The sequence below is a fragment of the Chironomus tepperi genome, unplaced genomic scaffold (assembly GCF_022539635.2).
Source record: "Chironomus tepperi strain 1889 unplaced genomic scaffold, CSIRO-AGI_Ctep_v1 contig_219, whole genome shotgun sequence".
NCBI classification, from domain to species: domain Eukaryota; kingdom Metazoa; phylum Arthropoda; class Insecta; order Diptera; family Chironomidae; genus Chironomus; species Chironomus tepperi.
In genome coordinates, this window is record NW_027226341.1 from 909,097 (window position 1) to 963,596 (window position 54,500).

At 27.5% G+C, this 54,500-nt stretch overlaps 2 protein-coding genes across 3 annotated transcripts; one reads left to right on the forward strand and one right to left on the reverse strand.

The window, feature by feature from the left end:
* Positions 1-24,220: 24,220 nt before the first annotated feature.
* On the reverse strand, positions 24,221-39,289 carry kek2 (kekkon 2). Its single transcript, XM_070640404.1, has 2 exons — positions 38,232-39,289; positions 24,221-27,658 (listed from the first exon to the last, which is right to left on the reverse strand). The coding sequence occupies exon 2, from the start codon at positions 26,944-26,946 to the stop codon at positions 24,433-24,435; it is 2,514 nt and encodes an 837-aa protein (XP_070496505.1). The 5' UTR covers positions 26,947-27,658; positions 38,232-39,289; the 3' UTR covers positions 24,221-24,432.
* Positions 39,290-43,908: 4,619 nt separating this feature from the next.
* LOC139090739 (band 7 protein AGAP004871-like) lies at positions 43,909-54,273 on the forward strand. Of its 2 annotated transcripts, none has more exons than XM_070640543.1 (10): positions 43,909-44,085; positions 51,344-51,445; positions 51,956-52,021; positions 52,128-52,193; positions 52,261-52,337; positions 52,742-52,888; positions 52,957-52,975; positions 53,044-53,083; positions 53,159-53,221; positions 53,310-54,273. In XM_070640543.1, exons 1-10 carry the CDS (start codon positions 44,016-44,018, stop codon positions 53,518-53,520), a joined length of 861 nt encoding a protein of 286 aa, XP_070496644.1. In that variant the 5' UTR covers positions 43,909-44,015; the 3' UTR covers positions 53,521-54,273. The 2 variants fall into 2 exon arrangements, with proteins under 2 accessions (XP_070496644.1, XP_070496643.1); XM_070640542.1 differs by lacking the exon at positions 43,909-44,085 and adding an exon at positions 47,184-47,390.
* Positions 54,274-54,500: the final 227 nt, after the last annotated feature.

Here is a 54,500-nt window from a genome sequence, read left to right on the forward strand (position 1 = left end):
TCCTCTTTTCAGCACATTTCATTTGATTGTGAGACATTAGTCGTGTATCGATTATTCCTTTATTTCATTCACAATGTCAATTTGGATTGTATGTTTTCTTTACTTCCTGTACATAACACATTATTTATCACATTTTCATTCTCATTTATTATATTGTTTTATCAAATCATTATAACTGTGCTCATTGACCTGTAATTGTTAATGTAGAACTATGATGTTTTATTCTTATACTTCCTTAGGAGTACTTTAACGTATTTTTTGTCACTGCAACTGATGGCAAGTATAAGCAGGAAGGAAAAAAGTAATAAATACTTTTATTCGTCAAAGTCACAGCATATCTCTTTACGCACAATCTAATCACTAAATTCATTTCATTACATATATTTTGTATTTTTTTCATGCAATGCTTTGCTTTCCTCTTTTATCGATTGAATGTATGTTTTTGAAAGCAAAGATTTGTTTAATGGTTAAACTTATTAATTGGAAAGATAACACTTTTTCTCATATAATTAAAATTCTGGCTCTTTACTTTTTGCACTACATCATTATTATTTGATTATGTATCATTATTTTTATTTTTTTTTTTTGTTATTTCGATATATACACTCATTTTCTCCCTTATTATTTTTTCATTTTCTATATCTTGCCACTTTACGATTGCGTATGTAAGTGTACGTGTGAAAAAGGACCGTGCGATATAATAACAATAAATCACTATAGTTTCTTTTATGTATTTATTAGAATCAATACATAGTAAGAATGTATATGTAACAATTATTACAATTCCGTTCTTTGTAATTTTTTTGCTTATATTTTTTGGAATGTCTTAACATTATTACTTTACACATATTTATGCCTGAAATTATTTCCACAGACTGGCAATAGCTCTATATGCCGCATTATTATAAACTGAATAATCTTATATTTCTTCTTTATTTTTTTTTCATTTCCATTATTTTTCAGTTTATTTCTTCTTGTAGCTTCTTCTTCTTGTTTTACGGTTCCATTCGAATAAATTCTTGCTTCTTGCCTCTTTCAAGTATATTTTTGTTAATTTTCTATAACTTTTTCTTCTTGTGTATATGTACGTTTACTTCATAGCTCTTCGTCGTATGTGAAAAAAAAAACTTTTATTATATTCAGTTTCCTGCTTTCTTTTTTGCTCAATTTTTACGTATATCTTTTAGTGTTTTTTTATGAGAATTATTATTTCTCTTTCTCATCCATACACTTTTTTTTTGCTTCAAATAACACTGTTTGATTCATTCATTTTTTTCTTCATATTTTAAATTTACGATTTATTCTTGTTCTTAGATTTCACTCACTTTTATGCATATGCTTTCATTTGTTCTATGCTTTTTGACATTTTCCTCTTTTGAATAAATCAAAATCTTATTAATAATTCACGATCATTGAATTAACTGACTTTGTAGATCCTTTCCATATAATATAGTAGTCGTATTGTATCTTGTCCTTAGTATTGTATCCGTTTTTGTAATTTCAATCTTTATATACAGCAAATGTAATCATGTACATATACTAGATGCATAATTTATATTAAACTTGTCTATTTAGAACAAAATAAACGAATAGAAACACATTTAAGTTTAAAAATCATGCAATATGTGTCTTTGCATTTGAGTGTTGAAAAAAATGGAACAAAGTTAGGAAAAGTCTCTAGAGTTCTATGATTCTAGTTATGCTCCATATGTTTTCAACACACCAAACTTTGTTTTACTTAATTTGGTGCAAAGTTTTAGTTTAGCTTTGCGTTTGACTTTTATTTTTTTGCTAGAAATGGAACTAATTCTCCTTTTAAATCCCGTTTCTCTTTTTGAGCAATGGATAAAGTTCAGAGAAAATTATACTTTTTCAGGATTTCAACCAAAACATGTAGCATAAGAACACATATTTATACATATAGTATACAGAAAGAAAAGTTATGAAATAAATATTCCATGGAAAATGATTCGGAAAAAGAGAAATCGTTAGTATTCGGAAAAGTAAATTCAAACAAACTTTTTACTTCGCAAGTATTGCAAATTTAAATGTACATAGCAATTTCCTCGCAATTGATTTTTTCTCCCTCATATACTCTGTTCATCAAATATTTATTGCGATCGCGAAATTGAAAATTTCTCTTTATGTATATAAATGTGTGATTTTTTTTTTCTTCTTTAGTATTTCACTTTTTTCTTCTCAAAAAGAGCACGCGATAGAATGATATTAATCCACATTTCCAGCAAGTTATATATCTCATCAAATATTAATGTTCTAACCATTATTCGACTTGCAATCACTCATTATTAAATTTTTAATGTATGCACTGTGATTTCACATTTTCATTGTGGTATAATTAACTTTTTATAACTTCTCTTTCATATTGTATTCTACGGTAGAATCACAAGAAGAGTAACTTCCTGTTATTTTCTATGAATATATATTTGTGAATTAGAAGCGGCGTTCTTTGATACATCCACATACCGCGATATTCCGAAATTGACTGAGTCACTAAAAATCTTCACATCATAATTTCGAAACAAACGAATTGCGGAAATAGTAAAGAAAAAAAAATCAAGTAATGTAGAATAAGAGCGTCTTGCGTTGTTGCGATTATCGAAAGAATCTTTGCTTTATTTTCATATAAATTGAGCGAAAAAGAGAGAATTGAGAGTAATGTTGGGAGAAATTATGTTGTTTTTGTTGAGAACATACAAAAAAATTTATATTGAGGGTAGATTTGCTCATTTTTTTGTATTTTCGATATAGATCGTATTTTTTAAGAGGGGGAATTAATGCCCAAAAAGGACGAACACATAAACATGCGCAAAAGAGTCATAATGAAAACGATAATAATAAAAATCGCATATACAAAAGTGTTTTTCTTCTACTCATTCATTCATGAACTTTAAGTTATTCTCCTTAAACATAAAGGTTATACAATTCAAAAGTTGTTATCATGGTAGTATTGCAACCAAAATTACTCTCTACCGGCACATTGCAATCTTCCCTTCTTTATTTGTTTGTATTACATTCCTTTTATTTTACATGAAAGAAGAGACAGAACTGATGTTGTCTGATATTAACAGAAATTGTGTGCTGAATTTTCTTTCATCGTTACAACAATTATTTTATAACATTCATAGCAATTTTTTATTATCATCATCATCACCGTATACGAAGTTAGTGGATCAAGACATAAACACAACAGTGCTTTGTGTTGTTTCGTTTTCTGTTACATTAATTCCAATTAAATTTTTTTGCGCTTTTGTCGTCATAACATAACAATAAATCATAAGTCTATGATTTTTATATGTAGTAAAAAAATCGTGTACTTTTTGTTGATGATTGTACACATTATATTCGAGATTCTGATATGTTGTGCTTTTATGCTTGGTAGACCAGCTACCTTCTATTCTTCTCTTATTCTGCTCTGTTTATCACAGTAGAAGCAGAAATATAATAATTTGTCATTAAGATATTTTTTTTTCTTTTTTTCATTTCTCAATTTTTCATTCATTTATTTTTCTGTCTCGTGTATTTCAATTTTCAATCTCTTCTTTTCATTCTTCTCCTTTTTAATATTTAGAACGAACGACAAAAACATGTCATTACTCATAAAAACTTAAGTCGTTGTATTAGAGAACAAGAAAGCATCAACAACAAATTTCCAACAATTTGTTGTTATTATTGCTCTCGGCTCAAGACCTACAACATATTACGTTCATCACGATGCTCATCATGACCCTATTTTCGAAAGCTTAAAAGTTTTTCAAACATTAATTTACCTTAAACAACTTACAAAAGCCTTTGTTGAAATTTCACCCTTTCTTTTGAAACAGTACGGTTAAGTGCTTATAAATAACTTATTGTTCTTCAAAATATAATATACACAAAAGGCATCATTAAGGATTTAAGAAAAGTAAGGTTGATCAAACTATTATATCCAAATAAAGCTGATGGTGATTTATGTAGAATTTTTCTGAAAAATATTTTATTTTTACTCTTTACTTTTGTTTTTTTTTTAAATGGGTCATATTTTTTTCGATATCTGATATTAGAAGACCATAAATTTGAAAACATATTATTTTCTAGTAAAAAAAAAGGATATATGTATGTAAATGCTTGAAAGGCTTTCGAAAATATTTTCTATTTCATTTCTAAAGAGTTCTTTTTTTTTGTTATCTTGAAATGCGATATCATATGTATGTAAGTCTGTTTAACTATATGGATACAAAAACAAATTTCGGCAATAATTTAATTTTCTTAATGTCGACACTGATTTTTATACAGCATCTGTTTTTAACAATTCACTTTTAAAAAATGTTTATGCTCTATGAAGACGCGATTACCTGTAAATTTCTAACAAGTTTACGTTTATGTAAATAACGTAAAAAAATGTTTGTGTATACTGTAAATGATAATGCTTGACGTCGTAAAAAATCAATTTATTTCGTGAGTAAATTGGTTGATACTTAATAAAGCTCACATTTCAAAAGTATCTGATTCTATGTATATATTGCAATGAAATTTAATGCAATACACACGTCTTAGTTGATAAATAAATCGGAATCTGTATATGAAGAAATATTTCTCACAATTATATACATAATTTTATTCCGCAAGGAATTATTGAAATTGAATAGCTTCGCAATCATATTAAGAAAACATCTCACATATTAAGACTCGATTGCTGTTCACATAAAATATATATATTCATTTCATTGCATGAAACTTTTTTTTTCTTCTCCTTTTGTTTCACTTCTCAAAACAGTATAAAAATCTAACACGGATAATGTGATATGTGTATCGAAGAAATAATAGGGACTTATAGAAATAAAGAAACTTTTCCTACAGTCTTACTTTCTCCTTTTTTTCCTTTTTGTTTTATTTCTTCGCATGCCTTTTCATATCATTTGTGTGTATGATTTTTTTTTTTTTTTCGTAACCATCGAAATCCTTTATTTCTTTCGAAATAAGGATATGAGATGAGAATATTAATTAACACTTTAAATGAAATAATATCTTATTTCATTATTTTATTTACCATATATTCAGACCAATGTGATAAGGAAAACCCCTGAAATGATTACATAAATCCAGGTATAACAAAAATAATAATAACAAAGTTCTTTTCTAAACCCTCTTACTTTTAAATGTAAAAAGTTGAAAGAACAATTTATTGCAGAAAATATTAAAGCAGTGCTTTATTTTATGAAACGCATGATTTAAAAATTCCATGATGGTAATTGTGGAAATCTAAGGGATGAAATCTCTAGAACAGAGAGCTTAAATTAGAAAGATAATTTTACGCTCACGCCTGGAAGTAAATTTTATGAAAATGAAATATTTTTGTCCCTTTTTCCCATTTCACAGTGTATGTCTGGAGAAATCTAAGCTCAGCATGTGTTTTCGTAGAAGTACTATCCTTCATAAATTTAAGGGTGGTTGTGGTAAATGAAAAACTTTCTCTAAACAACAAAGTGCATACAAAAAATTTTAGTATAAAACTCATAAAAATTTCAATATGTTTCTAACCCTAAATGCAGCCACAATAGTATAAATAGTAAAGTTTTCAGTACATTACTAAAACTATCAACATTTTGTTTCTTTCATATTTTCTTTATATATGTGAAATGCATGGTAGATGTATGGAGAGATAGTGGTAAAAAATTTCCTCGATTTTCATTTCTTTCATTCTAACTCTATCGTCATATCATTTTATCGTGCATGGCAAATTCTACAGAAGCTATAAATTATTCATCAAATCGTAATTTTCCCATTAATTTAAGAGAATAAATTTACTTCTACATTTTTCCGATCGATTTCTATTTTGAGTTTTGTTATATTTTGGAATATTTTATCACTGATATTTTTTTCAATTTAATGAAAGTTAAATTGACTCGTTGGTGCAGCTGTCTAGTGCGAGTCGAAATTCTACTACTCTAATGGTCATTGGCCATTAAAGTTTGCATCCAATAAATTATGTAGAGGAAGATGAGTTAGACCACTCATAGTTTCAACAGAGAGCTAAATAGTAGTTAGGTTTAGTTGATGATTTTTAAAGCTTTCATTTGAATTTAGGCTTTTGCAAATGCAATTAAAATTTATGCTTTGTATAATTTACCATGTTCATTTTATGATAAAATCAAATTACGAAAAAGGAAACACATTAACAAGAAAATTAAACTAACAAATCCTTAATATTTGCAATTGTTAATGTGATGGGAATAAATTTATAAACTTTTTATTTTTTATACAAACCATATAAACTCAAAACGTGGCAAATATGAGAACATGTTAAAAAGTTTTAGGCATATTAAATATGATTTAACATTTGCGAATGTTTAATTTAAGGGTTGTTGTGAATGTGAATATTCAAAACTAATTAAAAAGTAGCAATAACTGGAAGCTTATTTGAGGCTATAATCTAACTTTGATCTTATAATAAGAGGGCATTCATTTGTTTATGAGCATAGATTATTTCTAATAATAGACTTTCATGTAATCAATTATCAATATGTCTTCGAAAGGTAACAAATTTAATCAGTATATGATCGATGTGAAACTTTCTTTAGTGGGATTTTCATTGTAAATAAACTTTGCTTTCCTGTGCCTTATTATCCATTATATACCCATGTATAATGTGGCTATTATTTTCATATTAATTCTGTTTTATGTTTCTTCTGTTTAGTTCACTGTAACTTTGATATTGATACTTCTTGTTCTTCTCGCATACAAAAACTGCAAAATATTAAATATCATCCTGTGGATGTGGTTAAAATCAGAAATAAAAGAAAAAAATTTTATGGCCAGTTGTCGGAGGCATTAGCGTAAAATTTCATTTTGTCGTTGATGAAATTTTTGTTCATTTCTCTCATGACGTACAAACGTATACATGTATGTATCACTGTATTTACACTGTGAGCATACAAAAAAGTTTACGAGCAATATTATGAAAAACGTATTGTCATAAAAAGAAGAAAGCAAGAGGAAGAAAGTATTTTAAAAGCCGTAAGAAGGAGTATAACATTATTTCTCATAGGTTTCCTCTGCTTTTTTATACTCAACCGTGCTGTCTTCCTGTGAATATAAATTAATGATGAAATTCTTTAAGTTATCATATAAAAAAAGTCCTACTTGGATGAATCAGGCAATTTATTTAGCTGGATTTATTAAATCGGGTGCTAAATTTTTGTTGCAATTTGACATATATGAAGTGAATCATAACAAAAGCTTTAAAAAAGGTTCTCTAATGAATAATAAATATAAAAAAAATCCATTAATTCATTATTTTTTTTATTCATGTTGACATACCAATTTAAAAACTGAATTGAAAATAATACAAAAAATTATTCGATTATCTACAGTGCTCGAAAAAAAATGAATATTCAATCCAGATGACATGAAAAATGCGTAACTTTGATTTATTATGCTATAAGTTTTTCTGCTTGTTTTATTTTTAAATAAGAACCACATTAATCATTCAAATTATTATATATTTCGTTTGCCATGATTTTCTCACACCTTTTTATTACACTTGTGTATTACTTTTTTATTCTATGACTGTGTTCTTATTCTTCTTTTACTTATAACTTTGCAATATTGATGCGGTCTTGAAGCTTCAAAAATTGAAATTTTTCAAAGTTAAAAAAAAGTTTTTAGCATTTAATCACGTGTATGTACATGAAAAAAGAAGAATTTGTATTTCATTTTATTTTTTTGCTCCTGCTAACTCATGCTTTCATCCTTTTTTGCCCCTTAAACTTTTCATATTTTCGTTATGTAACTGTTTTAACAAATTTCAGTTTCCTTTTGTGGCTTTCCAGATTCATTCAACTCTAAACGTCCATAAAAAATACGAAATCTGTGTGTAAGCTACCGAGAAACATTTCAAACCAAAAAATTATATGATATGAAATGAAAGCTACAATATTTATGTACATGTATACAAAATTTAATTTATGTTTTCAAATGAAGCAAAAAATGAAGAGAAAAATCAATACTAAGTATTTTGGCATAAAAAATGAAAAATAAGGGTTCTTTAAAACATTGCGCCTTTTCTGATGAGCGTCACACGATATAACTTTTTGCCACACAAATTTGAATATTCATTCGTTGGATGAATTCTAATTCCATATCAGCAAAACGAGCCTCAAATATAACAAAGAATAACTTTGTCCATTTCAGTTTTATACTAGGTACTTAGTTGAAACCGTTTTTTTTATTTTATTTCCATATTCATTCTTGTTTTTCATTATTATGAAAATTATGGCAATAAAATATCATAGGCATTTTTAAGTTTTAATAATTATTGCAATTTTTTTTAGTATTAATAATTCTTTATTTAAAACATTCTAGGTATAAAAAAAAATTCCCATAGTTCTCATTTTTGAAATTGTTTACGACAGTTTGTCAAAATTCATAATGCTTCTACCACACAACATATCTACATACATACACACATACATTTAATTGAAGAGTTTACTAATTATTCAAAAGCTCATAATTTAGTCATATCACTATGTATATAAATGTGAGAGAAGATAAAATGAAGCAAACCCTCTGCACCATAAATGGAGAGGGAGTATAAAGTAGTATCTAAACATGAAGTAAAGGGAAACTTATTAGCATAAATAGTTTTAAATGAAATTATATAAACAAACTGTCGTTACGATACGTTTACCTATCTCCAAAGGATCCTTAAAAATATTATGCAAAACAGAGTGAAAGCTTTCAGGACACTTAAGATTAGGAAACCTTTTCTCTTGAGAGAAATTGCTACATTAAGAGGATTATTTTTTGAAACATTATCAATATAGTAAATATGAGTATATTGCAGTTAAGCTCCTCGTGTATAAAATAATGGACAATCTTGAAAAACACTTCTGAACAAGCAGATACTTGATTATAATATATTTATGAAGATTATTATTCAAAATTAATTCAAATCTCAAAAATAAGTAAATCTATTTTAAATCTGAATGCGAAATCATATCTTTAAACCATGAACTTTTTATGAAATGTCATAGTTCACATGTGACAGCAGAAAAAAGTATATTTAAATTTTAGCGATTTAGCCCATTATATTAAAATTTTTGGACGCATGCATATTCCTAAAAAATTTAATGGTGATTTAAAGAAGTGAACATTTTTAAGTACATTTGCAAATGTTTAAAGATATTCATTTTTATTATTTAACATAAAACTGTCACAGCAGTGATTGTTTTGATGCATAAATCCATATAAAACTATTTTCCAAATCACGTCCTAAACATAATTTTTAAAATGGAAAGCCATAGTTTCTAGCATACAAAAAAAAAATTTGAACATGTATCCTTTTAGAGCTCGAGAATTCTTATCTTTAGCTTCATTCCCTTCTCTTGTGTGGTAAAATTTACCGTAGCCAATTGGCATTTAATTTCATTTCCACACGAAGATAGAATAAATTAAATTTTAATTCGAATTACATTTTTCTGAAGAGAAGTGGGCAAAATGGATAAATAGATTTTGCTCCAGACTATGTGATGTGAAATCTGAAAATTGAATTTAGCTTTGCAGACTATTCATATGACACATTTTTTTAAATTGCTCGTACAATGTGCATGTAAGCAATTGAATAAACTACAATGCATAATTATTAGGAAGAGTCTAAATTTATTGAAGTAAATTGATCAACTTTACTTTACTGAAATAATGTTAAGACATTACATTGTTTCCAAGTTCACAAAATTACCATTAATAAATTTTAAAAACTCTTTTTAAGAACTTTTTTGCAATAGAAAATCGAAAGATTAAATAATACAAAAAAATATATTATGATTATTTTTCTAAATCATATTTTCTGCAAAATTATATTTCGATGTTTACGTAATTGGAAAAACCTACGCATTGATATGATTTGAAATGACATGTATGAGCATCCTACATTTATATTAAATTCTTTTTTTTGTAGGACCGTATATGATTAACAGTAGGTAAAGCCACCTTAGGAAATTGCTTTGAATAAATATGCAACAAATAAAGCCTATCTTTCATTCGCATCTTTACTTGTTTCACTTCGTATTAACCTACAAAGATATAAGTATTATATGAGAAAAGAAAATAAGATCCTTTCTAAATTTATGAGTTGTCGTAAAACAGAAAGAAAAGCCTTTACAACATATCATTTTTGTATTCTCATTATTCTTGCTCTTTACTTCACTTCTATATATGGATGTATCTTTATGCCAACATAATACCGCAGAAAGATTTTTGTGATTTTGTATTAATATAATTCTATGAAAATTAATTTTTATGGCACATTCAGATTAAAAATTTATGATACACACAATCTTCATACTTTAGGTTTCTCTTTGTTTATGTGGTATTCTTACTTTATGTATAAACAACATAGCATATCTATATATTTATTCTCAATGAGATCTCATAATCACATGTGTGCAATAATCATTAACAGGGAAAAAAATCACACCTTATTAATAATAAGTTAACCAGAGGAAAAAATACCATAAAGACATTTATGGCGTATTTACGGCATTTCAGCAGTATTAAAACATTTTAGAGATTCGTAAAATAAGTTAATAAATAAAAAATGCATAAAAACACATAAAGTAAACGTAACGGTTTTGATTTCTCTGGATATTTAAAGCTTTAGGTAAAAGTGTTGAATGCAATTCATATTGAATAAAATTATCCTAAAGCAACTTAATACGTCTGTATGCTTTTTTAAAATTTACGACTGGACTGGATTAATTTCATGTACAAATTTACAAAAAAAAATCATTCAATATAATTTTATTCTATTTTGATTATTAGTTCTTAATTTAAAGCATAAAATTACATTAATCGTATTTCAGACAATCGTTTACGATTGTTAAGTGATTGAAACCTACTAATATAAAAGAGAAATAAAAAGTTTTATTGTTTTCTTTGTAATCAGAGAATCAGAAACCAAGTGGAAAAAATAACACAATAAAACATTGGCAATTTTGGAAACGCTTCACAGAATAAGTGTACTTGTAATGTTGCAGAACGTAGAAACCTGTAATTGTAACTACAAGAATGATTTCTCTGTCTCTCACCCTCTCTTGTCGGAACATTTCATGAAAAACTATATGGTGTCAAATTACTTCAGACGCCGTTATACCTTAGTAGTAGAGATCATTCCTAAACGACCGCAATTTAAAATTCAAGTCAAATCATGTTTTTATAATCAGGTTATATAAAATCATTCATATGAATATTAAATAAGTTAATTTTCGAATACTCTGTATCCTTCTGTCTATTCAACTGAAACGAGGCAGATATAACTGAAATTTACATTTTTTATTTTTGACTTTGTTGAGGATTCAAAATCTTTATAAATTTGAATTTATCTATAAATTAAATAAAGATAAAATAGAAGAATTTGAAAACGGATTTATGCATTACTCACTTATATGAGACCATTTGTTCATTTGAGTTCATTAAAATAGATCAAATACAACTTGTCGAAAATAAGTCTTTAATTAATTTACCTTTCTGTTCTTTGAATAACAAAAATGTTGCTTCTGATTTAGCTTTCCTCAAAAGATTTATTTCGCTTCATATATACTTCAATGCACTTCATTTAATTAAAGTTTGGCAATTAAATTCGCAAGCATAGAACTCTTAATCGAATTTATTGCTTACATTAAAATTTTGTTTGCTTCAATGTGAATAAGTGTTGAAGTTATCAAAACCAATTTATATGTGCGAGTAAAATATAAAGAAACGAAGCGAGAAAAGATTCAAAATTTGAAAATGTTTTTTATTTACATTATTTGAGATAAGCTAATGTATTTCATTTAAATCGAGACAAGACTTCGATTTGAAATGTTTTAATTTTCTTCACATTTCATGACAAACTTTCCTTAATTCACAGAGTTCTGGCAGAAATAAATAAAAAACTTTCATTTTGACGATAGAAAATGTGGATGAAAATTATTGTGCTTTTGTAAATAAAATTAAGAATGATTTCAATGAAGAAACATAATTAGCATGAGCGACACGTAAAATTAATTTAGTCAAAATGAGTGAAAAACTTTTCTCTCTATTTGTTTAGCGTTCTTTTTATAGCATAATGTATTTGTATTTTCACTTTGCGTTGGAGCAACAGATCAAACTTTTTGCATATTATTTAAAATTTCCAAAAAAACGAATATGCATTTTTTGAAATGTTTTGCCCAAATTCTCTAACAATTCTATGGGATTTTACATGATTAGAAATAATTTGAGAGTCATAATTGGAATTTTGAAAACTCTTAAAAGTATAGCCCGAGCGAAACAAATGCAAGTTTTTTTTTCTCCAAGTGGCTGCTATACGGAGGCGGATCGATAGGAAAACAACTTAGTAGGATCCAAAATGAAAACAATCGGTGCTGGTTTATGTCCCATTTCCCACCAACAAATATATGTAGTTTTAAAGTTATGGAACAAAAATAGCGTAGGCTAAAAAAATTTTTTGCTGGGAATTGCTTTTTCCCACCATGTTATTATCCCCTTGAGGCGGATTCAATTTCGTCATGGTTGTTTAAACGTATTTTATTTGCAGAATGTGAACACATATTTCATGTGTGCATACAGGAACATGTGTTGATATGTGTGAAAATATGTGGATTTTTCACTGTTTTTAACAACTCTGCATTTGGCGTTAATAAATGTGTCCATGTGGGAGTTTTAAGGATTCAAGCTTTTTGTCTTTTCTCTCTTGGTTTCAGATTGAATTTCAAACCTCTAATATTGCGACGCATGAGGAATGCTCAAATTTGATTGTAGCTTTCTGAATTAGATTCGGCCATGTCTTACAATCACGTCATAATAATTCTCAAAATGTTGTTTTGAAGTACTTGGAGTTATTAAAGATGAGTTTTTACCTTGCTTTCAAATCCTACATGAAGATAGGTCTTACGGTTAGAATGTATATAAATTTATTTCGAACGTCAAGATGAGAGTTCCTGATAAAGGAAGAATTATGTTGCGGTATGAATTAATTTATCAGAATTCAAAACCCAAAGAATGCGCCTTTTAAATTATTTATTAAAAAAAACTTTTATTTAACTTTCCCTTTAACTTTTTTCAATTTTGTGTAAATCACTTGGCCATGAAGTGCGACGCGCACACAAACCTTCACGCCATTAAAACAAATGATTACTAAATAAACAAATTTCTAAATGGTTTGAATGGAGGAGAATGGAGACGAAAGAAAATTATCAAGCCATGAAGGTTGTTATTAAGGGAGAAAGCGATAAAAGAGTTTTAGAAATGTCCTTTATTTTGCATTTCCTCATTGTTAATTTTTTCTCTCTTATTTCTTATATTCATTGAGATTCAATTCAGAGATTTTTTTGGTAAATATGTAGACTTCTGTTTGAAAAACAAAGGAAATATCGACGATTATAAATCGTAGCAGCAGTTTTTAATTTCCGCTTAGTAATTGGTTTTGCTGTTCATCTTGCCACTTTGAGAATACGTCCTATTTTTTTACTAGCTTTTACTTAGATGGGAACTTTTTCGGTCAATATTCGCTTTTAAAATAATACATTTTATTAATTTTAAAGTTGGATAAACTTTAAAATAAATGGTTTCTGTTGATGGGTCGTTCACGTACGACGTCCATCAAAACAGGAATTTTCAATTCAATCCTACCTTTTAATTCAATTTTTTATGTTTTAAATGCCACAAATTTTAATTTTTATTTTATTAGTCCTAATTTCCTAAATTCCTATTTTTAGTGAAAGCTAGATATTTAAGATACGTGTTCCGTTAATAGAAACGTTCGATCGAGGTAAATTTTGAAATGTTTAGAGCTAATTTTAAATACCATAAAGCAAAATGGAACGGAAGACAAAATTTAATATAAATCTTTACAGCAAAATATAATTAACTTATTCAGTGACGAACGAAATGTAGCAAACTAGAAACAATGCAACATGTCACGCTTTTCTGAATAAAGAAAACCATTTTGCTTTTGATACCGACACCGCATCCGCGTTTTAGCAAGATATGAGAAATAATGTAACAAGCCTTAAAACTCACAGCACATACACATTTTTCCAATTAATGAAACGCATTGTCATACTCATATGTTGTAGACTCATATTGAAAAATAATTTTATTCATGCAATTTATGGACAAATTGCCAAAGATTTTGGACGATTAATTCAGTTTATTTTGTAAATAAATAGTTCAGATTATCGTCAAGTGCTTATTAAAAGATAACGATAGACTTAATGGAATCAATTGTGCCGAACATTGAAATATAGTCAATCATGGCTCTGAAACTAATTTAGTTAAAGGATAGTTTTTCATCTCTATAATTTTTAAATGTATAAAACAGCCACAGTTTATAAAGCAGTCTCTTAGCAAACATGTAAATTTGAAATTAATTCAGACAAATGTCACCAACTAAAATACGGATTTATCTCATTTTAAATCGAGAAGAGTGGTATCATTTTTTCTCATATAATTATTTCCTTATTCTGTACTTTTACGCTTCTGTTGTTGATGCACTTTAACAAAAGGCATATTGTATGCTCAAGTGACGTTAATGTAAATGACATTCTATGCCATCTTGTTGGCATTCATTCAAGAAGTAGAGAAGGAGAGGGAAAAAAATTGTGAATAAACCAAGGATCAAGAACAGAATTTTTACTTCTCGAATGAGTTTATTGCTGTATACATTTTTGTGAACATCATAAAATATGGTAAAGAAGCGAATATTGTGTTCATTACTGACACAGAGTTTCTGTTATTTATTATCTAAATATGATTATCGATCAAAAAAGCAGAAGCTTTTATCAAACATTTCGTAGACATTTTCCAATACAATTTTTATTTGGATATAAATGGGAATTTTTTATTGAATATTTATTTACTTGATTTAGAGCTCATATTATTAGAAAAAAATAAAACTAAGAAATCGTAACTCAAAAGCGCGCTTTTTCAATAATAATAATAATAAGGCTGAATTGATTTTTTAATCAAAAGAAACCCTCTTTAACTTTACTTTAATAAAGCAAAATATATAAGAAAAAATATGTTTAAGAAGATATATTAGCTATCATTTTCAGTATTCCATACGCGGTCTTCTTTACTGGTTGTATAATTTGTACATTTTTACTTTTAAGAGCTATATGCTCAAAATGGTTATAAAGACACTAAACATAATAAAAATCAAATTTATGCGATTTTGAGCAAAATTATTGAATTCAATTAAGTTTAATTTAATTCAATGAAAAGAGAAGGAAAAGACTAGCACAAAAAATATAATATGCTCTCAAAAGTCGACTCATAAATTGTCGAAGTACTCTGAAGAGTATATAAACTGAAGATTGTAATTGAATTCTTTAGTTTAAATGTATGTTTGAAGGATAAGTATAAAATTTTTCCATGCTCTTGTTGAATTTTGGAGAAAAATAACTTCCTTCATGTAGTTCTTACGGGTTGAATGCAAACATTTTTTATAGATTCAATAAATATATTTTTCTAGACTTGCTCTAGACATGTTCAGACATAAACAAAAATCAAAAAATTCATTCAAATTGAACTTTAAGATAAAAAAAATTCTTCTCAACACAAATCTTAAAATTTTGTGGTATTTTAAGATATCTAAATTTAAACTAATAATTTGTAAAAAGTCATGTAAAAATTTACAAATATATTGCAATACGAAGTTTTATAATTTCTTTTTTTTTTCGAGAAGTTTTTTTACAATTTCTCTCAGCGCCATCTTGTAAAGTAAATTATAATGAAAAATAGTAAATAAATATTTTAGAGCCGTTAAGAAATTGATTTAAAAAATACTTTTTTAGCGCCATCTATACTACAATTTGAAACTTTATGAAAAAAGCACAAAATTTTAAACTTTCCAAGTTAAAAGCTTCATGTGTTTTTAAAATCCGTTAAAAGATTGAAGAAAAAAGTCAAACAAATCAACTTCCACGCTAAAATAAATTTTTCTTTTTGCATCTATTTTGGAGACTATATGAACAGGAATTACTATATTGTGTATTGCAGTGATCCTTACAACGAGATTCTCTAAGAAACAAAATCTTTAATAATCAAATTAACAATAATCAAAATTGTTTTAATTAAAAAGTTTCATAAAAAATTTTGGAAATAAAACAAGATTGATTGCATTTGTCTCACACGTGGACTCGACAACCAAGGTTTTATTTCTTCCTAAACTTAATTCATAAACAACCAAACATATTGTACAGATTAGTATGTACAGTTTTCTCAAGAGAGAATGTAGAAATAAGGTGTAAAAGGGATTTCATGTTAAATATGATCTTGAATTTCAAGAAAGTAAAACTCTTTCACCATGTGTTACGCGAGCGTGAAAAAGTTCTCAAATATAATTATATTCTTTTAAAACTTCACTCAATTAAGAAAGAAAGTTTAAAACCGAATCGTCATTTCAATATTCAAGAGTCAATAAAAAATCTGTCAAGCGTTCAATGTTGAAAACTTTTGGGCTTCCTTTTCAATCATCAAACATAAAAAAAAAAATAAAAACGAGTGTTAAAAAAATATTTTGGCAAATAAAAAAGTGAAAACTGATTCATACAAAAAATTGTTTCATTTTAGAAAGAAATGGAACCTTTTTGTCATTATTATTATTTTTTGTTAAAATTCAACATTTATACGTCAAAATATTAATACCTAAATATGTAACCCAATAATTTTTTTCATAATTAAAATTAAATTTTCCAATCATTTAATTTTCTAATATTTGAATTTTAATTTAAGAGTTTAACTTTTTCTTCAAAATATTTGTTTATTTATCTATTTTTTAAAACTTGATTGAAATATTCATATAGATGCTTACCTACTTGTTAATTCAACAAATTTAAGCATGCTTGCTTGAGCAATAAACTTTTTCTTACAAGACTCAGCTGTTAAATTATTTCTTGGGGCATGAGATTTACATATTTTAATTAACCAAATTTTTCAAATTATTATATTACTTAAGGTTTTATCGCTGTAAAGCAAAGAGGAGATTTCAGACCTGTTTTTAAGAATAAGGAGGTTACAGAGGTATTAAGAAAAACGTAAATTTTCTAAATAACTCTAAATCCTTTTTTTGTAAAGAAGTCTGACAAGAGCTGTAATTTTTTCCTTTTTTTATTTATATTAATTTTACCTGAAACTTGCATCTGGTGTTATATACATACTTACTTCTTCAGAAACATTTGTGCTTTGCTAATAAAATTCAGTGGAAATTCATATTTCCACGATACTCGAACATTTGTTCTTTGCTTGGAAACTACCATACAAACATACATATGAGCTTTAGCCTTTCATTATGAATAAATTTGCAAAATATTAATTTATCTAGAAAATTCACAAAAGTAACTAGCTATTATATTTTGCACAACTTTTTTCAAAATTTAATTAATCTTTATTATTGCAGTAACTTGTTACTATTCAAAATGCTATCTTTTTCATTCCTTTTATATAGCCAACTATCAACTTCATCTGCTACTGACACTTCTATTGATAAAACAAAGAATGAAAACCACCATAAAGTTATTCAATTTAGACGCAGTTTATATTTTCAGATATGAATAGAAAGCAGGAAAAACTGAGACAAAGTGTTTGGAAGCAACTCCTTCTTGTATTGTCCATTAAAAAGAATGACAATTTTGTCTCTTGAAAGAAAAAGAGCTGTATAGAAAAAAGGAACAGAACTGAAGGCACCAAAGCAGAAAAGGAAAATGAAAAATTTACATTTTCTAGCCATCAGTTTTCTCAAGTGCTCCTCATTCATCTTTATCTCAAGCAAAAGGGAATAGCGAGAAAAATTAATAAAAAGTGAACTGATTTACAAAGAAGAGAATTACGCCTCCATGGAAAATGACATTCTTTGATAGAATCATTGAGCAAAACGGCAAGAATAAATATCAAGAAAAAAGGGAGAAAGAGAGGATTGTTTCATCAAGTACGATGCATGAAAGCGAGAATTGTATAAAAAAGTTTTAATGTAATTTCTAAAGTACAAAAATTATTTATTGCCACTTTGTCTGTCTGTTTTATTTTGAGCTCAAGTTAAATTTATTGTTCCAATTATACTTACGTTTTCGGTAAGTTTCATCCTTCTGCTACATTATGTCAGTTTTAATTACGTGTAAGCTTTTCATTAAAAATATTTGAAAAATGCGCTTTTTTACAACAAAAAAAAACTTAAATTTTCAACTATTTTTTTTTAGAATTATAAGGAACAGGATGAAGTGTAGAAAATTGATGTAACATCATTATTCATTCACCAAAAGCATACATTCACAAACATATAAGAAGCATTGATCTCATTAAGGCTGAGACGCTTTCAATAACTCTGAATTGATTTTCTTCATGGCTCAATAGACTATAAAGTATGTCTATTCCTAGCACTTTTTACTGGTAATAATTTATATTTTCTTTCACTTTTTATTTCCGTTTCTTTTACATCCAACCAACAACCGTTTTTCTGACATTGAAGAAAAGAAAGAGAATGTGAAAATAAGAAAGAAGAAAATTTCCCTCTTCAGCAAAATTTATAAGATAACGAATGAAATTGATCGCCCATAAAATTGGGATTTTTTATAATGTATATACACAAACAATGCTTAAAAATGTGTTTCTTTACGCAATAAAAGACGTGTGCTATGCCAAAAAGGGAATAAAATCATTCGTTAACATTTTCGATATACACATTTATTTGTTTTTTTCCTGTATATGTACATTTGAAGAGTTTTCAAACTTTATTGACTAGTTAGTCTTAAAAAGCATTGAAATGTGGTTGTTTAAAATTACTGTCGTTTTTTCTCTACTCTCATTAAAGAAGAAATTTTACACAAAATATATGTACGCATATAAAATGAAGTTTATATAGAGTCTTTATTAAGTGGAAAAAATATTTAAATAATTAATGCAAAATATGAAAACTTTATTTAAAGTGTGGAATATTCTCCTGCATATCAGCATACCAACCAATTTATAAAAAAAAACCATAAATAAATTATAAATTAAATAAAAAATGTATATTGTAATTAACCTCTATTTTATGGATTAAGTTCAAGTATGTTGACATTTTTTTAAAATTATCTTTATGAGATTTTGGGACAGGATCTGAAAAAAAAAACTTTTGAATAAATATGTGATAAAATGATGAACAGTAGACAGTATAAAAGATAAAGAATGACCGATTTAAAAACATTAAAATAATCTTTACAACCGCTTGAAATAAATATAAAGTTTGTGTATGTATATAAAATATATGTCTCATATGAATGTGCTTCAAAAGTTGGAAAACAATTCTTTTCCTTCCTCTCTTCCTTTACTTTTCTCGGTCTTTATTTTTCATTTTTCATACTCTTTTCCTTTCTGAAACTGTTATAGTACTTTTTGTTCTGCAATTTATTTCAAAGTTAACACCAATAGCCACATAGCTTTAGGATCTTTTATGATTAATGGTTTTTATTTGCGATCGCGCGCTATATAAACTTTTCAAATAAATTATCTACTTTTTAACGCATTTTTCATACAACAAAGAGCTGGTGGCTGTATTCTGTTCGTTCTCGTACGACCTTTTGTTTGTTCAATTTATTCATTCATCTGTAATTTTGAAGGGTTTTGTTCTATCGTGTTTGTACATCTGTGAATGTTTAAATTCATTTTGTACTCCAAAAAACAAAGAACTTTTGTTTTTAAATACCTAACAATTGCTATTCTCTTTTTGAAATAATTATCTAGGTATTTAAAAATATTAAATAACTATTTAATTTGACACACAAAAATGCGTTAATCAACACAAAATCTATTAAATTTTTTAACTTACTACATTATATATTTTTATATTTTGCAAGATGTAATCAAAACGTGTTTGTAGGTATAAGAATGATTTGCGCATTGTCCGAAAGTATAAAAGAAGTCAATTTTTGTGGGGTTGAAACTTAAGTAGAATGTAAAAAACTTTTAAGAACAAAAAAATTATGCGATTTTTTTGTTTTTACTCAAGGACTTTTATGATTGTAATTTTTGCCATTATTGTTGTTATAGAGATTTCATCATCGACCGTAAGTCAAAAAGTTTTTCTGTGTTTAAATTATAATTTAATTCGGAGAACAATTTATTCAGTTGGTTTTCGCTTCAACGACTTTAAAATTTATTTTGTGTGCTGTTTTTGTATTAAGCATGTTTACATTGAAATAAATTAAATAACGAGGAAAATAACATAATTTTGGAATAGGAACAGAAAAGTATTAAAAATCATTAATAAAGTAATTAAATGTAATATGAGTTCTACGCAAAAAGGCTGAAAATAAAGGATCTGAAATTGAAAATCAGTAAATATGATGTTAAATCCTAATGAGATCAGTAAATGCAATAATATGAAAACACAACTAAATAAAGAAATTTATTTCAATAATTTTGCTTTTATTAAATAAATTTTACTTTTCATTCTCATTTCCCACTGTTTTATAATTATTAGCCTAGATTTTCATTTTTTCATATTTTATTTCGTTTTTTAAAAATTATCAATTCTTTTTATTTCAGTTAAATCTATAAACTAATTTTCATTTTCAATTAGGTATGTTTCATTTTATATTTTTTTCAATTTCCTTTTTGGATTTGTGTGTTTCATTTTAAATTAAGAAAAAAATAGTAAATTTTATTAAAAACATACTCTTTGAGCAATATTGGCTTGACAAAATTCCAAAAAAACAAGTCAGTCAAACAATTACATTATTCAACACAACTAGTCACAATCAGTAATTTAGAATAGATCGTTATTAATGAGCACTGTCAATCCGATGATGACATTAAACGATAACATCTTGGGTTTTGAGGTATATTTACATAAAATTGATGGATAATTTTCAACACATCTATTGTTGAAAATAAAAGGACAAAAGTTTTGTCAACTTATCGTTTTGAAACTATGAATTTTTCATGTTCCACATAAAAGTAAAATTTTCAAACATAGGACCTTTAACAACAATGTATAGTTCATGAATAACTCAAGGGGTTTACTTATTACGTTCGCTATTCCTGAAAGTCTGGTCAAACAATAGGATTTTGTCATGGGAGGCGAAAGAATTAGAATTCATTATTTGACGAGACGTAATAAATGAACGGCCTTAAGTAGTTTCTTCTCATTTTTTTTCAATCATCCATTCTATATTTATGTATGTGCGATAACAATTATGTGTGAACCTGATGATATAAACATTTCCAATATTATCTCTTGAAACACATGTGGCATAATATGAAAATGATAAAGAAATTGATTCAAGCTGTTTTATTCATCCCATCTCAATTTTAAAGAATTTTTTAGTAAAATTGTTAAAAAAAAATTTCATAACGTTTTGATTAATTTGAATTTTGGATTCTCGTAACTTGATTTATCACTTTTTATGTCTTACAAATATGAAAAAAATTAAAATTTAATATTTTAATTTAAAAATTTTGTTCTCTAAGCTCTTTACATTAAAGGTGAAACTTTGATATTTATAAAGATACAAATGTTTCTGCAATGATTTACATTTCTAAAAAATATGTTCATGAAAACTTCAATCTAACTTTACATATATTATTCATCTGTTATATTTGTTTTTCTTCTTTTTTATTTCTTCTGTTCGGAAAATTTGTGAAATAAACAAAATTGTTTTGAAAAAGTCTGTATTACCTTTTGAGCTGATCAATCTTCAAGTTGCGCAAAATAATGGAGCTGATGGCTTATTTTTAAAAATCCTTTTCAAATTTTGATTTCAAAAGCTTCCCTGAGCCCGCTATCTACATTTAATCTAATAGATGTTGAAGATTAGCTTATCAAACGTGATTCTTAAAATTATAACGTTTCCTACTAAATAAAACCGTTTTCATTTTATTCACGTTTCTAAAAATGGTTGTAAATTTTCAATTTTCAATGAAGTTATATTTATATATGAATTTTTTATTTTATGTACTTTATTTACACGAATTCTTATGGTAAATTTAATTTTTTTTCTTTTCTGATGCTTTGTCTGATTTATTCTGGGGGAATCACTCTCCCTTTAAAAGTTTTTAATTTTTCCTCCATAAAATGTGTATTGTATTATATATTTTTGTTCCATTGTATTTTTGTTGAATAGCCGATTTTCCTCTTATTTCCTTTTACACCATATTACATATAACACGAAGAAAAAAGAAAGTTTACTTAGGAATTTATGCTGAAGACCTTTCTTTTATTCAATAAGGTTCTTCTCTCTTATCTTAATTTCTCCCTTGACTACATTTAACTATTTTCATTTGTTGATCTATTCCATTAGTTTTTCTCTCTCTTTTCTATTCTGATGTTATGATTATTTATCCTCTTTTCAATATAACAAACAAAAATATAAAAATAAAAATACGGCAATAAGTGAAGTATAAATAAGAATTTGTGTGACAACTATATCAAACAAAATTGGAATGAGAGAAGTACTAAATAAATAAATAAATAAAAATTCAGATATTAACATTGCGCTGAAAGTAAAACAAACTTGAGTTTATGTTATTAGCATTTTATTTTATTCAATCCATCTTGGGATTTCTATCAATTTGCTCATTCTGTTTTGTATATCTTTAGTTAAGAAAATAAAAGACCCTTGAAAATGAAAAATGGCACGAACTCGTAGAATTGCAATTAAACTCTAGTTGAGAAACAAGAGGAGCATAAAAATGTACCCATTAGGAAAGCAAATAAAAAAATATTACTCGGCAATTGGCGAAATTTATCGCTGCTGTTATAAATTGCTGTTGCTGTATATTGTGTAAGCTTCCTTTAGTACACAAACAGGAAATGGAAATTTCACAAACAACAACGAATGCTACAATTGCATTTTTTTTTTTTTTTTTTTTGTAAATATGCTACTTTCACTCTTATTGGTCATGTTCCTATTGTTTTAAACAGATATTGAACGACATTGTTTTATTTACTTTTTTAATTATCATCGAATCGTGAATTTGCTTTAGCGCAGTTTTTACAGTTCCATTATCTCAACTGATGCAATAAAAAAAAAATTGGAAATTTTAAAAATATACAAAGTTCTTTTATTGACAATAAAACATTTTGTGAATTCTTTTTTTTTCCTCTGTGAAAATCAATAATTAATTTTACATTCCAATTCATTCAGGGAATATTAATATTCATTATGAGTAAGAGCATTTTCAATTTTTTTATTGATAAAAAAGTACTCAGATTCATTCAAAATTATTGAAATGCTGATAACGATGTAAAAGTCATAACTTTGTTTTATTTCATTATTTCAATCTGGATTGAAATTTTCACTGAATCCTTTTCTTTAATTCCCTCATTTTCAACATTCATGAATATTTTTAATCTCATAAAATAATTTTACAAATTGAATATTCGAATAAATGGAAATGCGCTATGGTAACAAATGTAAAAATTTACATTTAAATCTCGTCTCACATTGGCCTTAAAAATAGATTAAAAAATTGTGAATAAAGCGTATACGAAATGGAAAATTAACGGTTATTAAATTAAGCTTCGTGCATGGAACATTGCGCATCTGTTGTGTGATGAACTATATTGTGAAAAAACGGAAATTGAAGAATGATATTTTTTTCCTCATACAATAAGAGCATAAAGTATATTATACATCCTTTTATGTTTTGCATTATGTAACAAATACCGATTAATCACATTTTTATTCAGACTTGTTAATTTTTTTTTTTAAATATTTAAATGAGCAATTTGTACAAAAAAACGGACTTTTTAAATCTTATTGGACAAATAGTGAATATCAACATTGTTTGATAATTTTACTTTCATCAACATCTGTATTTAATATTTACAAACAAGTAAAAATGTGATCGAAAGCGCATTTTCCCAGATACATAGGATTAAAACGTAAAATAGAACCCATCTATTTTTGGAATTTCAGCTTATTTAGGATCTTTTTAGAAAATGCGCTTAAAATTGCTTTAAAAAAAAGAAAAATCAAGATTTTATAAGTTTTAGAAATTCTCTCATAATTTTTCTTAAATAATAAGCTTTTAAAATACTATTAAACTTAAAAGTTTACCAATACTTTGTTTTTATTTCTTATAATAAAATACATTTAAATGGATTTAATAGAGAAATTTTTATAGCGAAAACTTTCTGCCTTTGAAACTTTCTTTTTTTGTTATAAAAAATAAGGCTAGAGCAGTAAATTACATTTGCAAGTAATGTAGCATAAAAAGAAATTCAATTTTAATTTTAAAAGTAAGTTTTTAATTCTTCTTTTCCATCTTTTTTTTCATCTTATGTATTATATATATATTGTAATGAGGAAATAAGAAGACCGAGATAATGAAAAAGGAAAGGTTTGAATGCTTTTAAAGTACTACAACGTCTTCCGTTTGCAAAATAGCTTCGAGTGTTTTGTTATAACTTTGTTGTCATATATCGGAGCTTTCTTGGCTATCATCGGCATAACCTTCATCGGGGCTATCAGCAAATGGACCTTTTAATTGTCGACATTTAATATTACTGTTATCGCTACTTTCGTCACATTCTTCGTTCTCATTTTCCTCATCTTGTTCATGTATCACACTAGTTGTTTGAGCACCCACACATTTTTTCGTGACTGTAAGGGGATTTTGTGTTATTGTTGGCGATTGAAGTGGTGACATTTGGTATCGGACATTTTGTTGAGTCTCAATTGTCACAAGCTGCGGATGATAGCCCGGCAAACATGAAGGCCACTTAGGAAGCGGAGGTTGTTTTTGTTGTTGCTGCTGTTGTTGTTGTTGTTGTTGTTGTAGTGTTAACGAGTTTGGACAGAAATTTTTGTTTAAGTTGAGGATAGCAACTGTTGGAAGCGATGAAGCATTATCAGTTTTATATCCCTCCGGTGGTGATGGAAAATTTTGAACTTCCATCATTTTTGTATCTACGCATGGATAACTATCAGGATTGTATCGAGCTTCCATATCATCATAAGCTTGAAATGTCTGAGATGTTCTAGTTATAAATTCGGCTTCATTGGAGAAACGTATGACGGACTTATTGAGTTTCACACCTCCTCGATTGTGCGGCAATGTTTTACAATTCACTACCATTTGTGATGGATTTGTATTAATTGATAATGGAGTCATATTATAATCGACAGTATAACCACCATTATCAATGTAACATCCAGGATTTAAATGAACGTCAACCTGATACATATCGCGACGATTCATATTATCAATTGCAGCTCCACGGGGAAGTGTAGACATGGCAGTAAATCTTGCCTGCGGAATTGGACGTAAAATTGGAACAAGTGAAAAATTATTATCACAACGATTCGCTTTATTATTATCCAACGCTTGATTTCTACTACTGTCTGTCTTCATTTCATCATCATCTCGCTTTATGTCACCCTCATTACGTTGCCTCAAACTCTCAGCATCATTTATCAAATCAGGATTTCTATCTTGTGGTCCGCATTGTGCCGGCGCTGACATGTCATTCATACTGGCATTTTGCGTATTGTTATTAATGTATAGCAACATATCTTGCTGATTATTATCAGTTATTGTTAAATTACCATTTATTTTCGAACAAACAAGTGAATTGTTTATGTCATTTGCAATGGCGACACATTTTTGTGAATTTGGCAATTGAAATGAGACTTCCTTGCCGTGTTTCTTCTTCTTTTTTCTTCCATTTCCACTGCTACTACTACTACTACTTCTACTACTTTGACGTTTTGATTTGCATTTACAAATTATTATACAGCAACATAATGAGATGAGGAGTGACAATAGTCCGGATGTACCGATGATGAGAAAAAATAATTCATTTGGAAATGAAACTTCTTCTACGATAGGCTCTTCTTTAACGATAACACGAATTGTGAAATTGGCTTGTGAACGACCAGCTGAATTCTCTGCAATGCATGCAAATGTACCATTATCATCTGCATTTGCATTGTATATGAATAATTCACTACGTTTCATATCATCGTTAACATTTTCTTCTATGAAATAGTATAAATGTAGATTTGGCGCAATGACAGTATCATTTTGAAGAATTTGACCTTGAAACCACCAAGAAATTACAGCTTCTGGGATTGCAGTAATTTTACATTCTAGTGAAATATTTTTGCCTTCTGCAATTTCAAGATAAAATGTTGTTGGTGTTAGCTCAGGTAAACATGCAAGCTCTTCAAGTTGCAACGATTTGATTGTATGTCCTTGTAATTTTTGTGGTTCAAAACATTTTGGTTCCTCCTGTTGTGAGATACCTTTAGTTGCAAGCCATTTATATACATCAATTAATCTACAATCACACGTCCATCGATTACCATGTAAACTAATTCCATTAAGTGATTCTGGTAAAATACGATCCCCACGTATATTTCGAATACGATTCCCATCAAGCTTAAGCCATTCCAAATTATCCATTCCTATAAATGCCTCGTCTTCAATCACACTAATTTGATTATTACTTAATTCTAATGTCGTAAGGTACGATAAATATTTAAAAGCTGATGCTTTCAATTCACGTATGGAATTCCCACTTAATGATAAACGCATTAATGACGAATAATCCTGGAATGTTTCCGTTGGAACCGATGGCAATGAATTATCAGACAAATCAAGCTCGACTAGATTCGATAATCCTCGAAATGCACGATCATTAATACGTATTATTTCATTATTTGCAAGGTAAATTTTTTGTAAATTAATGAGATCCATTTTTAGGAATCGCTCGCTTTGTAAAACGCTTAAAGCATTGTGCGAGAAATTTAGCACCTGTGTACTTGTGTCTATACCATCAGGAATTGCTGTTAAATTGTGAGCGCCGCATTCTGATGTTTGTTTACCGCCTTTCCATTTACAAATGCATGGTTGAGGACAGGCACTTGATTGTACCATCAATCCAATTGCGACCATAAATATTATTTGACTAAATATTTGCAACATTTTTTCTTTCTTATTACTTTTTCTATAATTTATGTAGAACAATCTTACTTAATAGTGCTTTCAATATTAAATTTTTGATTTCATGTGTTCTATTATTTAATAAAAAATTGTTTACAATGAGTGGAGGAGTGTTTTATTTTTTATGCTAGAACTTATCGATATTTTTTTTCACTTCCTTTTGTTATTTATATTTATTTATAGACACCGCTTCCTTTATTGACTGCCTTCTAGTAGCAAAAATGTTGATATTCTTCATTTATTCTATTCTGAGTACAACTAAACAATTTTCACTTGACAACGACAATATTGAAGATGCATGATGATGATGATGATTACTATCTTTGATGAGAATGATAATGATGAATTCAACGGTTTAATTTCGTCCTCAAATCCTTCGTTGTTATGTTAAATAGGTTGATAACTTTTTGAATTTTTTTATCATTATAGCCTTTGTTTTTTTGCCTATCTACACTTAAAACTGTGTATTTGTTTTGTTTTCACTGCTCTTGTTTAGTTTCAATCAATCGATTAACATTGATTTGAATTGCAAATTCTACAATCGCTGTTGATTATGTTCTTTTAGTCTTTCCTATTGTTATTTAATTGCTTGCTTTCCATTATATTCTCGAACGTTGTTATTGTTGCAAATATGAAATGTCTCACTCTACTGATTGTAATACATCTCTCCTCGATTGAATCAAACAAGCATCCACTACAAATATAAGAAAAATACAAAAAAAATAGTTAGAATTATATTCATCAGGCATTTTAAAATTCAAACGGGAAATTAACTTAAATGAGCTCAGAAATATTTTAGGGCTTTTTGTGCCACACATAATTCGTCAATAAATCTCAGCCAATTAAATTCTAATAACGCTTCATTAGACATTAAAATGCCGATTTCATTTCTAATTGCAGATTAAAACACTCAGTTATTACGCTTACCGTATTATAGCGTGAATGTGCAAATATTATTTTTAAATTATTCTGATGCTTCATACATATTGATACTATATGAAAAATGTGTAATGCGAATTTTCATCATTCAAGCTACCACATTCTAGGATCAAAATCTGTACTAACAACAGAGATATTTAGCATGACAAAATCAAATATTGTCGAGTGGTGAAGATGAGTATGAATATTCATTAATCCCTGTAAATAATCTCTATCATATGCCATTATAATTTTTCACAGCTCACGATGTTTTCTATGAATGAAGAAATTCCTTCTATCCTATATTTCCATTTTGTCAAATCGAATCATCAATTTTTTTTTTCATTTAATGCTTTTATATCCTGTAGAGATATAGACAGGGAAAGAAAAGTGCATTCAAGGGGAAAATGATTTGAGGAAATTTATTATTTTTTCCTATTCTTCTTTTTTGCGCACGCAATATTTACTCAATTCATTTATCTTCAATATCTGAAATGATGTTTTACTGAAAGACACATGAGATGGAGAGAGAGAGAGAGAGATAGAGAGAGAAAAACGTATATATTTTCTGGGTGGCAAAAAAAGAAAATACACCGGCAACAATAGAATGATGATAATCAAATCCAAATAAATTTCAATCACGTATGTTGTGCTGGAAAATTTATGTGTAGAATTTTACTTTTTGCGAATTTTATTGACTGTGATTTAAATTTATAGTAAAAATATTTATAAACTTAAAGTATGAACATTTTCTTTAATTTTTTCTTCTCTTGTAAGCACGTTAGATTCTTAATGTTCAAATTTATGTGACAGAATTGTGAATTGAAATTAACATACGTATGTTTCTGTTTAATGTACGCATATAAAACATAAATACATACGTGTCATTTTCTTCGTTCTTGAGATTTTTGGAGGTAGATAATAAGATATATTTCACAAATTGATTGTAATAATATTGTGGTAAATTTTATCACCACAAAACAATTAACGTTCTTTATGTATAATTTATGCGAAAATTTACATAAAGGAAATAATTTCCTTAAGAGGCAACATTGGATTTTCTCCTTGAATATTTCAACTATAAATTACGACTTGAAGCAAAGTTCTTCTTGCATGTTGTTTCCTAAATGTTTTAAGACCTTCTATTGATACGAAATTGAAAATGTCAGAAATGCCATTATTATAAAAAAAAATATCTACACTTTTTATTATCTTTTAAAATATTTCGTTTAAGCAATGTTGGATGATGACTTTTATTGAAAGAAAGAGACTTCATTAATTATTTCTCATTGTAATCATAACATAAAAGCGACACGTAACCCCCATTTGGATGATTTTATGTTTCCAACTCTCTTAATTACAAAAAGGTCGAATAATTATTGCAATAAAACGAGAAGATGTGAGAGTATTCAAGACTATATATCAAATTTATATCCCTTAACAAATGTCGTAGGAAAATAATGAGAAATAAAGTCATTACCAGACATTTGATATATAATACTCTTGTACAGAATGACATAACATAAACTTATCCTCAAAATATTGATTTTAAATGAATTTAAATTGAAATATTTCAATTAAATTTTAACTATACTAAACAATATACTAAGTAAAGTATATAATTAAGTATATTTAACATTCTATAGGTACTTCAGGAATTCAAATTTTTGGTAAAATTAAATTAATAAAATTCTGCTAAACTTTTGATTTCAAAACTTACTTTAAAATTTATAAAAATTTATTTTAATAGCATAATCAAAAGTATAAATGCTGACTTGCAAATTCTGATTCATTTTAATATTAATTTTACAAACTCACATACTTGTTAAGCTTTATTTTCATAATACGCTATTCTATGAAACATAAATTAGCATATATATTATTCACTATTTGCATTTTTATAGATAGATATTCGTAAAAAATTCTAATTCAAGCCGATATGATTACTAAGTTCATGAACTTAAAGATTTTTTCAGTTTTTGTTTTTGTATACAATTTTCCATTTTGCATAACTACAGTTTTGAATGTCCTTTCCCACTTTACACAAAGTGTTCAAACAAATTTCTAAAATGAATTTTACAAAATTGAATTTCTTGAAACTTCTTTTAAGCTTTAGTTTGAGTATCTAGGCAAGCTCATGAGAGGCAATTACTAATAAAGAGCTCAATTTTTACTATGTTTTAGAAAGAAATCATAATCAAAAGGATTTTAATCGAAGCACGACATAAATATAAAAACAAGTCTTTGAATTTTCAAATAGTAGTAGAAAATTTTATTACAAAGAGAGACTTTTTATATTAAATAAAAAGTACGCAAACATGAATATAATGTAAAAAAAAGGAAAATTTACCATGGAGGTAAGCGCTTTTCGTTATATCACATAACCCATTTCTCACGCTATGTCACGTAAATTCATTAAACGTTTTATTTTTAACATTTATCCCAGTTGTTTTTATTTACCCAAGCGTTTTACAATTTGTAACTTAAATCCCATTTTTTGTGACTCTACTGTGAAATTCATCAAAACACATCAAATTTTTTAATGTTTTTGAAAAATTGAAGATGACATTTTATAAAAAAAGAACAATCATATTTTTGATACTGAATACTACCTAATTTAACAAAAAGAAAACATTATTTACCATGACAATTCTCTTTGCGCACTCCAAAAAATTACTTGACAAATACTCGTAAACAAAAATATGCGATGGAGGGTTGCTCCATCATGTTTGTAAATTACAGCAACGTGAAGCGTTATAAAAAATGAATGACTGCATTTTATGAAAACATATGTCAGATTTTAAAATATTACGATGCGGATGTGTGAAATTAGATTATTTTCACGAATTCGCATTGCTGTAATTTTAAGTATTTTTTATTCATATCCTTCGGAAAAATAACCGAGCATGTTTACATTCTAAAAGGAGAAAATCTTTTTGTTGGGAAAGGTTTGGCGTACTTGAATGATATACAAAACTTAAGAAGGATAATAACTTAAACATTTTAATTTTCCCTTTTTCTCGAAATTTCTGTTTCTTGCGAAAAAGGATTCGTAGAGAAAAATTAATTCAGAAACCTCAAAATAGCTAAAAATAAATTAAAAATTTCAAAATTTCGACATTATCTAATTAAAAATCAATTTAATTTATTTTTTGTTAGCAGCTATATTAATGTTTTAAAACTTGTTCTTTCATACTTTAATGAATTTTAAACTATAAAACAGAGCTTTTCCAACTTTTTCAAGTGCTACACATTAATTTACATGTTCATTGTAAATTTGATGTGTTCACCTAAAAGTTATCATGACACACTAGTGCAGTTGTGGAGAACCTTTTATTTTTCGTGACACACCTCGATCGAAATTGCACACGGCAAATGGTTAATCCATATACGGCACACAGGTTGCTCTATTGTGTCGTGAAACATAGTTTGAGAAGTTCTTCTATAAAACTAATAAAAAAATTGATATCATAATAGGTTGGATATGTAGAATGATATTCCCATTAAATCCGTATTACCACACCGTAAGAGAATGTCTGTAATTTTTGTGTGCTTTCATTCATGAAAATGAATTTCCTTCTCTCAAAATAGATAACGTATCATAGTGAAATTCATCCTTTAGAAAAAAATATTCTTTAAAAGCAATGAGTGGAGGTATTTATATGAGCATGGAAATAAAAAGAGATGGAGGTTGAAAGGGAAGTAAGACATTTTATAAGCTTAAAGACAAAAAAATTAAAATACCAAAGAACAATTTATTTGACTTCATGCCGAAAAAAAATTGAATCCACAATCACTTGAGAAAAGATGTAAAAGTCCAAAAGAAGAAAACAGAGAAAATAAAATTTTGCCAGTGAATTTTTCCTCGTAGTCAACAACAAAAGAAGATTTTTTCTTAAGCTTTCTTTCTTTTTTACAGTAAAATCTCCCTAAATAATGCAAACCGATTAAAATGTTCATCATGAATGAAAAATAAAAGCTTCTGCGTAACCCAAAAATTCTCTTGTGGTCTTACATATTTATGCGGTATGTCTTCTTATCTAGAGATTCCAATGTAAGTCGTATTGTCATTGTGTGACTTTAAAATAAAATACACAAGTATACGTGATGGGATAGAAAAGATTTAAAATGCTAAACTGAAACATTACAGAAAATGTTCTCTATAGAGTTAGATTTTACGAAATCTAACTTAATGAAGCTAATTAAAATGAACTTAAAGGAATTTATTACGTTTTTGGTAGAGCATTCTGAAATAAATAATGAAAATGGTGCCCTTTTTTAAAAATAAATAGACCAATATCTGTCTCTAAAAATAAATTACTAAAAAAATGTGTATATATTTTGTCAGTCTGTAATACTTTAATTATTTGAACAATTTTTCACGAAATGAATATCCATCAATTGAATTAAAATTGATATTTTTTTTTGAAATCCTCAATCGATATTTTCAACAAATTTTTACGCCTACATACCTCTATAATACAAGAGAAGAAACGCGAACAAGGATGTTCATTACTGAAATAATGAAAATAAATGAACGGACAGAATGATTTATATGCGCATTATTTTACGATGTATTCATTTGCTCTGGCGAGAGAAAATCGTCTGCAACTGAAGCAAAATACCATGCACATGAAAAATCGAGTTCGAAAACATTTAATTGAATTTCATAACCTGCAAATTCGTCCATTTGCGAAAAGCGTGTGTCAAAAAATTTCTTCTTTAACTTAACTGGTGTAGTAAATATGATTATCTTTTCAGCGCATTTTCCTAACTCGTGTTCGCACTTTGTTTGTGATACAATAAATATTGACTATTTCAGTCTCCAAATTCAAAAAGGAAAATTGTGAAATTTTCCACAGTATCAGCTTTCGTGTGTAGGAACAAAACAAACTAGTCACTTGCTTTTTGAGTTGCAAGTGACTGCTGATCATACTAAAAATATTGGAAATTGATGCCATATTGAAATATAAGGGGTATACAACTACGCTAAATTTATTTTAGTTGCCAGCTTAATGCTTCTTTTGAAGCTGTAATTTGATATTTTTGCACATTTATATTTATTTTCAGAATATATGAAAATTTAATTGTTACCACATTAGATTGCGAGAAGCATTAAGCTTCGTAAAACCTGCTTGTGGTCATAACTTTATTGTATTTTAGTCAAATGCGCAAAAATTTGTTTATTTATTTTTGTAAAAATTTAGAGCTGAATTTTTTCTCTAGAATCTCTTGCTAAGCATGATTGATGTAATCTACAATTAGTCTTCTGAAGCATATAATGAGGACATTTCACATTAGCTCTTTATCAATTTAATAAAAAATTGAATTTAAAAAATATCAGAATTGTATTAATTAAATTTTAAATAAATAAACATAATCAACGCCAACGATCAGATGGTGTTCTAGAGAAATTATGATTAAATCAAATGTATTTAAGTCAAAGATCGTCAAAATATTTTTTATATTTCTTTTGTGATTTATATATTCTTTAAATAACTTTAATTCTTATTTTACAGTAAATAAAATTTGAAAAGGAAACAACATAAAGTTTTAAGATGATTAATTTTAAGCGCATTTAAAATATTCTTATTACACACATAGACATCATCAGTATAAAAAACATTATTTATTTGTGAAGTTAATTTATTTTGCTAAATTTTAAAGCTTTAATCATTTGATGTCGTATACAATAAAATGAAACAACTTTGAAGTATTTTGATTACTTTATGCCACATTTTTTGTAAAATATAAAATAATCGATTATGTGGATTTTTGGGTGGAAAAAGTGCTAGCAATTTATTGTAATGTTGTCTGAATTGCGCTAAAAATTCGTTACGAGAAGTCGATTTAATAATAAAAGAGTAGAGAAGACTTCATCATGAATAATATATGATAATATGTTTATACTTGGGAAGAAAATGAATCTTTTGACATATCCTTCATAAAATAAATTTATGTATGTACATGCATCGAGAGAATGAGAAATGATGTTGTGAAAATAAGAATGAGAAGCAAAGAAAGCAGAAGGCAACAAAAGGATGAGAAACTTTTGTTGTTGTTGATATTTAGAATGTTTGTTACTTCGTATTCAAAAACCGTATTCTTTTTCGCAAAAGAAGTATGCATAATAAAAATGATGGAAAACTTCAAACACCTCAAAAATGTTTGCTATTGTGCTTCTATGTCTATTTTTTACATCAGCACTTTTCATATTTCATGTGTATGCTTCACTCATCCACAAGTTATCTTGCAACCTTCATATTAGGGTTGTCAGAATCGAATTTTTTGATTCGAATTTAAATACAGTAAGTGCAGTTTATGATAGTCATGTGGAGAAAAATATGGGGATTCCAAAAAAGGAGCGTAAATGAATCGCATTCTTATGTAAAATACGTTTTATGATTTGCATACATTTTGAGAATGTTGGCTTTCTTTACAATTTAACTCATATGTTTTATACCGTTTTAGGTATATTAACATATGGATCTAAAATCGATGCAAATTCAGCTTTTAGAATCATTACAAACCTTACAACATTTCATTGAAAAGTAGAATACCATATATTAATTCAAATTTATTCACCCGTAAGATTGTCTTAACATTATTTTTGACATATTTAATCTTTAGTGGATCAAAATTTAGTTTGTTGATTTTAATGACTTCTTCTCTAATATAATAAGGAAATTTTTGGCAGCTTGTTAATTTAAAGTTTTATTTATATTCCCTTAAGGCACTCTTCTATAAATCATTTTTTCGAAAATTAGTTGAGTATGTACATACAACCATGCCATTTAACTGTTAATGTACGTGTCTAAATTTGAAAATTTGAAACATTATATGCCGAAATACTTTTAACAAAAAACTGTAAAAAACGCTTTTCATTTTAAGACAGATATTTCAGAAAGCACATTATAGTAATAGCAAAAAAACCAGATCTCGAAGTCGAATTTAGTCGGTTCAGTTTCCTTCAAGTCATTTCATCTTTAGTCGAATCAGCTTAAATTCATACATAAAAGTCGAATTTTCATGCTAAAAGTATTTCCAAGTCGACTTCTAGCTCTGGCAAAATTTAAGGAAATGTATTTTTTTCATATGATGAACAAGAGAAACAAGAAGATGAAAAAAAAAATAGTAGAGAGTAATGGAAGAAGCGAGAACTAAAATCTATAAGTCATTAGGGAAACAGGATAATACATAATTTACAATCTAACTAAATGAAGCTTTATTGACAAGTATACTCTGTAACATCATTTGTCTTTACTTATTTCCAATATTTTTTCTCTCTTCTTTGTGCTACACCATGCTGTATTTTGACAACTCTACTAGAGAGTAATGGAAGAAGCGAGAACTAAAATCTATAAGTCATTAGTGTCGAAAATAGAATGGAGAGTAAAAAATATCGTCTGAACTAATCATCATTATGAACTTCTTATATAAAAGTAAGAGAAGAAAAAGCATTATGTACATTGTCGATACAATATTTCATTATTACTTTGTACACACAGAAAAAAATCCCACAGAAAATTATCTTTTTTGGCAAAAGCTTAAGTTGCATGTACTTATGAATTTATGTGGAGTGCCCGCATATACATACACAATATATATCCTCAAAGACAGTCATGAAAGAAAGCCACAAGGCCATTACCGCAAATTTTCTTTTCATCTTTTCTTCGTTTATTTCATACTCTTATCTCATCTTTTCCTTATATCACATATATAAAGATTACAAAGCTAGAAATCAAACTTATCAAACTTATACATTATAGTATTATGGAGTAAAAACCAAAATATTTCATGTGTATGTGAATCTGATTTTTTTGCAACATTAATTTTTATTATTAAAAAAATATATTTGCATAAATTACAAAGCATCAATTGACCAAATCAGCACAATGTTTTTCATGATAGCCAGGTATGGCATCTGAGTCGCAATTTTTATGGCAGATAATATTAAAATTTTTACTTGGACGCCATATGGCAGCCACTTGAATGACAAGAATATATTATGTCGATCGGGTGGTTTAAATAGTATTTCGCTGTAATTTTCATATAGACAATACCAGGGTTGAAAAACTTTTATAAACATTAACAACAATCTCAACTGCTAATTTTAGCAAGGCTGAACATGTGTGTCCTGGATAATACTTGATTTTGAATATGATGTCAATTATGCTGTTTTTATATATAATGTATAATGGATCTGAATGTTAATGGATCTTATTGGATGGAAACATGTAGTGCTTCACATTCTAAGTGTTTTGTGAGATTCCTGAGAATGCCCAAAAATCTGAGATTTTATGTGTTTACATTTTTTTCAAGTTTTGAAAATCTCAGCTAAGCACATTCGTTATTGTTTCGTGATAACTATTCAAATAAATCTTTTATTAGTACCTGTATCAAAGATTATTCACGCCATGCTTTACGGGAGACTATACTAGTTTTTATATAATGATTAATCACACCATTTCGAAAGCAGGAAAATCAATCAATAAAGTAAAGAAGAAAAAAAAATTGAAGAGGATTGATTTAAAACTTTTTCAAGGTAACATTAGACGAATAAGAAGCCGAGCATAAATAAATAATAAGGATGATATAAATATACAAATGATATGGAGAGACTAATAAAATAGGGCTGTCTTCGAAGTAATTTAAAATTTATGGAAGATATTAAATTTCCATGAAGGTGGCAGAAGGTAGCATTACTTGAAGTAACTGTATAAGCATTTCATGGTCCGACCATTAAAAAGCTTAATAACTTTAAAGGTGTCATATTTTAGACATTCTCAGAGGACATAAGATAGTACAGAAAATATACAAAATATACCAAAGTATGTATCTACAAGTCTAAATGTCATCAAAAAAAGAAAAGCTGATTAGAAAGGTACGGAGAAGCTTTCCTTTTTAAATCACATATACAATCTTTCTTTCGTTTACAGACCAGAAGTTTATTTTAGAATATTTATTTAGAAGGAAATGCTTATGTTTGCATTTTGTCATCCTGATCTTTTAAAAGCTAAAACAATTTAGACAATGAACTTCTTGACCAATAATTAGCCATACAAAACATAAATTATTTATTACCATGGTGACAGATTTAAACTTTAAGATGAAAAAGTATAATACTGTTTCTGTCCTGATCATTAAATTTTGATATGATTTTATATTTTGTGTATCATTCTTAAAAATCGATACGATTTTAATATTCTCTGTCTGAAACCAAAAAAAGTAGCTTACGATAACATTTAATGCTTGTTTGGGATTTTGCTTACAATTGCATATTTCATGTTATTAGGACTTTGATGAGAAGAAAAGTTTATTCAAAAGTTTTTTTTAAGAAGAAAAATAGATTCACGCGCGTGTTAAAGTTCAAGATATTTTGCTGACTTAAAAGCGATAACAGAATTTATTATTAATTTAAATATAATGAAATCATTTATTATTAAAAGGAAGCAGATTATAATGTGAAATTTTTCATAAAATTCAATTTATCAAATTATGTCCGGATGTTTCAACAATTCCAACTAAATAATCTCATTTTATTTTGTTACTACATAAAAAATTGTCCCAAAAAGGAAGAATGAACACTTTAGTATGTGGGATGGGGACTTTGATATTTAGAAAGCAAAAGAAGAGTCAACCAAAAACGTCTGTGACACAATGATATCATATTGATTTGGATAATGGCAGAAAAGGACCCTCTTTATCTCGCATAAGTAGAATTTTTTATACATAACATTTCTGAACCACTGTGTTTGGGGTATATTACGTTAGTCACACGTGCATTTAATTATCCTGTCTAATGTCATTCCATTTTAAATTTATATTGCTCTTGTCTTTTTATTCCCGGCCTACAAAAAAAGATCCAGTAAGATCTCAATTTTAGGCTTCTACAAACACACTCTTTACGATCTTATTAGACATCATTTTAGGCATTCTACATATAAATATGTGTATATAAATATAAACGAAGGTAACGAACGAGCAAGAAGACTTCATTCTATGAAATGGAAAAATTTATTTAGCTGATAATATTAAAAAATCATAATGGATGGAGAGGTATGGCGTCAACAATGGTTATGCAATAGGAATGTGGATGAAAACAAGATATAAATACTAGAAACGTGTACAAATAGGATCGAGAATATTAATTAGCATACCAATAGAGTAGTAAAATGAATGAGGAAGATAATGAAAAAAGGCTTATAATGTTTGTTTACATAACTTAATCTTAGTTAATGAATTTAATAATCTGTCTAATCATACGAAAGTATCGCACTTTACATTTTAATGCTGATGAAGCGAGAGAGCGAATGGTAAACAAAAGAATTTATTATATTTCCATGTACCTTTTTACGGGGTGATTTTAAGTTCAGGTTCTATTCAATTCATTTGAGGGTTATTTTTCTATTCTTATAAGACTTGATGAGCCTCAAGGGATTGCGAAAATAATTTCTCTTTTTCTTATATTTTCTTCCTTCCTCTTTTTCACAGAATTCCACTCTTTTTCGCACGCAGTATATTTGAGAATTCAAAAAGTTTTGTGTTACTACAATTAATTATACCATAAAGCAAAAGTCAATTTCTCAACCTTTTAAATATCCTTGTGCGGACAATGATTTTATCAAATATTCATTAATTGCAATTTTCTTCTCATTCCATTTATTAATATTTTATGTTCTTTTGTTCACTGTGTAAGACTTAAACATATTTATTATCATTTGGCCACTACATTGTACACACATTTAAGGAACGAGAAACACACAGACTATTTTATTCATTTTCTGCAATTTTAAGTGAGCACTTCAAAACGTGTTATTTTAATCCCGTTTACGTATGATGAATTTTTTATACGTTTGTTGAGAAACGTAAGAGAGATATTAATCTGTATACACATTACTTCATTACTTTCACAAAGTATATATTGATATATATAATAGAAGGGATTAGAAAAATGTAATAGCCTTAGATTTTCTCTATAACACAATACCTTCGTTAATGGATAAACTTTTTTTTCTCTCTTACGGCTTATGTATGTATCTATTCAACGCACAAATAACTCTTTAAGCACATAGTAACTTCCTTCTTTTTTTCTTCTTCGACTTTTTATGGTATCCTCTCTTTGATAATTTAATTTATTCAAAAATTATTCATTTCGGCCCTTTAATGCATGTCGTTACATTATCCATTCCTGGCACATATTTCCCTACTTTTTCACTCACAAGTCCCAAAATTTTATACATACAATTTATTTTTTGCACTCTTTTCCACTTTCTCTCTCCTTTTGTTCGGACAGAGAGGTTTTGACGTTTGTGAAATATAAATTTTTAAGCACTTTTTTATATTCCTAATATAACTCCTTTTATTCTGCGCGTCTAGAACATTTTTTTTTTTCAAATTTTATACCTTTTTGCTAAACCTTTTTTTATTACTTTATGTATTTTTGGCTCTTAATTTTTCTATTTTTACGGTATAAGATTTCACAACATAAATGTATTATTATACATTTTAATATATTTCTTTCTTTTGCTTTACGTGTTTGCAGTTTCCGAATTCAATTAAAAGTATAGCATCTTCTTTTTTCTTATTTTGACATGTGAACTCTTAATTAAATCAAATACTAAACTTTAAATCTGAATTGCAATCAGATTAATTCACATTCCATTTTATTTTCCAGCTTCCTGACTGCTCCAAAACTAATCCTTTAACAAACTCAATTTTTGTTGTTATAGAAATTTTTCTAATAATCTTAATAAACGTCATGTTACATCGCAAGCTAAAAGAGAACTGGTCGGGTAGCTGGAAAATTACTGGAAATAATTTTCATATAGCATTGATTATTGAGAGAATTTCCAGCGATGTGCGCTATTTTCCTTATATGTGGTGAACACTTGAACTAAACTTTATTGCTGAAGTGTAAAAAGGAAAGAAATAAGAGAGTGGAAAATTTGAGAGAAGCGTGTATAAAACTTTAACAAGACGATTTTTAAAGAAGAAAGGATACACAGTGTGTGAGGAAATTCTTGCATTGAATGATTAATTACTATCTTTATGCTACATATTACATTATGTATATATGTTTTTATATAAATATGATCCTCAGATGTCTAGAGATTTTCTCCTTGGTAGATATGTGTAGTCATGTGTTTGTCTGTACATCATCTAAATCAATTTTCCTATCAATTTTCTATCCATCTTCTTCTTATGATTCATTTAATAAAAATCAATTGTTGATGCATATTTTTTGGATAACACAACTGCTTTCGATGTATAGTTTTGTAAAGTATATTTCACTTTATCTAAGGATATAGATTAGACATATAGTATGTATTTCAAAAGAATAAATGACAAGAAAAGAACTTTGACTGTTAAAAATTCTCAACAGTTGAGAATGAATTTAAAGACATATTCGATAATAGAAGAAGAATAAAAGACGAACAGCGTTGTCAGTATAATGTCAGGAAAGATGTGGACGACATTTAATAATTTAAGTTAAAGTCACAAGAGAAAAAAATTTTATTCTCCTTAAACTTCTACAATTCAGACACATTTATAAAAGAGAAGAACAAACTTTTTAGCGCCTAATTCATTTACAAAAAAGTAAAGGAAAAACTTTCTGTTTTCAACAACGAATAAAAAGAAAATTTTCTGTTTTTGAATCAAATAATACATTAAAAAAAATTTACGAACACAAAAATCTACTTAAAGAGAATGCGAGGGAGTAGCAGGGAGTAGAATAAAAAGTTAAAGCAAAAGGAATCCGATAGAGAAAAGTTTGTTTTGATTATGACTTTATGTCTTATCATACAATTTTCTTCACATTAAAGCATTTCACATGTACATAAATGTGGATTGGAATGATCCTGCATGACAAAGTAGAAAAATATATAACGTAGAAATTAATTCAATAAGAACAATATGAGTATAGAAAAAAAAAGACTCAGATTTATATTCATTAGAAGTTTCTAAGTTTCCATAATTGATTAAGCATTCAAAGGAATCCGATTAAGAAATGAAATATTCTTTTATTCATTAGTGAATAAAAATTACAATTAAAATCGTACGATTCAAAAAAATGAAAAAATCGTACGATTGATTAAATGACTTTAATTATGATCTTTTAAATTATTGCATTGAATCAATTTCGATTTTCTTTTTACGATCGAAATTAAACATTCAATTAAAGCATTTCACATGTTACATTAATTTTGAAATATTGATTCGGATTCTAGACTGTTGTTCTTTTGTGAATTTTGATGCATTTAAAATTTATACTGGATCTGCAGGAACAGAATTTTCTGCTGATTTGCTGATTTTTCTGTCGATTTTCATTGATTTTCAGCAGAATTCTCATTCTTTTGGCTGTTTTATTAGGAACTGAGTGCTTTTTGAATACAGCGATTTCATATTTTGGTTCAGTGAGGCTATATGAAGCTTAGGATGCTTAAAGGAAGTAGCGGAAGTGCTTAGTTCCTGAGATCTGATCACATGCTTAAAAAGTATGATTCGTCGAGAAATTAAATAAAAATATTTTTGGCAGTTCCAGCCAGTTGGACATAGCCAGTAAATCAGCCGTTAATTGGAAGATATCATTATGTAATGTAACATGTGTCTAAATATACAGATATTTAACGTTTAAAAGAAAAAGACTAATTTTTAATCAGAAAAAAAAGACTCAGATTTATATTCATTAGAAGTTTCTATGAGAGAATGTTCCATAATTGATTAATTTCAAATCATGAAGATTACGTATTCATGCAATGTTTTGCTCTCTCTCTCTTCAATTCACCCAAACATATATTGTATTAAGAAATGAAATATTCTTTTATTCATTTAAGGAAAGCATTAAATTCACTTAGATTTATTCAATATTAACTGAATTTATGTAGAGAATTTTCTAGACATAAACTTTACATAGATACAAAAATAACTTTGAGTAACTAAGTTGACAAAAAAGATAGTGAATTTTTTATTCACCCGAATGGATGCTTGAAGATTAAAATTAGGTCAAAAAGCTCAGCAATAAAGCAATAAGATAAAATAAAATTCATTACTAATTTATATTCATAGTATTATCAGCGGTCTTTTTTATTAGCACAGTAATTAATTTTTCATATAAAAAGAAATCGTAATACAGTTCAGAGTCTATTGAGATAATTAAATACGTTTATAATATACCCTAAATCAAGTTTTTAAATAAATTACAAAAGAAAAGAATTTTAATCTCTATGAACTGGCGCTTACATTGAATAATGTGTTTCTAAAAACTTAAGAGCTTACCCTGCAATTTTCATCTTACCTCCCTTAACGAGAAACACTTGCAATTAAATAGAGCAGATAATGATTTAAAAAAAAAGTCCAAGCTCAATCAGACAAAGAAAAATGAAGGCAATTAAGTTTCAAGTTCTTGTGCATTACGATCAGAGTTTTTCTAATGGATTCTAGATAGACAAAGTGCAGGCACATAGCGTAGAGACAAAAAACTTATATATATTAAAAAAAACTCGAAGAAGAAAATTTGCAATTTCAAGAGCTTTTTATAAATTCAAAATTTTCCTCATACATATAGCTTATAAAATATGCTCCAAATTTCTTTTTTCTGTGAAACATTCATTCTTCTGCCCTAAAACATAAATTAAAAAAGTTTCTGCTTTTTATTTTAATTTATTAGAATTCATTGCATCATTCATTCATTATTTTACGGTCTTTTTTGTTTTCCATCATTCTCAATCCCCTTGATTGTCATCAGTTGCGGTCACGATTATTTTAACAAGACTCTTTTTTCGCATCTTCCGTTCGTTTCTTTTTTATTTATTATATTGTAATATTAAACAAACAGGGTTGACGTTCCGTGAACAAAAGACGCTAATGTGACTCAACTTTCAACAAAAATCAATAATGTCTCCAAAACATTTTAGATCCTTTGATGTATTTACAAAATTTATTTATGCCTTTTGTTTCTTCATGCTTTTCTACAAAATATAAAACATAAAATAAATTAGAAAACTTTATATTTTACATCTCCCCAAAGTCAAATACATAGTTGACCTTAAGTGAAAACTTGTAATCAGTTTGAAATTCAACATCAATTCTCAAGACTTCTCTGTAGAATATAAATTGTACAATCAGATTACATACAATTACATAAATGTAATTTTAACAACCCTGCACATGAACATCATTTGTAATTTCGCGTCAGAAATTTTATTATGGAAATTTTTAGAAATTATCATAATTCAATTTACGGCTTTTTGACAAAAAGGCGCTACATTTTTTTTTCTTCAAAGTTCCTTCTGTTGAAATGATTCCTTCCTTCCTTTTGGAAATAATTTGTTCATACAATCTTGCAGAGAGTTCCGATTATAAGGAAATGAGCATCAAAAGAGCTATTAAAAATTTTTAAGGGAAGAAATTTCTGTCATAGGCTATAAGCTTTTTAATATAAAAAATTTCTTCTCATAGTGACAAACACTTAAATGGATTTCATGTTAAAAAATTGGAATCAATATTATTGACATTTTTTCGAGCAATCAAAATTCAATAAGAAAAGAATGGAAAAAGACAATGAACAAATAGATTATGACATTCAGAGACCAGAATGAAATTGTATGGATTTAGGGCATTTTATAATTGAATGGATCTATTTTAGGTATATTTAATGTTTATTTACATTTTTTGTTCCTTTAATTACATGGTATTAGTTAACAAAACATCTTCTTTTATACACCAAGAAGCAAACGAACAGGAAGAATGTAAACGCATGAAAAACATCTTCAATACATGAGGCCATGCAAGTGGAAATGTGTGTGAATGTTTTACTAGTCAGACAATATCAGTCTCTGAATGTTATTTTTAAATCGTTTCGCAATAAATTCGTCAATGTATGTGCATGAGGAATATTTTCACTGTTTTCTTTCCATCGTTTGCTTGGCTTGCTGTGATAAAATAAATAATCTAATCTAGAAAAAAATGTGATATACCTATCGCGCGCTTAGTTTAAAAGCGAGTCTTTCAAAAAATACAATTTTAACTTTCAGTCTCTGATGTGATATTGTTGGATTTAAAAGTTGTTTAAGTTGCTGTAGTTGTTTGTTTATATTATTCTTTCTTGTTTGAAAATTTCGCGAAAAGTTATGACAACATCTGTACAAATGACTGATTTATCAACACAAAACAGTAATTTCACACAAAGTGTGGTAGTTAGTACGTATATCCTTTAAAAATCAATTTTTGTTTACGTAAACTAGTCATTTTAATGACGTAAATTTCGATTGACATTTTATGAAAAATTCTGCTATACTATATAGCACAGATCAATGATTAATCTAGATTGAGAATTGAAATTCAGCACGTAATAATAATTCCATTATTGAAAATGTATTGTGAAATTGTTCTTATCATATTCGGAATGAATGCTATAAAGATAACAATAACGATAATTTTGTTATTTTTAAAGCACTCCAAATTATTGGATAACCTGTAATCAATTCATTTCTTTTTCAAGTGTTTTAACTTTTGTGTTCTTTTAAAACTAATAAAATAGTGATTTTTGTGCAGTCGAATGTATAGATAAACAAAAATAATCATTATCAACATTAATAATCATTATCTAAAGCATTTTCGAATGCTGATTGCATTTACATTTCAACTTTGAACAAAATGCTTAAATCAAGTTGAACTTACAGCGAGGTAATCTGAAAAATAATTTTAAGTAATTGATGGCTCATTTTACTAAATGAGTTTTAAGTCACAACAAATATTATTAATATCAAAATTTATATCGAACAGAATACCATAATTATGTTAAAAATGCAAAACATGCTTAAATTTGCAGTACAGGCAATTAATTAATTTACTATCAGTGTATTAAAATACTGTTAACATTTTATTTTTTAATGCAAGTATTTTTTTAATCACTAAAGAGAAACAGTTTTAATTATCAGAGATCATTAATTTTGAACCCATTTCGTACAGAATATGTGTAAATATGAGAACTTATGCATGATAGTACAAATTAATATTCATGTCAAGACAAATTAGTATAGAGAAAACTTTTTTTGTTAAAAATACATTTTTTAATACAAATGCACAAATTTTTTCATCTTTTTCCATTCATGATGACTTTAGCATATCTGATGAGTGACGTTTGAACTGGCGACGTTTTGTCTTTTGCTCTATATGAGATTTTTATCAATAAAATACTTGCTTGTATTATTAATTCTATTTACAACTTTCATCTTTTGGCAATTTAAAGGGCCAGAGAGATAGAGTGTAATTGTGATGAACCATCAATGTTGTGATAAATTAATAATTGTGATGAAAAATTTACCTAATTAAACTGATAGTGGTACGGTTTATTGGCAAATCCAAATTTTTAGGTATATATTTGATCATGAATTCAAATCTACATTTATTTGAACTTTTTCCGCGCAAGTTTTGGTCCAAAACTTTTGGAGAATTCTGAATAAATATGAAAACTTTCACAGAAAACTGGAATCAGTAAAAAAGTAAAATGGGGTAATTTGCGTGCCAAATATTACATAATCTGATCTTAATTGGGCACACATTTTATAAACTGGTATGAATGCGCTTTACTACCAATAACCCTGTGAGATGAAGCTATTGCTTCATATGATTTTGAGACGTTTAATTTTTCAACGATTCACATTTCCCCTGCATTTCCCATAAGATATACAGTAAAATTTTAAATTTCCTCCTATTTTCCTCAAATTGTGTGTGAAAGTATCAGCTATATTTTATTTCTAAGCTGTATCATCTTATCTTCTCTCCGCATCTTCCCTTGTGTCATTTAGTTTTATGTTTTACACATTTTCAGTAAACGAATTGAGATTTATTATCGTATGCACCTACAAAGAGCTGGCATACATATATGTATTCGTAAAGTTGACGTAGTAATCATTAGTGTTCATTATAAACTGCAGCAAGCATGAGTTTAACGAAGTTTTTATATTTTTACATTTTTATTACTTTTGTAACTCTGAAGTGGTGCATAAGAATCGTCCAAAAATTTACATACCACAAGTGGCATACATATGTGCTGATTTAAATAAACAATTTTTTGACCAGAACTCGAAGTCGACTCACTTTGAATTATTCACTGATACAATTTACTACAAGCTATTTTTTCGTTAGTAATGTAAACATAAATTAGTACAAACAAAAAGAAATGTCTTAGAAATACGATAATAATGAGCTCTTTGATTAGATCTAATTTTAATAACATTTTATGATATGGGCAAATTTACAAATTACTCTTCTAATTAGATTCATGCATACTTTTTTCACTTTCTAAATTGAAGAAAAAAATTAAATATAATCATTTAATATCAACTAGAGCAAGTCTTTAGAAGTAAAAATATTGAATTTTGAATATTTCTCAATTATCTCCATATGTTTGTTTTTTTGATTCAAAAATGACACACGGTTTAGTTTTGATGCTTTCAAAGCAAGCCTTTATTTGACAGACATTTGAAAGTCACACAAAAATTACATTTAAATTTTTACTGCTTACTCGTGGATTTGCCCATATGTAATTTTCGAACATCTTCGCGGTAATGTTTCTAGTTTATTAGATATTTACACTTATATTCATTTCTTTCTTCTCGTTAATGCTTTAAATATAACATGATCTTTAATTGCTCATATAGTGGAATTGTTTACAAATTGTATGTCATGAGTTACAAAATTATTTCTCCTTCTCTTTTCATAGGTTCATACGCCAATTTATAGACTCGAAATGTATACATACCATCAACACTATGATTTTCATCTTCTATTCTTTTTGAAATATAGAAAAGTTAGTTACATGGCATTGAATAAAGCAGATGTTATAGATATGAGTAAATGGCGACCAGATATATAGACAAGTGAATAATAAAGTTTGTCTAAATTGAAACTTTAAACAAAAAATCAGACGGTGAAAATATATTTTATCATAATGACTGACTGTTTCCGATATATTAAGAGCAAAAACTTTTGTACAAATTTCGTCAGAATTTTTAGAAAAATTTAGCATTCTTAGTCTTAAAAAATAGTTTACTAAAAGTTAAATTTTCATACAGCTGTAAAATTCATATGATCTGGTTACCTTCACGACGAAAACACTATTAAAGGGAAGTTTACAATAATGAAGTGAGGAAGAAAATATTCACATATTACTCTTTAAAAAAAAGTGAAACAACACTCTCCGAAATGCACATCTGATTTAAAATGATGTTTTTCTCGCTTTTCTTCATTCGCTTCTCTCTAAAAGGCTTAATAATACAATATTTTCAAATCAGTAAGAATCAAGATTTCTTGGTATTAAGTCCGTGCTAGATTTTTTTCTTTTACAAAAATTGATATGATGTTTACAAAAGAATAGAAAAAAGAAGTAGAAGTTCTTAAAAAGCGTTTTTTAATGAAAATGTCAACTCACGTGGTTCGAATTGATACGCAGTCTCATAATAATAGTCAAATATCACCTAGTGTTCCAAGTGTTATAATCGGTACGTGATTACACACGTGTATTTGATAATAAAAAATTGAAGTATGCATGACAGTGTATACAAGTTTTATTAAATAACCGGCACCAAATTTTATTACTGAAATATAAAAAGAAGATTTGAATGCGAATGGATTATAGATTTTGTAAATATATTCATAAAAAAATATTTTGCTATGAAAAAAGTATGTTTACATATACATTCATGTCTTACACTCTTGCAAAAGCTTCTTTAATAAAATTTAATCATCAACCACTTTATGATGTAAATTAAGCATGCTACAGAGAATGGAGTGATGTATCACGTGTTTTAATAGAGATGTAACTATTTTTTTCCGTATTAATTCTGCTCAGAAGGGTATATAGGAATACTTAATAAAACTACAGATAAAACAGAACGATGATTAAGTTTTTTACATTTGAAACTTTTATGGAATAATAGGTCAAACTTTATCTCCATCTCTTGATTACAATGTTTACTTTATAGAAAAAGTTTTAAATTAGGAATAATCCTAAAAAATTAAAACTAGCGAAATAAGGTTTTTATGAAAAATCCGACTAGTTTCTGGTGACCTAGCTAGTTCTTTTAATCTTGTGTCTATTAATCCTGAAACGTTTAAAAAAATTTAAAACAAAGTATTAAAATGAAAAGTTTATATTTTCGTTGGTTTCCTCAAATCCAATTTAAGTTTATTTAGAAGGCTTTATAAAATTACGAAATAATGTTTATGTCTTTTAAAGAAAACAACTTGCTTGAAGATTGTTTTATAATCTTTAATCTTGTTTCTAAATTGCTTTTGAATCATAAAACAATATTTTCCCTGGATACTTCATATATTTTATAAATGATTTATCAAAACTTTTGTATAAGGTGAAATCAATATAAAACTGTTTCGTATATCTACGTTTTTTCATAAGCAAAATTTCCTTTTACATTTTTTTTTTTTTTTTTTTTTTTTTTCTTTTATTTCATTTTATTGTATGTAGCCATAGGCTGTATTACAATATTTCTTAAATTTGATATGCAACATATTGTGGTTTTTTCGTTAATTTAATTCATTAGCATCATAATCCAAAGAAGCATTCTTTTACTCGAGATTTAAACAGGTTAATAGAGTATGTGTTCTTAATTGTCTGGTTTAGTGAGTTATACAGAATAAGAGCTCTTATGAAGAATGTCATACCGCCTAGTTGTGTGTTGGACGTTGGAATTAGTTTCCTCTAGCTCTTGTTCTATGGCTGTGTCTCTGATTTGCTGTGATGAGTGTGACATTGCACTTGAGCATGTTCGATATAATTTTAAAGATATTAATACTCATGTGTCTATTAATCCTGAAACGTTTAAAAAAATTAGACTTTGTCGTTGCCGACCATTTGTAAAACAAAGTATTAAAATGAAAAGTTTATATTTTCGTTGGTTTCCTCAAATCCTTTCATCATATCACAATAACTTTTAATTTAAGTTTATTTAAAAGGCTTTATAAAATTACGAAATAATGTTTATGTCTTTTAAAGTATGAAACAACTTGCTTGACTAAAATTTTTGATTGTCACAACGAGTTTATAATCTTTAATCTTGTTTCTAAATTGCTTTTGATGTTGTTTTAGGATCATAAAACAATATTTTCCCTGGATACTTCATATATTTTATAAATGATCCCAAAATTATCAAAACTTTTGTATAAGGTGTAAATCAATATAAAACTGTTTCGTATATCTACGTTTTTTCATGCAAGCAAAATTTCCTTTTTTGGAATTTTTAATTGTCTTGTTTACTAGATTTCTATAGTACTTGAATCGACTCTTCAACTCATTACAATGTGGGTATCTCGCTACCATTTTTCCTTACATTAGATTTCTTTCTTTTTTCCTTTGTGTATTTCCTCTTGAGCAGCCATGCCATTTATAAAGTTTTGTTTTACAAACATTTCTTTAGACATATCATTCAATATTTAATCGCTGATATCAACGTTGAAGAATTTTACCGGTATTTTTTCATTTGATTTCATTCGTATAAGATGAAGAAAACTCGTGCAGAAAAATAAGAGAAACGTTTTTGTTAACAAAGAAACTAACAAAATGCAATATAAGCAATTTTACTTGATACATGGATAGAATACATAATTGGTGAAAATCAAGCTTAATTAGAGGTGGCCCAAAGTAAGTTACATTTTTTCTATCCACAAAATGAACGTAAATAAAAAAAGTAACTCCTCAAACACAAAAACCAATTCGTTTTCTTATGTTGGTAGCAATAAGAAGAGATTGAAAACAGAATACTAACATACTAATGTGTATTCAAGTGTGGCTAATGTTAAAACATATTATGACATTTATTTTCATGGCAATGAAACAAAGACGGCAAAAAAGTGAATATCCAGGAAAAATTTTCAATGAATACAGAGTTAATAAACTTCTATGACAGCGGGATATGTCTGTTACTTTAAATTTTTTGTATAAACATAATCTTGAATATACATATTTAGACTACATGTAGAGTAAGGCGTAAACTTTATTTCTGTTTATTGTTGAAATTTTTATGCACAAATTTTACATGAAAGAAACAATTTATTTAAATTAAAAATCAGTGATTGTTCTGCTCTATTTTTTCTCGATAGTTGAATCGGATATTATGATATTAAAAAAAAATTCTCTACCTCCACAATTAATAAATGTACACATTCAATGAAATTGTTTTATTAACTTACCATCTGCTTTCGTTATTTAATTTTAATTATGGCAAGTTTCAAATAAAATGAAATAAACGTGTGAGCATATATAAACTGTGGGGATTTGTTTATAAATTCCAATTGAATATATATCGATTTATTTCATCTGCTGTAAAAAAAGAATTGGTGAAATAGACACATACACACAGTGGTTTATATGATCTGGAAGCACTGTGAAGCATTTTTATTCAGGTGTTCAAAAAAAATTCTATAAGATAGTACCATTGAGTTTATCTTTCATATTAAAGTTTAAATAATTTTGAAATGGACTGATTTTGAGTTTTGTGTTTTAAATACAAAATGTTTTCATAAAACAAAAAGAAAATGAGAAAAAACGTATTATTCACTACATCAATCAGTAATGATTTTTTGAATAATATTTAAATAGATAAAAGCAATTACAGTTTTTAAATTCTTAAATTTTCATGTACTACATATAAAGTGAGTTTCAAGAAGAAATATTTTAGATCCCAAAAAAAAAAATTAATGATAACAGCAAGCTGTTATTATTGTATCTCAGTTTCCATACTTCAGGATATTTAAAAAATAATTAGCTCCTGGTTTCTTTACATCTTTTTCAATAGAGGAAATAAGAATAGCAACATGCCATAGATGAAAATTAATTTTATTTTTCTCGAACGACGGTACCTTTTTGTCCAATTGAACAAATGTTTGATTGATTTTTCTTCTTTGAATGGTCTGTATCTTGCTAGAGAAAAATAATTTCATCAAAGAATTTTTCATTTCAAAATTTTCTTCCTTCATGATTGTATTTAAAAAGAATGCTTCTTGATTTATTACGAGCCGATGTAATGAAATATATGATTTCTCTTATTTTTTCTCATATGATATTTCTTGGGCTTCGATTTATTACTAAGTTTGTAAGATTACGTGAGTTGAAAGCAAATCTTTGAAATGGATTTTGAGTGCATCTCTACTAATTCTGGTTCATGTGAATGTTATGTAATTTTCCGTAAGTTTTTTAATTTTCTTTAAAAAGGAAATTTGAAAATTATCTCCTTTAATTTAATACTACCAAAATGAAATAAATTTAAGCATCCTTCAATTTTTTTATTATGTACTACACTTTTAATTACATCTAGATTGAATTATTCTTATCGAAATTACATGTTCTTGTTTCACATAAAAAATATCTATATTAAGGCTAGTCCATATCCTTTAATGTCTTTTTCATATCACGCTCATTAAAAAATCAATTTGTGTACAGCTGAGGGACAACGAGGTGGTTTCATCGAGGTTCTGGCAATTATTGGATCTATCATCTTAATGATACTGACATTTCCAATCTCCGTTTTCATCTGCTTCAAAGGTAAGAATCGTGATACTTTTTTCATTTTTTACACAGTTTTCTTAAATTTTAAAATTCTACCGAAGCTGAAACTGAATATTTTTATTTTTATTAATTTTTTCGCCATTCATAAAATTATGCATACAAGAATTGAAAAAAAAAATCATAATTGAATAATGTTACATAATGCTGTTTAGATAGGATAACCTTAAAATTCATGTATTTTCTGAGATTATTACATAAAAATTTTGCCAAATACATTTTACGTATAGAAATTGTATATCCTAGCACAATATGTTTTTGTAGCAGCAAAAATCAATACATAAACCCATGATAATAGGAATCAAAGATAATACTAGAAAGGTGGTCAATATGATTTGATTTTTGAATCTCTGCTATTATATATTCCTATCGTAACAGTTTATTTTTAATATTCATTCATAATTTTGTGTATACGTGTATGTTATAGCCTTATAAAAAAATTTCCTTTACTTTTCCTAAATAATATCAAATATATATGTATATTTTTAGTTGTACAAGAATATGAACGAGCTGTAATATTCAGGATGGGTAGATTGAGATCAGGTGGCGCTCGAGGTAAATCTCATACCATTTTCCATTTAAGTGTTTCTTCCTAAAATATATAAGCTCTTTGAGAAAATGTGTTTAACAACTCAATTATGCTCAAATTTTCTGCTAATAGGACCCGGTGTATTCTTTGTACTTCCATGCGTTGACAATTATTGTAAGGTAGATTTGCGTACAGTTTGTAAGCATCAAATTGAATTTTATTGCTGATTACAGTATAAATTTTTTACATATCGATTATTTTGCAGCTTTTGATGTTCCCCCACAGGAAGTTCTTACAAAAGATTCTGTAACAGTTTCTGTTGACGCAGTAGTATACTACCGTGTAAGTGTAATTTGCTATGCTACATTTTTTACCAAAATTCCTATGAGAAAATGTTTGAGAAGAAAAATTTACATCAAATAGAGTCAACGAAGAATGTTGAAAAATTTAGCATGTAAAATTTTACCATAAACTCGTTTGTTGCCTCAAAACAGCGCCTCCTGCATAATTAATATTTAAAACATGTATCTCACATAAGTAATGCTACATGATTAATCACTAATCATACTAACATAACAACATTTTCTGTTTGTGGAGAAAACGTTCCTTTTTACATAAAATTTTCTAACAAGAGTTTTAATTGTGACAAAATCATTTTGAAGAGGCTTTTCATTAGTTTAGATTCAATTAACTTTATCTATTTATCATGAATGAATTTTAAAAGTAGTGGTTTTGATTTTTTTTAGATAAACGATCCCTTAAAAGCTGTTGTACAAGTTGCTAATTATTCTCATTCAACCCGTCTGTTGGCTGCTACTACATTGAGAAATGTTTTGGGTACTAGGAACTTATCGGAATTGCTTATTGAAAGAGAGAATATTTCACATACGATGGTAAGGATTGAAATATATTTTAAGAGTGAAATTGTTTGAAAAAATTTCTCCTATTTCATGACTTTTAGAGCAACATTTTGGACCATTGTAAGTAGATTATGTTTAAAAATATGTGAACTTTCTCATACATGTAACAAAAATTATTATGATTATAGCTACCGATCCATGGGGTGTAAAAGTAGAACGAGTTGAGATGTGAGTTAAGTTATTGATTGATAAGTGAAAAAAATACAAACCATTGTTTTTCCCATATAAACTTTTAATAAACAGAAAAGACGTCTCGTTACCAACTCAGCTTCAACGAGCTATGGCGACTGAAGCAGAAGCCGCAAGGTATAATTCAAGCATAATTTCATTATATTTTTTCGAAAGAGAAAGAAATCTTCTTATTTTATAATATAATTATTCTTTTCTTCATCAGGGAAGCGCGTGCTAAAGTTATTGCAGCAGAAGGTGAAATGAAAGCGTCGAGAGCATTAAAGGAAGCTGCGGATACATTAAGTGAAAGCCCCGCAGCATTACAATTGAGATACTTACAGACTCTCAACAGTATATCTAGTGAAAAGAATTCGACTATCATTTTCCCATTACCAATGGATTTAATTACTCCGTTTCTCAATATGAAACGGTAATAGTAGACCACAATATTCCGCATTTGGTATTAAATTCATTCACATACATGCACGTTTAAAAATTGAAGTGAATTGACTTACCTTAAAATACTTTTGATTTAAAAATCACAAATCCGTGCTTTTTAAGTACTCCTTATTTAATGTCAAACTTTATTTATCTTTTCCTTGAAATTTTCCATTTCCAATAATTCTTTCTTTCAAAGAAGAGCGAACATTTTTATCAAACCTATTCAGATTTTAATTTTTTTCTTTAAAGATAACAATGCAGGATTTATTATTGGTTTAAGGTTATAGATTTATCATTCCCAGGACGACGTTCTAACTTTTTTACCATAAAAAATTTAAAAATGGATTTGCCTGATTCTAAATCTTAATATATGTATAGTCTGAATTCATGATATAAGGAATGAATTTTAAAATTATAATTTTTCTCTATGAATATTAATCATGTATTTTTTATTAATATGTGATTAAATTGTATTATACTCTCTAATCAGTCATAAACTGAAAAATATTACATTTTTGTATTATGAAAATTTTATGCAATTAATACCTAACGAAAATTGTATTGTATGTGAATGATTTATTACTTTCCGGTTAAAATGGCTAAGATCGAAGTTCATATGTAATTTATAACATTATCAAAAAATATATATATTAATATCCTTAAAATGTGAAATAAATAAATTTTTATATTAAAGGAATTGCGAAGAATATAATTTGATAAATAAAGGTTTCATACACAAAGACAAATATTGGAATTATCTTTTACCAAATTCGTTATAATGCAATGATGAAAGGTATATTGCTTAAATTCCAAAAAATTATGCGATAATGATAAAATTTCAATTTTATCCGGGACAAGGAACATGACTTCTAGGGCATTTATTTACAACAAAAAATATTGAGATGATGGAAATTTGGAATAAAGAGCGCATGCGATAATGGAAAAAGAGAAGATGTTTAAATTGGGAAGAAAA

Coding starts and splice junctions, on each gene's coding strand:
- kek2 (XM_070640404.1), bottom strand. CDS start 26,946: ATGTTGCAAATATTTAGTCAAATAATATTTATGGTCGCAATTGGATTG.
- LOC139090739 (XM_070640542.1), top strand. CDS start 47,303: ATGAAAATGTCAACTCACGTGGTTCGAATTGATACGCAGTCTCATAAT. Junction 52,194..52,260: donor GGTAGATTTGCGTACAGTTT/GTAAGCATCAAA, acceptor ATTATTTTGCAG/CTTTTGATGTTCCCCCACAG. Junction 53,084..53,158: donor AAAGTAGAACGAGTTGAGAT/GTGAGTTAAGTT, acceptor TTTAATAAACAG/AAAAGACGTCTCGTTACCAA.